Source organism: Mobula hypostoma, chromosome 7 (assembly GCF_963921235.1).
Source record: "Mobula hypostoma chromosome 7, sMobHyp1.1, whole genome shotgun sequence".
NCBI classification, from domain to species: Eukaryota; Metazoa; Chordata; class Chondrichthyes; order Myliobatiformes; family Myliobatidae; genus Mobula; species Mobula hypostoma.
In genome coordinates, this window is record NC_086103.1 from 14253765 (window position 1) to 14325853 (window position 72089).

A 72089-nucleotide genomic window follows, 5' to 3' on the forward strand; every position below is an offset into this window, starting at 1 on the left:
TGTCCGCGTGGAGTTCGTGCATCCCCTCTGTGACCCACAGCACTGTCCACGTGGAGTTCGCGCATTCTCTCTGTAACCACAGTGTTGTCCGTGTGGAGTTTCTACGTTCTCTCTGTAACCGCAGAGGTTTTCCGCAGGTGATCCTGTTGCCTCCCACATCGCAGTTGTGTAGCAGTTAGCACAATACTATTGCAGCACCAACTCTATGATCGGAGTTCGATTCCTGTCACTCTCTGTAAGGAATTTCTACATTCTCCCTTTGTCCATGTGGGTTTCCTCTGGGTACTCTGATTTCCTCCCACAGTCCAAAGACATTCCAGTTAGTGTTACTGGATTGTGAGTGTGCAGTGTATGTTGGTGTCAGCAGTGTGGTGATATTTGCAGGCTGCCCAGAACAATCCTCACTGATTTGATTTGATGCAAACATCTCATTTCGTACAGATGCTGCCTGGTCTGCTGCGTTCCACCAGTGTTTTGTTTGTGTTGCACACATTTCACTGTGTGTTTCAATGTTGTGATGTACATATAACAAATAAAGCAAACCCTTTTAATGCTGGATTCATTCCACACTGTAATTACCCTTGGAGCGGTTAAATGACCATGGAGTGGGGGAGAGACAGGGCTTGTATCCATTGGGGCTTCGAAGGAGATGTGACCCCAGGGGGTATCAGCAGGGTCACAGCACAGAAACGGTCCCCTTAGCCAAGCTTGTTCATGCCAACCACTGTTTATATCTAAGAGAGTTGCATTTTCCTCCATTTAGTCCACGTCCCTCACCGTTCCTATCGATGTACCTGTCCAAGTAACTTTTAAATGTGATATTGCACCTGATGTTGCAAGGACGTGGCTGGGGACGAGCCCAAGTGCAGGACACAGATGCTGAGGCAGAGTCGTTAGGCGTAGCACCTCCGCGAACGGGGAACCGATATCCAGGAGACGATGCGAAGCTTAGAACTAACAGTTCTCAGGAATAGGAAACAAGGTTTACTCTCACAAGAGTCGACCAACGAACTGGCGGCTTCTTACTGTGGTCGCAGGGTTTTTATCCTGCTGTTTGATGGGAAGCAGGTGCGTGTAGTTAGTGGTACTTGGGAATGATTGGAGTCTAAATGAGGTGATCGAGGCCCAAATCTTGAGGCAAATGACAAGGTGGGGGATTGCCAGACGGGACCATGACACCTGAATAGATTAAAATACAGAACAGGCCCTTCAGTCCGCAATGTTATGCCAGCTTTTCAACCTACTCCAAGATCAATCAAACTCTTCCTTCCCACATAGCCCTCCAGTTTCCCATCATCCATGTACCTATCGAAGAGTCTCTTAAATGTCCCTAATGTATCTTTCTCTAACACAACAGCTTCTTTCCCACTGTCACCAGATTCTTGAACCTTCCTGTTAAACTTTACCTTGGACTCACACACAAAATGCTGGAGGTCACAGTCAACGTTTTAGATCCAGACCCTTCATCAGGACTGGAAAGGAAGGGGGAAGATGCCAGGATAAAAAGGTGGGGAGAGGGGAAGGAGGACAGCTAAAAGGTGATAGGTCAAACCAAGTGAGTGGGAAAGGTAACGGGCTGGATAGGAGAGGAGTGGACCACAGGAGAAAAGGAAGGAGGAGGGGATCCAGGATGAAGTGATAAGCAGGTGAGAAGAGGTAAGAGACTGGAGTGGACAGTAGGTGAAGAGGGGAGGAGGAGGGAGTATATATAGAGTAGAGAGACAGTATCTTTTCCCCAGTGTTGAAATGTCTAAAACCAGAGGGCATGCATTTAAGGTGAGGGGATAATTTCAAAGAACATGTGAGGCATAAACTTTACAGAGAGAGCGGTGGGTGTCTGGAATGCACTGCTTGGGGTGGTGGTAGAGGCAGATACATTAGAGATTTTTAAGTGACGTTTAGTTAGATGTGAGGAGAATGGAAGGATATGAACATTGTGTAGGCAGAGGAGATTAGAAACATAGAAAATAGATGCAGTAGGCCATTCGGCCCTTCGAGCCTGCACCGCCATTCAGCATGATCATGGCTGATCATCCAACTCAGAACCCTGTACCTGCCTTCTCTCCATATCCCCTGATCCCTTTAGCCACAAGGGCCATATCTAACTCCCTCTTAAATATAGCCAATGAACTGGCCTCAACTGTTTCCTGTGGCAGAGAATTCCACAGATTCACCACTCTCTGTGTGAAGAAGTTTTTCCTAATCTCGGTCCTAAAAGGCTTCCCCTTTATCCTCAAACTGTGACCCCTCGTTCTGGACTTCCCCAACATCGGGAACAATCTTCCTGCATCTAGCCTGTCCAATCCCTTTAGGATTTTATATGTTTCAATAAGATCCCCCCTCAATCTTCTAAATTCCAACGAGTATAAGCCTAGTCGATCCAGTCTTTCATCATAAGAAAGTCCTGCCATCCCAGGAATCAATCTGGTGAACCTTCTTTGTACTCCCTCTATGGTAAGGATGTCTTTCCTCAGATTAGGGGACCAAAACTGTACACAACACTCCAGGTATGGTCTCACCAAGGCCTTGTACAACTGCAGTAGTACCTCCCTGCTCCTGTACTTGAATCCTCTTGCTATGAATGCCAGCATACCATTCGCCTTTTTCACCGCCTGCTGTACCTACATGCCCACTTTCAATGACTGGTGTATAATGACACCCAGGTCTCGTTGCACCTCCCCTTTTCCTAATTGGCCACCATTCAGATAATAATATGTTTTCCTGTTTTTGCCACCAAAGTGGATAACCTCACATTTATCCACATTAAATTGCATCTGCCATGAATTTGCCCACTCACCCAACCCATCCAAGTCACCCTGCATCCTCTTAGCATCCTCCTCACACCAAACACAGCCGCCCAGCTTCGTGTCATCTGCAAACTTGGAGATGCTGCATTTAATTCCCTCGTCTAAGTCATTAATATATATTGTAAACAACTGGGGTCCCAGCACTGAGCCTTGCGGTACCCCACTAGTCATTGCCTGCCATTCTGGTTAGGTTACCATTTGATTTCTAATTTAATTAGTTCAGTACAACATTGTGGGCTGAAGCTGTACTGTTCTATTAGAAAGTTGAGGGGCATGCACCAAAAAGAGGATAATGCCTGGGGTAGTTTTGATGGGTCAAGATTCCTGCTCCTGTTCCTACTGTCTTGTTTCCTGTACCTACTCTAGGACCCAGGAAGTTATCTGGAAAGATTTCAATGGTCGTCCCTTAAAGGTGGGAAATCTCCTGAGGTAGTAGGTTTCAGGAAATATGAAGCGTGAAATGTTTAGGAAACATCCACTGATGTGTGGCCCAGGGGTCTCATACAGCAGCAGCTGGAGTAGCCCAGGTACAGATCTCTATCTCCTCAGCTCTTCGCTGTAGGGACTCCAGCACTTTGGCCAAATGCCCATTTAACTGAGTTAGCCATGCTTCTCTTTCCTTGCCTTTTACAAGAGACTGGGCTAAAGGATTTGGGAGGAGGCTGAGGGGTCGAGAGGTGGTGAAGTAGGGCTTTGAGAATGGGAGTTGAGAGGACAATGGTGGACAAGCCTTAAGAGCAACGCTGGGGCTTACAGAGCAGAATTCCTGATAGTACAGGTTTCCTGTACCTTCCAAGCAATCTTCACTGCTATTGGCTAATGAATAAACCCCATGCAATCTTCAATCCCATTGTCTAATGTATACAACACATATCATCTTCACTCCCATTGGCTAATGAATATGCTCCACATGATCTTCACTACCATTGGCTAAAGAATATGTCTCATATGTTCTACATTTCAATCAGCTAATAAATATGTGCCACACAATCTCCACTCCCATTGGCCAAAGAATATGCCCCAAGCAATCTCCAGTTCTACTGACTCATGAATATGCCTCATGCAATCGCCAATCTCATTAGCTAATAAATATGTCCCATGCAATCTTCATTCCCATTGGCTAATGAATATGCCCCATGCAATTTTCATTCCCATTGGCTAGTGAATATGACCCATGCAATCTTCATTCCCATTGGCTAATATGTCCCATGCAATCTTCATTCCCATTGGCTAATGAATATGTCCCATGCAATCTTCATTCTTCATGATTTTCACTCCCATCAGCTAATGAATACATTCAAAGTTCAAAGTACATTTATTATCAAAGTATGTATACTATGTACAACGTTAAGATTCATCTCCTTACAGGCAGCCACAAAACAAAGAAACCCAATAGAACCCATTTAAAAAGACCAACAAACACACAATGGTCAGAAACAAAACAAATAGTGCAAACAATAAAACTAAGGAAATAACACTCAGAACTGAAGTGCATGAAAGTGACTCCACAGCACGAAGCCAGTCATCACTGCAGTCCATTAGTTGCAGGACACAGCCCCATTTCTGCGCACAGTCTAATAATTCTTGTGCAGCAGCAAGCTGAACACCGGTCACTTGCCTCTGGCCCTGACACCCTGACCTTTTCAATGTGGCCTAACACTTAAATCAGCCAAACTTCAGGTCATCTCTTGCTCTCAGTGTCAGGACCACTCGCCTCGCCTCAGTTACTGCCGCATCAAATCGCCTCCAAGTCCGCTCCGGCAGTGGCCAAGCTTTGGCTCATTCTCCACTCTTGGGCTTGGGCCCCAGGCCTCAGTTAGGCCTGTATCTGTCACGCCACAACCGTCCTGCATCTTCCGGACTCCAGCTCACACTGCAAAAATGCCAGGTCATACAGGTGATTCACAAGCTCTGCTCCGAAAGGGAATTTACAGGCTATTGATTACAGTGATCGTAGCTGAGAAAAACGTGTGATTAATACAGTAAGTGATAGTTTTGTTTGTTTTGTTTGCTGCTAGCACATCATCGCCATGGCTTCACCAGTGCCACCTTAACACACAATGTCCTCTCCCATTGGCTATTCAATACACTCCAAGCAGTCTTTATTCCCACAGGCTGGTGTATGTACCCCGTACAGTGAGCAACACATAAAATGCTGCAGCAACTCAGCAGGTCAGGCAGCGTCTACGGAGGGGATGAACGGTTGACATTTCGAGTAGAGACCCTTCATCAAGACTGGAAAGGAAGGCATGAGGAGGGTCTCGGCCCGAAACATCGACTGCACTCTTTTCCATAGGTGCTGCTCGTCCTGCTGAGTTTCTCCAGCATTCTGCGTGTGCCGCTCGGAAAGGAAGGGGGCAGAAGCCAGAGTAAGGAGCTGGGTGGAGGGGAAGGAATACAAGCCAGGGGGAAGATGGATGGTTTGGGGAGGGGGGGATGAAGTGAGAAGCTGGGAGGTGGATAGGTGGAAGAGGTAAAGGGCTGAAGAAGAAGGACTCTGATAGGAGTGGACAATGGACGATAGGAGAAAGGGAAAGCGGAGGAGCACCAGGGGGAGGTGAGAGTTAGATGATGAGGCACACAATATTCACTCATGTTGGCTAATGATCATGCCTAACACCACTCAATGCACAGGATGTGTGCATAATGACCCATTCAGCAGACAAATTTGATTGGAGTCAAGGGAATGACTCATGATTCTAAACTTTCATTGACTATTATACAAATCACAAACAATACACAGCAAATTAGTTGTACATTTAAGAATCAGAAGGCAAGCCCATTGTAATAACGTCATTAAAGTTTCTACACAACACACAAAACGCAGGAGGAGCTCAGCAGGCCAGGCAGCATCTATGCAGATAAATAGACAATCGACATTTCGGGCCGAGACCCTTCATCAGGACTGGAAAAAAGATGAAAAGTTAGAGCAAGGAGGTGGGGGGAGGGGAGGAATAAGTACAAGGTGGTGGGTGGTGGGTGAAATTGGGAGGGGGAGAGGTGAAATAAAAAGCTGGGACATTGATTGGTGAAAGAGACAAAGGGCTGGAGAAGTGGGAATCTGATAGAAAAGGGTACAAGACCATGGTAAAAGAGAGGGAGAAGGAGCAACAGGGGTGGTGATGGGCAGGTAAGGAGATAGCTGAGAGAGGGAACAGGGAATGGGGAATGATGGAGGGGGGAGGGTATTACCAGAAGTTCGAGAAATTGATGTTCATGCCATCAGGTTGGAGACTACCCAGACAGAATATATACTCCTCCGACCTGAGGGTAGCCTGATCACATCAATAGGGGATACCGTGGATAGACATGTCAGAATGGGAATGGGCTACCGGGAGATCCCTCTTTTTCTGGCAAACGGAGCAGAGACGCTCAGCGAAGTGGTCTCCCGATCTACATTGGGTCTCACTATCATACAGGAGCCATCCCACCACCACGTTACACTGAGGACACCTGTCAACACACATTAAACAAACCTGAGGGCCCCATCATACACTCACCCACTTCCCTCCAATGCTTTTGCAAAGCACTCCATTCAGTGGCTGGCCAACCCACCCAATCAGAGAGGCCCATCTTATCAGCCAATCAAAGAGCAAACAAACTCCTTGTCAATGATTGGACGGTTTTGGATGGTTGGTTAAATAGCCTCAGTATCTCCAGTTTCTACTTCCAACACTAGCAAAGGTTTTGAACAAAATGATGTGTTTTAAAGCCCCTGTGGTTACTCCTCCCAAGAGTTAAAAGGAAAGATCACATGATAAATATAATTTGTTGATAATATAAGTTTGAGGGCAATATTAGCTCTTATGAGGAGGCTGAGGTGGATTTAAACAGGCAAGGGGATAGGAAATAGAACATGAGGCAAAAAGTGTGATCTTTTATATTGAACATAGACCAGTACCGCACAGAAACAGGCCCTTCGGCCCACAGTGTTGTGCCGCACCAATTAAATTAGTAATCAAATGTTCAAATAAACTAACCCCCTCTGCCTACACAATGTCTACATCCTTCCATTTTCCTCACATTCATGTGCCTACCTAAATGCCCCTTAAAATTCTCCAGTGTTTCTGCCTCTACCACTCACCCAGGCAGCACGTCCCACCCAATGTCTGTGTAAAAACCTGCCTCTGTGGAATGAAATAGCAAACTGCAACTGTTATTTGATGAGAGTTTGAAATTTGTTAATGTTCAAGAAGAAATGGGTATCGCAATGAAAATAAATCACTGAAAATGAACAGCAAACGTTTAGGTAGGTGAACAATCTGCCGGCCATTTTCTTGCAGGAGAGTTTGAGTCTCAGAGAAACACATGCTGCAGGAACTCGGCAGGTCAGAGGAATAAACAACTGACGTTTCAGGTGGAGTCCCTTTGTCAGGGTTAATGTATCTCATTGCCCGTTATATGAGGCTGTGTCTACAATATTGTCCACAGGTCCAGGAATGAAGGGACAGCTACAGACTTTCACCTGCAATGGAGAATTATCCCATGGGAGACAATAAATCGACTGCGGCTATACCTTCCAGAACTTAAAACACGTAAGAGCTGAGTTATAAGGAAAGGGTGAATAGGTCAGGATTTTATCCCTAGAGTGTAAAAGATTGAGGGGAGATCAATAGGGGAGGGGAGGGAACATCGACTCAGACCATGAGAGGCCTGCGTCGGGCATTTTCATGCCTTACAAGGCGCAGATTGGAAGTCTGTGTGGGGCGCCAGTCCTCGCACAGACACTAGAGAAATGTGTGATTAAGTGCCTTGCTCAAGGACACGAACACGCTGCCACAGCTGAGGCTCGAACTAGCGACCTTCAGATCACTAGATGATCGCCTTAACCACTTGGCCACGTGCCCAACACAATTTGATAGAGATATACAAAATTATGAGGGGTATAGATAGGATAAATGCAAGCAGGCTTTTTCCGCTGAGGTTGGGTGGGACTACAACAAGAGGTCATGGGCTAAGGGTGAAAGGTGAAATGTTTAAGGGGAACACGGGGAGCAACGCCTTCACTCAGAGAGTGGTGAGAGGGTGGAGCAAGCTGCCAGCACAAGTGATAGACGTGGGTTCAGTTACAACATTGAAGAGAAATTTGGATAGGTACATGGATGGCAGGGACATGGAGGGATATGGCCCAAGCGCAGGTCGATGGAACTAAGCAGAATGATGGTTCAGCATGGACTAAATGGGCCAGATGGCCTGTTTCTGTGCTGTACTGCTCTATGACTCTGAGAATGTAGATGCTGGAAGTTGGAGCAAAAAAGAGCAAAGTGCTTGGGAAACTCAGTGAGTCAGGCAGCATCTGTGGAAGTGGGGCTGTGAGGAGATCGGAGGGAAATGAGACTTTGAGAGAATAGGAGTGAAATGGGGCTGTGAGAGGATCGGAGGGAAATGGAGCTGTGAGGGAACAAGAGGGAAATAGGTCTGTGAGAAGATCAGTGGGATATGGGACTATGAGGAGATTGGAGGGAAATGGGGCTGTGAGGAGATTGGAGGGAAATGGGACTGTGAGAAGATCAGTGGGAAATGGGGCTGTGAGGAGATCAGTGGGAAATGGGACTATGAGAGGATTGACAATAGACAATAGGTGCAGGAGTAGGCCATTCGGCCCTTCGAGCCAGCACCGCCATTCACTGTGATCATGACTGATCATCCACAATCAGTATCCAGTTCCTGCCTTATCCCCATAACCTTTGATTCCACTATCTTTAAGAGCTCTATCCACCTCTTTCTTGAAAGCATCCAGAGACTTGGCCTCCACAGCCTTCTGGGGCAGAGCATTCCATATATGCACCACTCTCTGGGTGAAAAAGTTTTTCCTCAACTCCGTTCTAAATGGCCTACCCCTTATTCTTAAACTGAGTCCTCTGGTTCTGGACTCACCCATCAGCGGGAACATGCTTCCTGCCTCCAGCGTGTCCAATCCCTTAATAATCTTATATGTTTCAATAAGATCCCCTCACAGCCTTCTAAATTCCAGAGTATACAAGCCCAGTCGCTCCAATCTTTCGACATATGACAGTCCCACCATCCCTGGAATTAACCTTGTGAACCTGCGCTGCACTCCCTCAAAAGCAAGAATGTCCTTCCTCAAATTTGGAGTCCAAAACTGCACACAGTACTCCAGGTGTGGTCTCACCAGGGCCCTGTACAGCTGCAGAAGGACCTCTTTGCTCTTATACTCAATTCCCCTTGTTATGAAGGCCAGCAAGCCATTAGCTTTCTTCACTGCCTGCTGTACTTGCATGCTTGCTTTCAGTGACTGATGTACAAGAACACCTAGATCTCATTGTGCTTCCCCTTTTCCTAACTTGACTCCATTTAGATAATAATCTGCCTTCCTGTTCTTACCACCAAAGTGGAAAACCTCACATTTATCCATATTAAACTCCATCTGCCCACTCACCCAGTCTGTCCAAGTCACCCTGCATTCTCATTGGAGGGAAATGGGACTGTGAGAGGATCAGTGGGAAACGGGACTGTGAGAGGGCAGGAGGGAAATGGGGCCGTGAGAAGATCGGTGGGAAATGGGACTGTGAGAGGATCAGTGGGAAATGGGACTGTGAGAGGATCAGTGGGAAATGGGATTGTGAGAGGATCAGTGGGAAATGGGACTGTGAGAAGATCGGTGGGAAATGGGACTGTGAGAGGGTAGGAGGGAAACAGGACCATGAGAGCATCAGTGGGAAATGGGACTGTGAGAAGATCAGTGGGAAATGGGATTGTGAGAGGATCAGTGGGAAATGGGACTGTGAGAGGATCAGTGGGAAATGGGATTGTGAGAGGATCAGTGGGAAATGGGACTGTGAGAGGATCAGTGGGAAATGGGACTCTGAGAGGGTAGGAGGGAAATGGGACTGTGAGAGGATCAGTGGGAAATGGGACTCTGAGAGGGTAGGAGGGAAACGGGACAATGAGAGGATCAGTGGGAAATGGGACTGTGAGAAGATCAGTGGGAAATGGGATTGTGAGAGGATCAGTGGGAAATGGGACTGTGAGAGGATCAGTGGGAAATGGGACTCTGAGAGGGTAGGAGGGAAATGGGACTGTGAGAGGATCAGTGGGAAATGGGACTCTGAGAGGGTAGGAGGGAAACGGGACAATGAGAGGATCAGTGGGAAATGGGACTGTGAGAAGATCAGTGGGAAATGGGATTGTGAGAGGATCAGTGGGAAATGGGACTGTGAGAAGATCAATGGGAAATGGGATTGTGAGAGGATCAGTGGGAAATGGGACTGTGAGAGGATCAGTGGGAAATGGGACTGTGAGAAGATCAATGGGAAATGGGACTGTGAGAGGATCAGTGGGAAATGGGACTGTGAGAAGATCAATGGGAAATGGGACTGTGAGAGGATCAGTGGGAAATGGGACTGTGAGAGGATCAGTGGGAAATGGGACTGTGAGAAGATCAATGGGAAATGAGACTGTGAGAGGATCAGTGGGAAATGGGACTGTGAGAGGATCAGTGGGAAATGGGACTCTGAGAGGATAGGAGGGAAATGGGACCATGAGAGGATCAGTGGGAAATGGGACTGTGAGAAGATCAATGGGAAATGGGATTGTGAGAGGATCAGTGGGAAATGGGACTGTGAGAGGATCAGTGGGAAATGGGACTCTGAGAGGGTAGGAGGGAAATGGGACTGTGAGAAGATCAGTGGGAAATGGGACTGTGAGAGGATCAGTGGGAAATGGGACTGTGAGAGGATCAGTGGGAAAGGGGACTGTGAGAGGATCAGTGGGAAATGGGACTGTGAGAAGATCGGTGGGAAATGGGACTGTGAGAGGGTAGGAGGGAAACGGGACCATGAGAGGATCAGTGGGAAATGGGACTGTGAGAGGATCAGTGGGAAATGGGACTCTGAGAGGGTAGGAGGGAAATGGGACTGTGAAAAGATCAGTGGGAAATGGGACTGTGAGAGGATCAGTGGGAAATGGGACTGTGAGAGGATCAGTGGGAGATGGGACTGTGAGAAGATCAATGGGAAATGGGACTGTGAGAGGATCAGTGGGAAATGGGACTGTGAGAAGATCAATGGGAAATGGGACTGTGAGAGGATCAGTGGGAAATGGGACTGTGAGAGGATCAGTGGAAAATGGGACTGTGAGAAGATCAATGGGAAATGAGACTGTGAGAGGATCAGTGGGAAATGGGACTGTGAGAAGATCAATGGGAAATGGGACTGTGAGAGGATCAGTGGGAAATGGGACTGTGAGAAGATCAATGGGAAATGGGACTGTGAGAGGATCAGTGGGAAATGGGACTGTGAGAAGATCAATGGGAAATGAGACTGTGAGAGGATCAGTGGGAAATGGGACTGTGAGAGGATCAGTGGGAAATGGGACTCTGAGAGGATAGGAGGGAAATGGGACCATGAGAGGATCAGTGGGAAATGGGACTGTGAGAAGATCAATGGGAAATGGGATTGTGAGAGGATCAGTGGGAAATGGGACTGTGAGAGGATCAGTGGGAAATGGGACTCTGAGAGGGTAGGAGGGAAATGGGACTGTGAGAAGATCAGTGGGAAATGGGACTGTGAGAGGATCAGTGGGAAATGGGACTGTGAGAGGGTAGGTGGGTGTGAGGAAGGAAAGGGGGTTGCTTTGCTGTTTCTTTTGTTGTGTTCTGCGTTGTTTTGCCGAGCATTGTGGGCGGGACATGTTGGTGCCGGAATGTGTGGCGACACTGGCACATCCTTGGGTATGTTGGTTGTTAACACAAGCGGCACATTTCACTGCTGTTTCTGTGCACGAGTGATAAATAAATGAATGTGAATCTGAACCTGTATTTTAAATGTTGTTGTTCTACTTGTCTCAATCTCATCCCATGAGGGAGGGAGGGAGGAACGTGGCTTGTTTTGCTCTTGTTGTTCTGTTGTGTTCTGTGGTCTGTCAAGCACTGCAGACATGTTGTGTTGGCACCGGAATGTGTGGTGACACTTGCAGGCTGCCCCTAGCACATCGTTCGGTTGTGCTGGTCGTTAACACAAATTACACATCTCACTGCGTGTTTCCACGTACACGTGATAAATAAATTAATCTGCTCCTATGACCATTTCAGGCCGAGACCTTTCCCATGCACCCTGCAGAATGAGAGATGATTTCAGTGAACTGTCCACATGGTACTTAAGAGGGCATTTTATTCCCCTGAAGACCACAAGACATTGGAGCAGAATTAGGCCTTTCAGCACATTGAGTCTATTCTGCCGTTTCATCATGGCTGATTGATGATCCTTCTCAACCCAATTCTGCTGCCTTCTTCACAGAACCTTTAATGTCCTGACTAATCAAGAACCTACCAACCTTTGCCTTAAATATATCAATGTTTTGGCCACCACAGCTCTCTGTGGCAATGAATTTCACAGATTCACCACCCTCTGCTGAAGAAATTCCTCCTCATCTCTGTTCTAAATGGACGTTCTTCTATTCTGAGGCTGTGCCCTCTGACTCTCAGTCATGTACAGTTTACAATGGACCAGATTTAAGGCCCATTCCAGTTCCAGAATGAGATTCCACCTTCTCCAGCCCTTTATCTCTTTCAGCAATCAATTCCCCAGCTCCTTACTTTACCCCATCACCTACTATCTTCTATTTCTTCCTCCCCTCCCCCCCACCTTCTTACTCTGACATCTCATCTTTTTTCTCCAGTCTTGATGAAGGGTCTCGGCCCAAAACATCAACTGTTTACTCTTTTCCATTGATACTGTCTTGCTTGTTGAGTTCCTCAGCAGTTTGTGTGTATTGCTCTGGATTTCCAGCATCTGCAGATTTTCTCTTGTATGTGACAAATAAAGCTCATCTCATCTCTTCACTCTGTCTTAAAAAGACACAAAGGTCTTCAAACCACATGAAGTATAGTACATCCTATCTATCAGTAAATCCAAACACGTTTCAATCAGATGGGAAAGATAAGCTGTAAGCAGCCTTAAGGCACAGTCCCTAAACCATCATCATCTGTGTCCAACCTTTTCCATTTGATATCAGGTCCTCAGGTACTTAAGTCTCACTGACGACCTGATGTTTGGAGTCAGGGGTCAGGGGTCAAGCCCGAATCCTGTGCAACCTGGTGACCGTTCCCCACGCACCCCGTTCAACCATGTAAACAGCCCTCCCTCCGCCCCATCCCATCGCCACCTCTTCCCTCTCAATGAGGGGGTGGAAGTGACAGTCTTGAGACACTGATTTCGCCATTGATGAGCTCTCTCTTCGCGTTGGCCATGGTGGGGGAGGGGGATGGAGGCAGGGGTCGCTGGTGGACAGGGTGGCTGCAGTTGGGTTAGGACAGGTACTCCTCTTTGATGTTGAGGTGCAGGGGCTGGGGGACGAGGTTGCTGCTACTGCTGACCAGTCCAACAGCTGGCAGCGCCCTGGGGCTGGCGGTGGTGGAACTGGCTTGCTGAGACTGCTGCTGCATCTTCTTCTTGTTAATCTTCCTCTCCTTCGCCCGTCTGTTCTGGAACCATATTTTCACCTGGGACACAGAGAAAGGGGAAAGAGACATGAGGTCAGAATGAGTGTAGTGTCTCACAACAGTAGAAACAGGACCATGACCCAATGCTAAACAATGTCATCCCCTCCTTAGCCCCAAGGGGTCCATCCTAACCAAGGTACACCTCACCTGCCCTCTCCTCATCACACCATCGGGGACGAGGTGCAGCTTAGGGCTAGAAACACACTCAACAGTCTGCCCCTCTCCCATCAGATTTCTGAACCGTCCATGAAGACAAACCCACCATTTTGCTTTTTGTACTACTTATTTATTTATTCATCCATCCACGCAACGGGCTATCTATCTATATACCTATCTGTCTGTCTATCTGCCTATCTATCCATGCATCTACCCATCTATGTATCTATCTATCTATTTGTCTGTCTGTCTGTCTATCAATCTATCCATCTGCTTGTCTATCTATCTATCCATCTACCCATCTATTTATCTATCTATCTATCTAAATATCTACAGTACTGTGCAAAACTCTTGTAGCATATAGAGCCAGGGTGCCATAGGCTTTACCCAGTACTGTATTTGTCAACGTGGAGTGGAGACCCAGTCTGTAAATCTGGCGGGAGCAAAGGACATTGGGAGTGGTGAGGGTGGAGTGCTGCGGGAGGGTGAGGGACAGGTGGCAGACAAGGAGTGCCAAGGGGCAGGGTGTGGCATGGGTGCAGACACACTCTGCCCTGAGAAACCAGGCAAGGTCATTTGATTCCAAACAATTGGTTTATTGATCATCACAGAACATCTCCCTGGTGCTTCCCGCTTCCTCCCCTCTCCCTTCCCCTTTTCCCCAACCATGATTCCCCTCTCCCTGCCCCCTTCCCACTCTCAGTCCACAATAGAGACCCATATCAGAATCAGCTTTATCATCACTATGTCATGAAATTAGTCTTTTTTCAGCAGCAGTATAGTGCAATAAATAAAATTACTAAAGTACTGTGCAAAAGTCTAAGGCACCTCTGCTATGTGCCCAAAACATTTGCACAGTACTGTATCTATCAATTATTATTATTTATTTAATATATATTCTTATTGTAACTTGCAGTAATTTTTATACATTGCACTGTATTGCTGCTCCAAAACCACAATGTTTGTGACAAATTAATCAAAATCTGGTTCTATGGTAAATTGGTAAATTTAAATTATAGAACCATAGAACCCATAGAACATAACAGCACAGAAACAGGGCTTTTGGCCCTTCTTGGCTGTGCCGAACCATTTTCTGCCTAGTCCCACTGACCTGCACACGGACCATATCCCTTCATACACCTCCCATCCATGTATCTGTCCAATTTATTCTTAAATAAGAACCCGCATTTACCGCAGAACACAGAACACTACAGCACGGTACAGGCCCTTCAGCCCACAATGTTATGCCAGCCTTTAACTACTCTAAAATCAGTCTAACCCTTCCCTCCCACATTGCCCTCCATTTTTCTATCTTTTATACGCCTATCTAAGAGTCTCTGAAATGACCATAATGTATCTGCCTCTATACTACGCCGGGCAATGTGTTCCACTCACAACCACCAGTCTCTGTGTAAAAAAACCTACCTCTGACATTCCCCCCAATACCCTCCTCCAAACACCTTAGAATTATGCCTCCTCATATTAGCCATTTCCACCCTGGGGAAAAAGTCTCCGGCTATCCACTCGATCATCTTGTGCACTTTTATCAAGTCACCTCTCATCCTCCTTTGCTCCAAAGTGAAAAGCTCCAGCTCGTTCAGGTTCATAAGACATGCTCTGTAATCCAGGCAGTAACCTGGTAAATCTCCTCTGCACCCTCTCTAAAGCTTCCACATCCTTCCTACAATGAGGCGACCAGAACTAAACAGAATAGATTGGTAAATATAAATCAGAAGGGATATGACTTCAGCCGTTCGATGCCTGAGGTGAGAGCATTCCACTGTAGGAGTGCAAAGCCAGGCCGATTTATGGACGTAATTATCCAATTCCTGATAAGAAAACTTTTCTAAATTGGTAAATCTGTAAATTGGTTTATTATTGTCACGTATACTGCCATAGAGTGAAAAACTGCTCATACAGATCAGATCATTACACAGTGCATTGAGGTAGAACAAGGTAAAACAATAACAGAATGCAGAATAAAGTGTCACAGTTACAGAGAAAGTGCAGTGCAGGCAGGTACAGGAAATCTCCATTCCCCTCCGCAGATGCTACCTGACCCGATGAGTTCCTCCAGCACTGTTTGTGTTACTCTGGGTTTCCAGCATCTGCAGAATGGTCGATGTTTCGGGCCGAAACCCTTCATTGCTTGTGTTTATGACCTCCTGAACTTCTTGGCTGATTTCTCAGCTACTCCAGAGTGGAAACTCCACCAACCACTTAGAACACAGAATATAGACCAGTACAGCACAGGAACGGGCCCTTCAGCCCACAGTGTTATGCTGAACCGATTACATTAGTAATCAGTATCTGAACTAATCTCTACCTACACAATATCCATATCCTGGCCAAGACGTCAACTGGACCTTTTTCCATAGATGCTGCCTGGCCTGCTGAGTTCCTCCAGCATTTTGTGCGTGTTTATCCATATCCTTCCATTTTCCTCATATTCGTGGATCTATCTAAGCACCTCTTAAAAGTCTCCAATGTATCTGCCTCTACCACCACCCCAGGCAGCTCATTCCAGACACCTACCACTGTGTAAAAAAATTTTATGCATCAAATCCCCCTTGACCTTGCTCCCTCTCACATTAAATACATGCCCTCTGGTACTAGACATTTTAACCCTGGGAAAAAGATACTGTCTGTCTACTCTATGCCAGTCATAATCTTATACACCTCCGTCTGATCTGCCCTCAGCCTCCACTGGTCCGGAGAAAACAACCCAAGTTTGTCCAAACTCTCATTGTAGCACATGCCCCCTCATTGATGCAGCATCTGAGAGAATATGGCAAGAAACAAAATATACTATAAAGTACAATAACAAACATTTATTTTATGTCTGAAAAACGTCACATAAGGAGAAAAGAAAAATAGTGAGATGTTGTTCATGGGTTCATTGTCCATTCGGAAATGTGAGGGTAGAGGAAAGAAGCTGTTCCTGAAACGTTGAGAAGCAATGTTGTAGCAATGAGAAGGGGGCATGGGGGTCCCCAATGATGGATACTGCTGTATGAGGTATCGACTTTTGACGATGTCCTCGATGCTGGGAGGCGAGTGCCCAGGATGGAGCTGTCTGTACACACAAATTGTTGCAGCTATTTCTGACCCTGTGCAGTGGCCCCTCCATACCATATGGTGATGCAACCGGTCAGAATGCTCTCCACGGTCCACGGTACATCCGTAGAAACTGTGCGAATCTGACGCCGTGGCAATTCTCCTTAAACTCCCAATGAAAAAGGAGAAGATGCCGGCGCGACGGCAGCACGCGCAGCCTCTCCGGTGAATGATATCTGTAATCTGTCAAGTAGGGGACCGTGCACAATTCTGATGGAGACAGACGTGAGAGCACGGAGGAACATCTGGAAATTTTCTGAAATGCCCGCTTCGCTGCCGCTGCTACTATGTGGTAACCAGAATCTCCGGAGCAGAAGGCCCCAAAATCCTCGGCTTTGCTTGTTTCAGTGGCCAGAGCGAGGTCAAAGGTGCTTGGCAGAGGATGGCGCTCAGGAGGCTGTATCGGAGGGGCTGGTCGGAGGCTCATAGTTTTCAGACGGATGGACTCAGTGTCGGCTGTGGTCGGCTGCTTCCAAGGCATCGGCAAGTTGACGGTGCCTGGAGGTTTACGGCAGGGAGTTTCTCCCTTTTGCCGCCTGCTATCGGGGACTCGGGAGTCGATCGGCTCGGGAACTTTGGGACTTTTTTTTTACCGTGCCCATGGTCTGTTCTTCATCAAATTATGGTATTGCTGTGCACTGCTGTAACTATATGTTATAATTATGTGGTCCTGTCAGTGTTAGTCTTTGGTCTGTCCTGTTTTCTGTGATATCACTCCGGAGGAACATTGTATCATATATGCATTTCTAAATGACAATAAAGGAGGACTGAGTGTTCTCATTATCTAAAGAAATATTGTAATTTAGAACCCCTAAGGGTGCTTTGGGTGACCCCATACCTCAAGAGCTGAAGAAGGCAGCTCACTACCAACTTCTCAAAAGCAGCTACAGGCAGACTCAACCCGTGAAGCCTGTCCCTAGCCTACCCTACCTACTTACTCACTGAAGCCCCATGACCCCTACAGGAGCATAGACCATTGTCAGTAGCTCGCGAGAGTCCTCTGTCTGGTGCCAATCCTTCACATTGCCTGCAGATGTATTCCATTTGCTCGTGTATCCTTCCTCTCCCAGGGATGAGGTGCTTGGAGCTTCTGTTGGCGTTTCTGTAGCACAGAGTTTTTTCAGGATGGGGTTGCTAGCTTCACCCCCAACTCTTTTCCTTTTACAACCGGGCTTGGGACCGTCCATGCCAGAGTTACCCTACCCCACTGACTCCCAGGAACTTCTGTCCCACAGATCACTCAAAGTGGGGAAGGAGCACAGAGCATGTGGAGAACACAGGGCCAGGGTCACCCAGTGGCCACTTTACTAGATACCTACTGTACCTCCTGCACCTAATCAAGTGTTCACTGGGAGCACGTTCATGGTCTTCTGCTGCTGTAGCCCATCCACTTCCAGGTTCGATGCGTTTTGCATTCAGAGATACTCTTCTACACACCACTGTTGTAACGTGTGGTTATTTGAGTTACTGTCAGTTTGAACCAGTCTCGTCATTCTCCTCTGAACTCTCTCATTAACAAGGAGTTTTCATCCACAGAACTGACGCTCACTGAATGCTTTTTTTTTTAATTTTTGCCCAGCTCTGTGTGAACTCTAGAGAATGGAGCACATGAAAATCCCAGGAGATTAGCAGTTTCTGAGATACTCAAACCACCCCATCTGGCACCAAAAATCATTCTACAGTCAAAGTCACTTAGATCACATTTCTTTACTATTTTGATGTTTGGTCTGAACAACAACTGAACCTCTTGACCACGTCTGCATGCTTTTATGCATTGAGTTGCTGCCACACGATTGGCTGATTAGATATTTACATTAATGGGTAGGAGTACAGGTGTACCTAATAAAGTGGCCATTGAGTATACAATTACATAGAAACATAGAACGTAGAATAGTACAGCACATTACAGCCCCTTCGGCCCACAATGTTGTGCCAACCTTCAAACCCTGCCTCCCATATAACCCCCCATATACCTGTTTAGTAGTCTCTTAAACTTCACTAGTGTATCTGCCTCCACTACTGACTCAGGCAGTGCATTCCACGCAAAAACCACTCTTTGAGTAAAAAACCATCCTCTAATATCGCCCTTGAACTTCCCACCCCTTACCTTAAAGCCATGTCCTCTTATATTGAGCAGTGGTGCCCTGGGGAAGAGTTTACCTTTATTATATAAGAGGTTTGATTAAGAGTCTAATAACAGTGGGGTAGAAGCTGTCCTCTAGCCTGGTGGGGCGTGCTTTCAGCCTTTTGTGTCTTCTGCCTGATGGGAGAGGGGAGAAGAGAGGATGTCCGGGATGGGTGGGGACTTTGATTTTGCTGGCTGCTTTACTGAGACAGTGAGAAGTGTAGACAGAGTCCGTGGAGGGGAGGCTGGTTTCTGTGATGTGCTGAGCTGCGTCCACAACTCTCTGCAGCTTCCTGTGGTCACGGGCAGAGCAGTTTCCGTGCTAAACATCTGGATAGGATGTTTTCTGTAGTGCAACAATATAAATTGGTGGGGGTCATTGCTGCTGGATTCTGATGTTTTGAGCCAAAGTTCTTTCAGAAGTCAGGAAAGAGGCACAAAACTTATTGCTTCACAATTGTATTATTAGGTGCTAATAGAACGAAGGGAACTGGAAATTGGGAATAACAGACAGAAAGAAGTAATATGAATAAATATGGTGGGCGGATGTGTTCAGTTCTTTTTATACCATAGATGAAAAGCATTCCTTTTAAATGTATAGATAAGAGTTAACCAATCAGATAGCCCCTACTCAAATAATGCAACATCAGAGAAGCTTCCAGAAAGAGACAGAATAACTGTAACCACTAGGGGACACACTGAACAACTGTAAATACATACTATGACCACTAGGGAACATACTAAACAGTTACATGTTTATAAGCAGAAAATTAATTGTTAAACTGGAAAATTGTTAAGACATGCTAAATTGAGGAGGGGAAGGCAGTCCTCAGGGATACTGACCTGGCGTTCAGATAGCCCCAGCGAGAGAGCCAGCTCAGACTTCCTGCGGATTGTGATGTAGCGGCTGTAATGAAATTCTTTCTCCAGCTCCAGCCTTTGGTAGTCAGTGTACACGACCCGGTACTTGTCCTTGGTCCTGGTTTTGCCTGCCAGTGGAGAGCAAGTATCATTGGACGAGGTACACAGGCATACACATGAAACGCTACCTTCCAACCACAAACAAGCTCCAAGCCCCACGTGCACCAGATACGTGCCCCCCCACTGAGATCCCCGTGTGGTTACGTGTCACTGAGGGTTTCAGGATCATCGATACCCCTTCACCTTCTTGTGAAGTTTAATGGCGATGGGCAAACCAACATAAGATGTATTACTGCCACCTACTGAGTTGGAGTGTGGAGCAAAGAGGCAGGAAGTATACCCACTAAATTCCACCCCCTCTCCCAAAAAAAATAATATCAAAACATCTAATGCTTTTCAGAAAGTCAAAAACTCACTTATATACATTCTGATGACAGTGATATCGTAACAAACTTTCCATGTTAAACGGTGTCTGTCCTGAAGTTCTCAGTTTAGCCTTTTGCTGTACATGTTTCCTTTGCAGCTCATAGGAACTGCATTTAAACAATATATACTGCACCATTTCCTGACAAGCACACTCCCTGCAGATGCTTGTACCATGCCTATTAATTCTGAACAGGGAATTATTCAACCAAGTATGTTCAATAGGTAAATGTGTAAGCATGACTTCTTCCCTCCTTTTACACCCATCTCCCAATTGAGTTCCCACCATGCTCTGAATTTTATATAAATGTCGCCCTTCTTTTCCTCAGGGAGAGAGGCAGAAGAAAGGCAACTATAGGCCAGTTAGTCTGATCTCAGTGGCTGGAGATACGCTGGAGTCGATTATTAAGGACGTGGTTTCAGAGCACTTGGAAGCACGTGTACATTTTGTTATCGGAGTACGTCTATGTCAACATACAAGGCGGGAGAAGATGGCGGCGCGACGCTGCGCGCATAGCCTTTCCGGTGAAATGATACCGTATTTGTAAGTAGTAGCCGTGCACAATTCTGATTTGATGAAGACAAATGTGAGGAGCAGAGGAACATCTGGAGAAATTTCTGAAATGCCCGGTTCGCTGCCGCTGCTACTGTGCGATCGAGATTCTCCGGAGGGAAGGCCCCAAAATCCCCGGCTTTGCCTGCTGCTGGCGACCGAGGCTGGGGTCGAAGCGCTCGGCAGAGATGGTGCTCGGTACTCGGTGTCGGAGGGCTGATCGGAGCTCGAAGTTTTCGGACGACTCAGTGTCGGACTGTGGTCGGGCATGGCAGGGAGAGTTTTCTTCCTTCTCCCATCTGCGTGAGATGTGGGACTTTCGAGAGACTTTGAACTTTTTTACTGTGCCATGGCCTGTTCTTCATCAAGTTATGGTATTGTTGCACTGCTGTAACTATATGTTATAATTATGTGGTTTTGTTAGTTTTTCAGTCTTGGTCTGTCCTGTGTTTCTGTGATATCACACTGGAGGAATATTGTATCATTTCTTAATGCATGCATTACTAAACAATAAAAGAGGACTGTGTGTCCTCATAATCTAATCTAATCTAATCTAATATACAATCTTGAACTTCATTTTCTTTCAGTCATTTACAGGAAAATAAAGAAATAAAACAAAGCAACAGACACAAAATGCCGGAGGAACTCAGCAGGTCAGGCAGCATCCATGGAAATGAATAAACAGTCGGATGTGTCAGGCCAAGACTGTTGTTCAGACCAATCCAACAGAATTTACAGAAATGCTCTACAGTAAGTGACAAAGACGGACAAACCATCAATGTGCAAAAGAAGACAAATAATAAAAAAGAAAATAAATCATTCTGAGCACACGAGCTGTAGAGTCCTTGAAAGTGTGCCTGGAGGCTGTGGGATCAGCTCAGCGCTCTGGTGAGTGCACAATGCACACGGTCAGAACGCAGAATCGGGAAAAGCTGCAGAAAGTTGTAAATACAGTCAGCTCCATCACAGGCACCAGCATCTCTAGCATCAAGGACCCCTTCAAAATCTGATGTCTCAAAAAGGTGGCATCTGTTGTAAAGCACCCCCATCACCCAGGACCTGCCCTCTTCTCTTTGCTACCATCAGGAAGGAGGTACAGGAGCCTGAAGGTACACAGGACCAGCCTCTTCCCCTTCACCATCAGATTTCTGAACAGTCCATGACCCATGAACACTACCTCAGTACTTTGTTCTCTTTTTGCCCCACTTCTTTCTTATATTTCTTATTCTAACATAGTTATTTTTTATGTATTACATTGTACTGCTGCTGCAAAATAAATTTCACAACATATACAAGCAAGAGGAATTCTGCAGATGCTGGAAATTCAAGCAACACACATAAAAGTTGCTGGTGAACACAGCAGGCCAGGCAGCATCTCTAGGAAGAGGTGCAGTCGACGTTTCAGGCCGAGACCCTTCATCAGGACTAACTGAAGGAAGAACATTGACTTCTCTAACTTCCACTAATGCCCCACCTCCCCCTCGTACCCCATCTGTTATTTATTTACATACACACATTCTTTCTCTCTCTCTCCTTTTTCTCCCTCTGTCCCTCTGACTATACCCCTTGCCCATCCTCTGGTTCCACGCCCCCCCCTTTCCCTTCTCCCTGGGCCTCCTGTCCCATGATCCCCTCATATCCCTTTTGCCAATCACCTGTCCAGCTCTTGGCTCCATCGCTCCCCCTCCTGTCTTCTCCTATCATTTCGGATCTCCCCCTCCCCCTCCAACTTTCAAATCTCTTACTCACTCTTCCTTCAGTTAGTCCTGACGAAGGGTCTCGGCCTGAAACGTCAACTGTACCTCTTCCTAGAGATGCTGCCTGGCCTGCTGCGTTCACCAGCAACTTTGATGTGTGTTGCTTCACAACATATATCAGTGATAATAAACCCAATTCTGACTTTTTATTCTACCTAAAGTTCAAAGTAAATTTATTGTCAAAGTACCTGAGATTCAATTTCTTGTGGGCATTCACAGTAAGTACAAAGAAATACAATGAATTCAATGAAAGACCGCGCTCAACAGGACGGACAAACAATCAACGGGCAAAAGACATCAAACCATACAAATACAAAAAGAAAAAAGGTAATAATAATAGTAAGTAAATAATCAATAAATAGCGAGAGCATGATATGAAGTGTCCTTGAAAGTGAGTCGATAGGTTGTGGAAACATTTCAGTGATGGGGCGAGTGAAGTAGCAGGAATTTTCGTCAGGACGGTGAATCCTGATGAAGGGTTTTGGCCCAAAGTGTCGACTGTTTATTCCTCTCCATAGATTCTGTCTGATCTGCTGAGCTCCTCCAGAATTTTGTGTGTGTTGCTTTGGACTTCCAGCATCTGCAGAATCTCTCGTGTTTTGGAGGTTAAGGCAGGATACTTTCATGTTTTGGTGTGGAGAAGGACGCAAAAACAAGCAGGTTTTGTGGTTGTGGTCCAGAGGCAGGGTGGAACTAGGAAATATCTTCATAGCCACACAGCAGCCGATGGAAAGAATCTCTCCGGACTGAGTGCCAAAGCACACACAGGCAAGTGTGAGTCACTGAGGCATTGCAACGGCTCCTGTTGGCAGTCTGGCTCAAACAAGGTGGCCACAGGAAGGCATTGGACACAGAACTATTCAAGATTCAAGCTTGTTTATTGTCATTCATCAGTGCACCAGTGTAAAGGAAAATGAAATGATTGTTACTTTGGATCCAATGCAGTAAAAAAAAACCCAAAGATACAATAAGTATTTAGTGACATGCCACCCAGCAACCCACCATTTTAGAAACATAGAAACATAGAAAATAGGTGCAGGAGTAGGCCTTTCGGCCCTTCGAGCCTGCACCGCCATTCAGTATGATCATGGCTGATCATCCAACCCAGAACCCTGTACCTGCCTTCTCTCCATACCCTCTGATCCCTTTAGCCACAAGGGCCTTATCTAACTCCCTCTTAAATATAGTCAATGAACTGGCCTCAACTGTTTCCTGTGGCAGTGAATTCCACAGGTTCACCACTCTCTGTGTGATGAAGTTTTTCCTCATCTTGGTCCTAAAAGGCTTCTCCTTTATCCTCAAACGGTGACCCCTCGTTCTGGACTTCCCCAACATCAGGAACAATCTTCCTGCATCTAGCCTGTCTAATCCCTTTAGAATTTTATATGTTTCAATCAGATCCCCCCTCAATCTTCTAAATTCCAGAGAGTATAAGCCTAGTCGATCCAGTCTTTCATCATATGAAAGTCCTGCCATCCCAGGAATCAATCTGGTGAACTTTCTTTGTACCCCCTCTATGGCAAGAATTTTAACCCTAGCCTAATCACTGTACAATTTACAATGGATGATTAATCTCCTAACCGGTACATCTTTAGGCTATGGGGGAAACTGGAGCACCCGGAGGAAACACACACATTCCTGAGGGAAAACGTACGAACTTTCTTACAGAGGATGCTGGTATCGAGCTTCGTTCTCTGACATCCTGAGCTGTAACTACCGTTGTATCCCTCCAGCATCTTGTACGTGTTACCAAAGAACTGATTCCTTAAGGTTCTCACAGTCGGTGGGGGGTGGGGGTGGTGGCGACACTACCTACTCAATGCTCCCAATGGTGTGCGGCTCAAATAGCCTCTGGCAACCAAGTTCAGTTCTCGGCCTTCACGTTTCTACTGACAGGAGAAGGGGCAGGCGTGGGCTACTGACGCCTTAAACCCAGTCGCTTCGGGAAGATCGGGCTTGTCAGCCATGCTGGGCAGTTCGTCTACGAGAAGGAAACTCTGATCTCAAACCTCTGCTGCCTTGCAGCTGTACCCGCTCATGGGGAAGGCTCTGGAGTAACAATCGGGGACTTCTTTGTCAAGCTCCTCTGCTCCATCTGCCAAAAGTGGAATTTCCTGGTGGCCAACATTTTAATTCTGATTACCATTCCCGTTCTGACACGTCAGTCCACGGCCTCCTCTCTTGCCACAATAAGGCCACCCTCAGGGAGGAGGAGCAACACCTCATACTCTGTTTAGGTAGCCTCCAACCTGATAGCAGGAACATCAATTTTTCCTTTCCGTAGCTTTTCCCCTCCTCCTTCCCTCTTCTATTCCCCACTCTAGCCTCTTACTTCTTCTCTTCATCGAGACTGGAAAGGACATGGGAAGATGCCAGCATAGAAAGCTGCGGGGAGGGGAAGGAGGACAAGCTCGCTAGAAGGTGATGGGTGAAGTGAGGTGGGAGGGGAAGGTAAAGGGCTGGAGGAGAGGGAATCTGATAGGAGGGGAGAGTGGACCATGGGCTAAAGGGAAGGAGGAGGGGCACTGGGGAAGGTGATAAGTAGGTGAGAAGAGGGAAGAGGCAAGAGTGGGGAATGGAAGAGGAGGGAAGGGAAGGGGAAAAGCAAATAAATAGCGGAAAGAGAAATGGATGCTCATGCCATCAGGTTGGAGGCTACCCAGACAGAACAGTAGAGTAACGGGGAGGTTATTGGAGGCTACAGTAGTGTAACGGGGAGGTTGTTGGGGGCTACTGTAGTGTAACGGGGAGGTTGTTGGAGGCTACAGTAGTGTAATGGGGAGGTTGTTGGAGGGTACAGTCTTGTAATGGGGAGGTTGTTGGAGGCTTGGAGGCTACAGTAGTGTAATGAGGAGATTGTTGGAGGCTACAGTAGTGTAATAGGGAGGTTGTTGGAGGCTTGGAGGCTACAGTAGTGTAATGGGGAGGTTGTTGGAGGGTACAGTAGTATAACGGGGAGGTTGTTGGAGGCTACAGTAGTGTAATGGGGAGGTTGTTGGAGGGTACAGTATTGTAACGGGAAGGTTGTTGGAGGGTACAGTAGTGTAACGGGGAGGTTGTTGGAGAGTACAGTAGTGTAATGGGGAGGTTGTTGGGGGTTACAGTAGTGTAACGGGAAGGTTGTTGGAAGGTACAGTAGTGTAACGGGGAGGTTGTTGGAGAGTACAGTAGTGTAATGGGGAGGTTGTTGGAGGCTACAGTAGTGTAATGGGGAGGTTGTTGGAGGGTACAGAATTGTAACGGGAAGGTTGTTGGAGGGTACAGTAGTGTAACGGGGAGGTTGTTGGAGAGTACAGTAGTGTAATGGGGAGGTTGTTGGAGGTTACAGTAGTGTAATGGGGAGGTTGTTGGAGGGTACAGTCTTGTAATGGGGAGGTTGTTGGAGGCTGGAGGCTACAGTAGTGTAACAAGAAGGTTGCTGGAGTGTACAGTAGTGTAACGGGGAGGTTGTTGGAGGCTACAGTAGTGTAATGGGGAGGTTGTTGGAGGGTACAGTATTGTAACAGGTGGTTGTTGGAGGCTACAGTATTGTAATGGGGAGGTTGTTGGAGGGTACAGTATTGTAACAGGGTGGTTGTTGGAGGCTACAGTAGTGTAACGGGGAGGTTGTTGGAGGGTACAGTAGTGTAATGGGGAGGTTGTTGGAGAGTACAGTGGTGTAACGGGGAGGTTGTTGGAGGCTACAGTAGTGTAATGGGGAGGTTGTTGGAGGCTACAGTAGTGTAACGGGGAGGTTGTTGGAGGGTACAGTAGTGTAACGGGGAGGTTGTTGGAGGCTACAGTAATGTAACAGGGTGGTTGTTGGAGGCTACAGTAGTGTAACGGGGAGGTTGTTGGAGGGTACAGTAGTGTAATGGGGAGGTTGTTGGAGAGTACAGTGGTGTAACGGGGAGGTTGTTGGAGGCTACAGTAATGTAACAGGGAGGTTGTTGGAGGCTACAGTAGTGTAACGGGGAGGTTGTTGGAGGGTACAGTAGTGTAACGGGGAGGTTGTTGGAGGCTACAGTAATGTAACAGGGAGGTTGTTGGAGGCTACAGTAGTGTAATGGGGAGGTTGTTGGAGGGTACAGTCTTGTAATGGGGAGGTTGTTGGAGGCTTGGGGGCTACAGTAGTGTAATGGGGAGGTTGTTGGAGGCTACTGTAGTGTAACTGGGAGATTGATGACCAGCACACTCAGCAGGCTGAACAGCCTGTCTCTATGATTGTGAATATTGATGTTTGTGAAAATTGAGAGATGCAGCTAGCAGCCTCTTTAAAATCCTTCAAATCCACAGACAGGATAAGCAAAAGGAAATCATCACCTTCTCCCACGCCAATGTCCCTGGCAGAGGGACCCAGACTGTACCATCACCATGTTGAATAGGCTCTGTTGTTCATCTGCCTGACACCGGGCTCGAAACACAGACAATACAGAGGAGAAGTGTTTAAGGGGAACCTGAGGGGGAGCTTCTTCACTCTGAGGGGGTGAGAGTGTGGAACGAGCTGCCAGCGCAAGAGTTTGATTTCAACTTTTAATACAAGTTTGTATAGGTACGTGGATGGGAGGGATAGGGAGGGCTATGGTCCCGGTGCAGGTCAATGGGAGTAGGCAGAAGACTAGACTAGTACAGACTAGATGGGCCAAGGGCCTTTTTCTGTGCTGTAGTGCTCTATGACTATAATGATTCATTAGGGACTTTAAAGACACTTTTAGAAGACATATGAATGATAGAAAAATGGAGGGCTATGTGGGAGGCCCACTGCAAAGGATCAGGAAAAGTTGCAGAAAGATGTGAACTCAATCAGCTCCATCGTGGGCACCAGCCTCCCGAGCATCGAGGACACCTCCAAAAGACAATGACTACAAAGGTGACAGCCATCACCCAGGGCATGCCTTCATCTCATCGCTACCGTCAGGGAGGAGGTACAGGAGCCTGAAGACACTCACTCAACATTTCAAGAACAGCTTCTTCCCCTCTGCTATCAGATTTCTGAATGGGCATTGAACCCATAAACAGCATCTGAATATTATTTTTCTTTTTGTTTTGTTTTTGCTCGCATCTTGCACTACTAATTTAATTTAATTTATATACTTACAGTGCTTATTATTATACATTGCAATGTACTGCTGCCACGTAACAACAAATTTCACATCATACGCCAGCGATATTAAAGCTGATCCTGAATCTGCGTCTGAGGGAACGGGTAGACTGATCCTGGAGTGGGTTAGAAGGTCAGCACACGTCCTGAACTGCACCGAGCTGTACCGCTGTGTGCTCAGAATCAGAACCGGAATCGGAGTCAGGCCCAGGTTTAATGTCACTGGCGTTCAACCGGTGTGAGAAAGACAACACACGGTGTAAATACCAAAAAGAAAGTAATAATAATAATAGAAATTGACAATTAAGCAATAAGTATCGAGAACATATGATGAAGAGTTTTTGAAAGTGAGTCCACGGGTTCTGGGAACAGTTCAATAATGGGGCGAGTGAAGCTGAGTGAAGTTATTCCCTCTGGTTCACGAGTCTGATGGTTGAAGGGTAATAACTTTTCCTGAATGTCAGTGCTGAGGCTCCTGTACCTTCTTTCTGAGAAGAGAGCGTGGCCTGGGTGCTGGGAGGTCCTTGATGATGGATGCTGCTTTCCTGCAACAACGCTCCATGTAGATGTGCTCAATGGTGGGGAGGGTGTTACCTGTGATGGACTGGGCCGTATCCACTATTTCTTGTAGGATTTTCCACTTAAGAACATTGGTGTTTCCATACCAGGTGTGATGCAGCCAGTCAATACACTCTCCGCTACACATCTATAGATGTTTGTCAAAGTTTCAGACGTCATACCGAATCTTCACAGACTCAAGGAAGTAGAGGTGCTGCCATACTTTCATTGTAAATATACAGTAAATGTACATGGCAAACAAAGTTGATCTTTGAACCGTCACCTTAATGCTGAACTGGTTCCACAACCTATAGACTCACTTTCAAGGACTCTACAAATCGTGCTCTCAATATTATTTATTTATTATCTGTGTGATTTGTCTAGTTTTGCACAATGGTTGTTTGTCAGTCTTTGTTTATGTACAGTTTTTCAAAAATTCTATTGTATTTCTTTATTTTCCTGTAAATGCCTGCCAGAAAATGAATCTCAGGGTTGTATATGGTGACATATACATACTTTAATAATAAATTTACTTGGAACTTTGATGTTTTTGATCCTTGAACTGCTCCTATTCATGTACTTGTCCAAATACCTTTTAAATGTTGTTATTGTACCCGCCCCGACTACTCCCTCTGGCAGCTCCTTCCACATACTCACCACCTTCAGGATGATAATATTATCCCTCAGATCCCTTTTAAATCTTCCCCCTCTCATTGTAAACCTTTGCCCCCTAGTTTGTGCAGCTCTTTCTCTGGGTGCATTTGCCCTATCAATGATCAATGTCCTCTATGCACCTCACACACCTCCATAAGGTCACCCCTTAGTTTCCAAGGAAAAAAGTCCAAGCCATCTCACCCTCTTCCTACAACTCAGTCCCTCCAGTCCTGGCAACATTCGTGTAAACCATCTCTGCACTCATTCCATTTTAATGACATCTTTCCTATAACGTGGCAACTGAACCTGTACACAGTACTCCAGGTGTGGCCTTACCAACGTCTTGTACAGGGTGATTAAACCTGTACACAGTACTCCAGGTGTAGCCTTACCAACGTCTTGTACAACTCCAACAGAACATCCCATCTCCTAAACTCACTGCCCTGACCAATTTAGGCCAGGACGCCAAACGCCTTCTTTTCTACCACACTCATTTTCTACCATCCTCCTAGGGCCCTCATTTCTAGCACACTGACCATGACCCTGCCATTTGCCAACTGACACTGACAGTCTTCTGCTGCTCAGAGATGCCATCACCTTCATGTAGAATGGGTAGGGACAGGACCTCGCAGACCTGGCCACAGGCAGAATTGGCCAGAGGGTCTCCTTGCACTCTTGGGAAGAATCTCATTGGCTCTAAAGAGCCTGGGGAGGATAAATAAGACCATAAGACATAGGAGCAGAATTAGACTATTTGGCCCATCGAGTCTGCTCCACCATTTCATCATGGCTGATCCATTTCCTTCTCAGTCCCAATCTCCTGCCTTCTCCCTGTACTTCATGCCCCGATCAATCAAGAACCTATCAAGCTCTGCCTTAAATATTCATAAATACTTGGCCTCCACAGCTGCCTGTGGCAAAGAATTCCACATACTCATCACTCTCTGGCAAAAGAAATTCCTCCTCATCTTCATTCTAAATGGACGCCCCTCTATTTTGAGGCCGTGTCCTCTGGTCTTAGACTCTCCCACCACAGGAAACATTCTCTTCACATCCTATGGAGGCCTTTCGTCATAAAAGCGGCTCTACAGATATGTAGCTAGTTTCAGCTAAGGATAAGACTTGGCGTCAACACCACTGATTGCAGCTTGCCCTCCACCCTTAAACTTTAGCCGTTGTTTTGACAGTACACACCAATGAAATTTTATTACCTCGAGAATTCTAGTTGAGCTTGTATATACACATCTGTACTGTCAACAGAACTGAAGGTCAGTTGCACAATATCTCAACTGACGGTGAGTTTATGGTGAAAAATTGCCTCCCTGATAGCAGTTCTTGAGAGGTCTAACTTCAGCTCTTGATAAGGCGCTTATCTTAGTTAATGGGTAATGTGCAGTTTATTGCAAATCTCCCCACCGCAAGCAGCATCAACTCTTTGAGTTTCTATGGTGCTATCGCCAGCCAGACTCCACCCAACCATCACCCATGCAACTGCTGAATCACAACCGCCCGTCAACACTCACTGTTTGTCTCAGAGGGAGAACTCTCATTTATTTGGCGCCTTGCACACCCGCAAGGTGTTTTACAGTCGGCCAACTGGTTCAGAAGTGTCCACACCATTGAACTGCAGGAGTAGACCCAGCCAAATCTCACACAACATCTTCAAATGACAATCTGATATTTCCTTATAGAATCAGAGTCATCCAGTATTGCCTTAAGGCCATAAATCTTATGCCAATCGGAGTAGAATTAGGCCATCCACCATGGCTGATTTATCATCGCTCTCAACCCCATTCTCCTGCCTTCTCCCCCATAGCTTTGGCACCCTGAGGAATCAACCTCCACTGTAAATATACCCAATGACCTGACCTCCACAGCCATCCATGGCAATGAACTCCACACATTCACCACCCTCTGGCTAAACCAATTCCTCCACAACTCTGTTCTAAATGGACGTCCCTCTATTACAATACGAAAACCGGCCCTTCAGTCTGACATCAAGGCACTGTGTAATTATCTCAATGCATAGAACATAGAACCGTACAGCACAGTATTTGTGCTTTTGGCTCACCATATTGTGCCAACATTTTAACCTACTCTAAGATCAATCTAACCCTTCCCTCGCAGATAAACCTCCATTTTTCAAACATCCATGTGGCTATATAAGAGTCTTTTAAATGTTCTGAATGTACCTGCCTCAACGACCACCTTTGGCAAGGCGGACCACGTACTCACCACTCTCTATGTCAAAAACCTACCTCTGACATCCCCCCAGTACTTACCTCCAATCACCTTAGAATGATACCCTTTGTGTTAGCCACTTCCACCCTGGAAACAAGTCCAAGCGCCTCTTCCTATAGATGCTGCTTGGCCTGCTGCGTTCACCAGCAACTTTGATGTATGTTGCCACTCAATCTATGCTTCTTATCATCTTGTACACCTCTATCAAGTCACCTCTCATCCTCCTTCACCCCAAAGAGATGCGTTAGCTTGCTCAACCTGTCCTCATAATCCAGGTAGCATCCTGGTAAGTCTCCACTGCGCCCTCTCTGAAACTTCTACATCCTTTCTACAATGAGATGACCAGAACTAAACACAATATTCCAAGTGTGATCTAACCAGGGTTTTGTAGAACTGCGACGTTACCTCATGGGTAATGTCCATGTAATGCTCTGATCTGTATGAACAGTGTGCAAGATAAGCTGTTCACTATATCTGGGTACATGTGACAATAATAAACCAACTCCAATACCAACACAGAGGTGTAGCAGTTAGCACCATATTTAACAGCACCAGCTATAAGATCGGGGTGAAAAAGGCGAATGGTATGCTGGCATTCATAGTGAGAGGATTCAAGTACAGGAGCAGGGAGGTACTACTGCAGTTGTACAAGGCCTTGGTGAGACCACACCTGGAGTATTGTGTGCAGTTTTGGTCCCCTAATCTGAGGAAAGACATCCTTGCCATAGAGGGAGTACAAAGAAGGTTCACCAGATTGATTCCTTGGATGGCAGGACTTTCATATGAAGAAAGACTGGATGAACTAGGCTTATACTCACTGGAATTTAGAAGATTGAGGGGGGATTTTATTGAAACGTATAAAATTCTAAAGGGATTGGACAGGCTAGATGCAGGAAGATTGTTCCCGATGTTGGGGAAGTCCAGAACGAGGGGTCACAGTTTGAGGATAAAGGGGAAGCCTTTTAGGACCGAGATTAGGAAAAACTTCTTCACACAGAGAGTGGTGAATCTGTGGAATTCTCTGCCACAGGAAACAGTTGAGGCCAGTTCATTGGCTATATTTAAGAGGGAGTTAGGTATGGCCCTTGTGGCTAAAGGGATCAGTGGGTATGGAGAGAAAGCAGGTACAGGGTTCTGAGTTGGACGATCAGCCATGATCATACTGAATGGCGGTGCAGGTTCGAAGGGCCAAATGACCTACTCCTGCACCTATTTTCTATGTTTCTATGTTAACCTGATGGCATGAATATCGATTTCTCTGTCCAGTGAACAAATCTTGCCCCTCCCCCCATTCCCCACTCTGACCTTTCACTTCTTCTCACCTGCCTATCACTTCCCCCAGGTCCCCTCTTCCCTCCCTCCCTCCTGTGCTCCACTCTCCTCTCCTATCAGATTTTTTTCCTCTCCAGCCCTTTACCTTTCCCACTCTCCTGTCTTCACCTATCACTTTCCAAATATGCTCCGTCCCCTCCCCACCACCTTTTAATTCTGGCATCCTTTCTTCACAGTCCGAGGGCACTATGGTAACGTATTGGTGAGTACAACACCCTACGGCGCAGCAGACCCGAGTTCAAATCCCGCCACTGCCTGTGAGGAGTTTGTACGCTGTCCCTGTGACCGTGTGGGTTTCCTCCGGGTGCTCCGGTTTCCTCCCACAGTCCAAAGACATACCAGTTGGTAGGTTAATTGGACATAGTGAATTGTCCTGTGATTAGGTTGGGACTGAGTCGGGGATTGCTGGGCATCGCGGCTCCAGGAGCCAGAGGGGCCTGTTCTATGCTGTATCTCAATAACACTGAGTAAACAGCACAGCCAAAACTACACACAGTACTCCAGGAGCAGCATTACAACTTGTACAACTGAAATTTAACGTCCCACCTCTTCCACTCATGATGAGGGCCAGCATGCCCAAAGTCTTCTTCAGCCCTCACATCTGCCACAGTATCTGGCACCAACACAGCACGTCCACAATGCACGCTTCTGCATATAATGAACCCATTCAGTCCATCGAGTCCTCTTCACCAATCAGAATCAGTCAGCTTTAATATCATTGGTGTATGGTGTGAAATACATTGCTTTGAGACGGGAGTACATTGCAATACATAATAATTTAAAATCTGCAAATTAAATAAGTCGTGCAAAAGGAGAGGGAAAAATTGGTGAGGCCGTGTTATAGGGTCCATTGTCCATTCAGAAATCTAATGGCGGAGGGGAAGGAGCTGTTTCTGAAACATTGAGTGTGTGTCTTCAAGCTCCTGAACCTCCTTCCCAATGGTAGTGATGAGAGGAGGTCATGTCCTGGGTGTCGGGGGTCCATAATGACAGATGTCACCTTCCTGAGTCACTTCTATTTGAAGATGCCCTCAAAGCTAGGGAGGTCAGTGCTGCCCATGATGGAGAAGGCTGAGTTTGCAACGTTCCACAGTCCTCGCCTCACCTCTCCTCTACTGATTTTCCCTGTAACCGGTTCTGGCCACATTCCCATCAATACTGACCCCCCCCCCCCGCCCAGGATTCTATCCCTCACCTACACACAAAGACCATTACAACAAAACGGCTCGGCAAGTTACACGGATTTCCTATGGATGGATTTCTCTCTCCATGTCTACCTTGTACCTGATAAAGTGGTCACCAAGTGATAACAAACCAGCTTCTGGTTCCGATTCATCTGAGAGAGCGTGTCTTATGTATCTTAGGTTGAGCGAGCTCGGGCTTTTCTCTTTGGAGCGAAGGAGGATGAGAGGTGTACAAGATGATAAGAAGCATAGATTGAGTGGACAGTCAGAGACTTTTACCCAGGGTGGAAATGGCATAATTTTAAAGTGAATGGAGGAAAGGATGAGGGAGAATTTTACTCCTGCCTGCCACCACCCTGTACATATTGTCATTGGGGATAGTCCAGAGGCGGTACAAGAGAATGATTCTGGGAATGAAGGGTTTAACATATGAGGAGTACTTGGCAGCTTTGGGACTGTACTCGCTGGAATTTAGAAGAATGTGGGGGATCTCATTGAAACCTATCAAATGTTGAAAGGACTAGATAGGGTAGATGTGGAGAGGACGTTTCCTCTGGTGGGGGGTCTCCAGAGTGTCTAGAGGACACAACCTCAAAATTGAGGGGCCACCTTTCAGAACAGAGGAAGGGAGGAATTTTTTAGCTAGAGAGTAGTAAATCTGTAGAAGACTCTGCCACAGACTGCAGTAGAAGCCAAGTCCATGGGTATGTTTAAGGCAGAAGTTGATCATTTCCTGATATCAAATGGTGAGAAGGCAGGTATATGGATTTGAGTGGGATCTGGGATCAGCCAAGATGGAAAGGCAGAGCAGACTTGATGGGCTGAATGGCCTAATTCTGCTCCTATGCCTTATGGTCTTATGGTATTCAACTCTGATGCCAGCTCTTTACATGAGCTGCCCTGTCCTCCACCGCCTGTCCCACTAGTTCTCTCTGCTGTGAATGATTTGCAGAGATGACTCACAGTCGAGCTTTGGACAGTGATTGAGCTCAGTAACTAATTGCACCGTATCTACGATAAGGAGATGAGACATCACCCACTGCCTGATTCCCTGTCCCCTTGGAGGCCAGTGGAAGGAGAAGTGGTGGGAAAAACTTTATACTTTTCCTCACATCCCATGTAGAATCACTCTGGCCCCTCCATCATCTGCACTTCCCTCAGTGATCCCTCCCGTTCTCACCCATGGTCCATCCCATCAACTCCACACTCCACCATACCTATGTCTGTCTGCTCCCAGTGATCTGGAGTTCCCTTGCAAAACCTCTCCGCCTCTCCCTCTTCCTTTCTTTTCTTAAACCCATCAACCCTACTAAGGCATAGACCACTGACATCAGCTGGCTGGAGTCTGCTTCCCAGGCCAGTCTTTCAAGTTGTCCCCAGGTGTAACCCATTTTCTCCTTCCTCTCCCAGGGATGAGGTCTTTGAAGCTCCTGTGGATGTTTCTGTAGCTCTGGGTTTTAACGGGTTGGGGCCACACGAGAGATTCTGCAGACGATGGAAATCTTGAGCAACACACACAAAATGTTGGAGGAACAGCTGTTCAGGCAGAGTCTGTGGAGAGAAATAGGCAAACTATGTTTAAGGCCAGAGCACTGACTCTTTATTTCTCTCCATAGATGCTGCCTGACCTGCTGAATTTCTCCGGCATTTTTTATGTCTTGTTCTGGATTTCCAGCATCTGTAGAATCTCTTGTGTTTATACTCTCGGTGAAGGACGAGGGAACTCTGCCATGGATGGTTCCAAACCCAGCTGTGAAAGGAGGGTTGTACATGGGGCTAGCATAACCTACAGAAACGCCAACAGGATCTCCAAAGACCTCATCCCTGGAGAAGAAGGAGATCAGCTACACCTGGGATAACTCGGAAGACCTGCCCAGGACAGAGGACTCTGGCAAACAGCTGCTGGTGGTCTTTGCCCCAGTAGGGGTGATAAGTATGTAATTAGTCACAGAGCTGTACAACACAGAAGCAGGCCCTTCAGCCCACTTATGTCCATGCTGACCCATCAGCACTGATCCTATTTGTCTGCATTAGGACTGTATCCCTGCCTATTTATGTCACATGTATAATATGCTGAAAGACAGGATGTAAAAAGTATTTCCAAGGAGAGGGACACAGGTACAGGTGAAACAATCTTGTTCCAGAACTTTACAAACTATAAGATAGACCTTTATCTTAAGGTTGTCATATCCAGCCTCTGACAACTAAGTCCAGCTCCTGGCCTTCGTTTGTGGCTTATCTACTAAACCTGGCATAACCGTTTCTACTGACAGGAGAAAGGGCAAAGGCAGGTTACAGGCACCCTAAAACCAGTCGCTTCACATGGATGGGGCCTGTCAGCATGGTTGGCAGCTCAACTAGGAAAAGGAAAACTCTGATCTCAAACTTCCCCTGCCTTGTGGCGATACTACACATGGGGAAGGCTTCAGGAGTAAATCCCGAGGGAAACCACTGGAGCTGGAGTCCCTAAGGCAGTCCTACATTGAGTTCAACACTTGACTGGCAACTCCCACGACACCACTGGTGCCAAATGTTATGTCTCTGCCGTTTCTTTGGATTCATCAGATGCGTGAAGAAGGGATACATGGGCAACAGCTTGCTCTCCATATTGTACTGCCTGGCTTGTGTATTATGTAAACAGCTGGGACACAACATCCATGGTCAATCCTGACCAACAAAGTACCTCAGAGTATGAAGGATAGTTCTGGCCACTGCACTGTGGTAATATGGGGTGGTTTTGGAAGGGCCCTAAGGAGGTCACAAGGCTAAATTGGTAAATTGGTTTATTAATAAGACATGTACCAATGTACAGTGAAAAACATGAGTCATGGTAAAGGGTCTCAGGCCAAAACACTTACTGTTTATTCCTCTCCATGGATGCTGAGTTCCTCCAGCACTTTGAATGTGTTGTTCTAGATTTCCAGCATCTGAAGAATGTTTAATGTTAGCGAAAAACTTCGTTTTGGTTTATTATTATCATATATACCAAAATACAGTGAAAAATTTGTCTTGCATCCTGTTCATACAGATCAGATTATTACTCAGTGCATTGAGGTAGAACAAGGTAAAACAATAGCAGAATGCATTTACAGAGAGAGTGCAGTGCAGGCAGACAATAAGGTGCAAGGTCATAACGAGGTAGATTGTGAGGTCAAGAGTCCATCTTATTGTACAAGAGGTCCATTCAAGATTCTGATAACAGTGGGGTAGAAGCTGTCCTTTACAGCTCGGTCCATAGAGTATCTGAGGAGATTGGAAAGGTTAAGGAAAAGAAAACATCTTTAAAACTTTGAAGGAAATACCACCAAGCTTAAAGACATCTTCTACTGCGCTGTTGTAAGACTATTAAATAGTGTAATGAGCCCCTTAGGCCTGTGTGGGGTGCCAGAAAGCATTGGGCTCCAAGGTTTTTAGAGCATCTGAATTGGTTAACAGTTGCTTGATGAGAGTCGTTAATCACTTAGAGTTCCTTGTATTTTCTAGAGCGACTTGCTCTTTGTAATGCAGTCTCCTGGTACTTTCTGTTTAAGCTTGTTAGGTTTATGTTGATCGGCTCGGGATTCCACGTTGCTCATATTATTTAAGTGAACACCCAATTAGTGCCAATTGCAGGGTCCTAGTTTTGAGAATGTTACTTTTTGTGGTGTTGCTTGGCCAAGACAGCGAGGTTCTTTTGGAATCATTATGATAAACTCTCATCGCCATTTCTACTCTGGAGTCTGTCTTTCCTCCACACTTGGGTTCCAATAATGCCAGCGCACAATGACAAAATAGATCCCTACACTTTCTGTAAGTCGCTCATACATTTCCCCTGTGACTGTCTGAGTTTCCTCTGAGTGCTCCAGTTTCTCCCACATTCCGAAGGTGCACAGTTAGCTGTGGGCATACTGTGTTGATGCCAGAAGTGTGCTGACACTTCCAGCCTGCTCCCAGCACATCCTCACTGATGCAAATGACACATTTCATTGTATATTTTGACGTACATGGCAAATAAAGCTAATCTTATCTTTAGTATGTTAAATTGGGCTCTTGACCTCACAATGTAACTCATTGTGACCCTCGCACCTTATTGTCTGCCCTCTTTGCACCTTCTCTGTAACTGCGACACTTCATTCTGCCAGGTTTACACAGGCAAGCTCCTCCCAGTCTCCACCCAGCTAAGAGGAATCATCTGCCACTCATTTCCAACTCGTCACCTGCAACCTATTTCAACCCAGCTCTCATTCATCGTCCTTGTTCGCTCATCAAACTAACCAGCCTCAACTAGCTGCTCTGGGCCATCAGTTTCTTTGTTTATTTATTGAGATACAACACAGATCAGGCCCTTTTGGTACTTCAAGCCACGCCACCCAGCAATCCCCAGATTTTAATCATAGCCTAATCACAGAACTATTTACAACGACCAGTTAACCTACTAATCAGTAGATCAGTAGGTCTCCAAATTTGAGGAAGGACATTCTTGCTATTGAGGGAGTGCAGCGTAGGTTCACAAGGTTAATTCCCGGGGTGGCGGGACTGTCATATGTCGAAAGATTGGAGCGACTGGGATTGTATACTCTGGAATTTAGAAGGCTGAGAGGGGATCTTATTGAAACATATAAGATTATTAAGGGATTGGACACGCTGGAGGCAGGAAGCATGTTCCCGCTGATGGGTGAGTCCAGAACCAGAGGCCACAGTTTAAGAATTAGGGGTAGGCCATTTAGAACAGAGTTGAGGAAAAACTTTTTCACCCAGAGAGTGGTGGATCTGTGGAATGCTCTGCCCCAGAAGGCTGTGGAGGCCAGGTCTCTGGATGCTTTCAAAAAAGAGATGGATAGAGCTCTTAAAGACAGTGGAATCAAAGGTTATGGGGAGAAGGCAGGAACTGGATACTGATCGTGGATGATCAGCCATGATCACAGTGAATGGCGGTGCTGGCCAAAGGGCCGAATGGCCTACTCCTGCACCTATTGTCTATTGTCTATTTACTGACGGAGGAAACTGGAGCACGCAGAAGAAACCTACACAGGAATTGATCCCAGGTCGTCTGTACTGTAAAGTGTTGTGCTAACCACTACACTACTAAGTCGCCTTGGTACCTTGTTGCCTTGTCACGTTTACTATCTGCTCTCTTTTGTTTTGTGGCTCCTCGTGGCTTGTTATTTTGTAGATTATTTTTTAAAGTTCCTGGATGTCAACATGTCTGAGAATCTTTCCTGGGCCCAGCGTATCGATGTACTTATAAAGAAGGCATGACAGTGGCTATACTTCATTAGGAGTTTGAGGAGATTTGGTACGTCACCAAAAGCACTTGCAAACTTCTGCAGATGTACCGTAGAGAGCATTCTGACTGCACCACCGTTGGGTACGGAGAGGCCTCTGTACAGGATTGAAATAAGCTGCAGGAAGTTGTAAACTCAGTCAGCTCCATCATGGGCACCAGCCTTCCCAGTGTCCAGGACATCTTCAAGGAGCAATATCTTGTTTAGAAGTACAGCACAGAACAGACCCTTCCGGCCCAGCGAGCCGCGTTGCACATCAACCGCTGATTTAACCCTGGCCTAATCTTAGGACAATTTACAATGACCAATGAATTAGTGACCGGTACGTCTTCAGTCTGTGGGAAGGATCTGAAGCACCCGGAGGAAACGCAAGTGCTCAGGGAAGAAAATATAAACCTTCTTAAAGAGGATCCTGGAATTGAACCGCAAAGTCCGACTCCCGAGCTGTAACAGTGCCACGCTAACCGCTATGTTACTGTGGCACTAAGTACACCACTTATCTTTAATCTTTTGCAGGACAGCACATTCTCACTCCAACACCTTGTCGGTGTGACCCCTCCACCAGCCCCCAGGTCAGGTGATACTTTGACCCCAAATACTTTGTAATCCCGACTAGTTGAGCCTGGCACCATGACCCAGGCTCTGCAACAGTGTGAATAAAGTTCAGTATACACTCTGAACTTGATACCATGATTATAAGATTAGCTTTATTTGTCACGTGCCCATTGAAACATTGAATCACAGTGAATGCTTCAATGGACCAGCACAGACCAAGAGTGTGTCGGCCTGTTAGTGTTGCCAGGCTCCTGGCAGCAATATAACATGCCTATAGCTTACTAACCACGACACATACGTCTTTGAAATGTGGGAGGAAACCGGAGCCCCCAGACGAAACCCACATGGTCACAGATTGTATATACAAACACCTTACAGACAACGGTGAGAATTGAATCCATTTGCTGGTGCTCACAGCAAAGCATAATCCAAACCCCTATGTTATGATGTGGTAATTTAACTCTGGCACAGCCCAGGAACTGTGAACCCAACAATCTGACATTTAAATGGTTAAATTGGTAAATTTAGTATTATTGTATCTACCAAGATACAATGAAAATCCTCTTGCACACTGTTCATACAGATTAGATCATTATACAAAGTACACAAAATTAAACACAAGTGATTCTGCACATTCTGGAAATCCAGAGCAACACACACAGAGTGCTAGAAGAACTCAGCAGGTCAGGTAGCATCTGTGGAAATGTTTGGGGCTGAGACCCTTCATCAGGACCAGAAAGGAAGAGGGAAGATGCTGGAATCAGAAGGTGGTGGGGAGGGGGGATGAAGTGAGACACTGGGAGGTGATAGGTGAGACCAGGTGAGGGGGAAGGTGGGTGGGATGAAGTGAGACACTGGGAGGTGATCGGTGAGACCAGGTGAGGGGGAAGGTGGGTGGGTGGGGGAGGGGGGATGAAGTGAGACACTGGGAGCTGATAGGTGAGACCAGGTAAGGGGGAAGGTGGGTGGGGAGGGGGAATAAAGTGAGACACTGAGAGTTGAAAGGAGAGACCAGGTGAGGGGGAAGGTGGGTGGGTGGGGAGGGGGGATAAAGTGAGACACTGGGAGGTGAAAGGTGAGACCAGGTGAGGGGGAAGGTGGGTGGGTGGGGGAGGGGGGATGAAGTGAGACACTGGGAGGTGACAGGTGAGACCAGGTGAGGGGGAAGGTGGGTGGGTGGGGAGGGGGGATAAAGTGAGACACTGGGAGGTGAAAGGTGAGACCAGGTGAGGGGGAAGGTGGGTGGGTGGGGAGGGGGTAAAGCTGGGAGGGAATAGGTGGGAGAGGCTGAAGAAAAAGGAATCTTAAACACAAATGATCCTGAGGTGGAGGATATCTTGCACAAAATGCTAGAGGAACTCGGCAGGTTAGGCAGCATCTATGGAGGGGGAATAAACAATCAATGTTTCGGGCTGAGAACCTTCATCATGTTTGGAAAAGCAGGGAGAAGAGATAGATGCTGCCTGACCAGCTGGAGTTCCTCCAGCATTTTGTGTGTGTTGCTCGAAGTTCACAACAGAGTACTTTACATCAGGGCTTTATAATGGTAACTTTACACAACAAACAATATTGGTTGCGGAATGACCTTCAAACCCTGAGGCTGGAAGTTGTCGATGTAATTCCATGACACTTGCACTCTGACCCTGACACCATGATCTGCCCCCAAGGCCACGGTCTGTGCTCCGTTAACCTTGCGACTGGGACCAAGACCCTGGAAGTGGTGCTGAAGTTACATTCTGAAGGTTGGGATGAAATCATCAAAAATGTGCCAGGGTTTAGAGGACATGTTCCTCTCCTCTTCCCCCGCCTCCCATATTTTGTGTTAGCAAGGAGATAAAGAGAAAACAACATCTTCCAAACAACAGATAGCAGCCGGTCAGTGAGTAAATACTGAGCCCAGTTGGTGTTTCAGAATCAGGGTTAATATCACCGGCAAATGTCATGAAATTTATTGTTCTGCAGCAGCAGTGCATTACAATAGGTAATAATAAAAATATGAATATATATTAAAAAAAGAAAATGAAACTAAATAGATAGTGCAAAGTGAGAGGGAAAGTAACATTGTGAGGTAGTGTTTACGGGTTCATTGTCCATTCAGAACTCTGATGGTGGAGGGGAAGAAGCTGTTCGTCAAATGGTGAGTTTGTGTCTTTAGGCACCTGTGCCTCCTCCCTGATGGTAGCAGTGAGAAGAGGACATGCCTAGGGTGATGGGGGTCCTTAGTGATGGATGCTGCCATTTTGAGGCATCTCCTTTCGAAGGCATCCTCGATGCTGGAGAGGCTGGTGCCCATGACGGAGGTTTCTGGGTTTACAACCTTCTCCAGCTTTTTCTGATCCTGCGCAGTGGCCCCATCCCCTCCCCTGGTGATGAAACTAGTTAGAATGCTCTCCACAGAACATCTGTAGACATTTGTGAGTGTCTCCTTACGGGTTGAAGCGTGCCCTGCAGCAGCTGGAACTGTGGCCTGTCAGTGGAGCTTCTACAGCTGCACAGTGGAGATTATGCCGACTGGTTACATGACGGCCTGCTCTGGAAACACCAATGCCCTTGAACAGAAAAGTCTATGGAAAGTAGTGGACACAGCTCAGTCCATCACAAGTAAAGCCCTCCCCACCAACGATTTAAAAATTCAAAGTTATTATCATTTATTATCAAAGTATTTATGCAATATACAGCCCTGAGATTCATCTTCCCCATAGCCCAGTCCATCACAGGCAAAGCCGTCCACTCCATTGAGGATATTTACACAGAGCGCTGCTACAAGAAAGTAGTTTCCATCATCAAGGACCCCATCATTATAGGACATGCTCTCTTCTCACTGCCATTGGGGAGAAGGTACAGGAGCCTCACCACCTACACTACCATGATCAGGAACAGTTATTATCCCTGAACCATCAGCTTCGAGCTTTGACCAGCGACCAATCTGGATAATGGAAGTTTGAGAGGAGTGGATTTCACTGAGGTCCGTTGTCCCAGTAGAAAAAGGCAGCAGAAGGTCACATCAATGTAACAGAGCGTTGACTAGCAACCAGTCGATGTCTGGGATTGATTAGCAAGAGCAAATTAAAGCAAGCCAAGGCCAAGCACAGTGGCCATCATCGCAGCCACCATCGGTGGAGTGGACAGTGTCAGACTGGTGATCTTGAAGCTTTAGCTCTTCAAGGCCTCAGCGAAGAGAGGCTTCAGTAAGAGAAAGCAAAGAAACATAAAGCTCTAGATTAAGTTTTTTTTTCCCTCCCTTCTTTATATCTGCTCAGCTAGGATAGTAGAAATGCCAGGCAGGACAATTGAATGTTCTTCCTGCGGGCTGTGGGAAGGCAGAGAGATCTCCAGTGTCCCTGACCATTACAACTGTGAGAAGTGCATCTTGCTGCAGCTTCTAACAAACCGCGTGAGGGAGTTGGAGCTGGAACTGGATGAGATCTGGATCACTCAGGAGGCTGAGGGATGATAGATAGGACATATAGAGAGGTGGTTGCACCCAAGGTGCAGAACACAGGGAACTGTATGACAGTCAGGAAGGGGAAATGGTTTAAGGAGCCAGTGCAGAGTACCCCTGTGGCCATCCCCCTCAACAACAAGTATATCACTTTGGATACTGTTGGGGGGGGGTGTTGACCTAACAGAGGAAAGTTACAGTGGTCAAGTCTCTGGCACCAAGTCTGGCTCTGTGACTCAGAAGGGAAGTGGGGAGAAGAGGCATGTTGTGGTAATAGGGGATTCATTAGTTAGGGGAACGGACAGGAGATTCTGTGGGCAAGAACGAGATTCCCAGATGGTATGTCGCCTCCCGGGTGCCAGGGTCTGGGACATCTTGGATCAAGTCCTCAGTGTTCTTAAGTGTGAGGGTGAACAACTAGAGGTCGTGGTCCATGTAGATACCAATGACATGGGTAGGATGAGTGACGAGGTTCTGCATAGGGAGTTCAGGGAGTTAGGTGCTAAGTTAAAGGACAAGTTCCCCATAGTTGTGATCTCAGGGTGAATACAGGACTGAGGATATTATATTTGAGTGCGCACAGTATACGGAATAAGGTCGATGAACTTGTAGCACAAATACAGGTTGGCAGATATGATGTTGTAGGCATCACTGAATCATGGTTGAAAGAAGATTATAGCTGGGAGCTTGATGTCTAAGGATACACATTGTGTCAAAAGGACAGGCAGGGAGGCAGAGAGGGTGGCATGGCTCTGTTGGTAAAAAAATAAAATAAAATCATTAGAAAGAGTTGACATAGGGTCAGAAGGTGTTGAATGATTGGTGGATAGAACTAAGGAACTACAAAGGTAAAAAGAACTTGACGGGAGTTATATACAGACCCCCAAACAGTAGTGAGCATGTGGTCTACAAGTTGCAATGGGGGATAAAAAATGCATGCCAAGAGGGCAATGTTACAATAGTCATGGGGGATTTCAATATGCAGGTAGTTTGGGAAAATTAGGTTGGTGTTGGATTCCAGGAGGGGGAGTTTCTATAGCAGCTCATGGTTGAGCCCACTAGGGGATCAATTATTCTGGACTGGGTGATGAGCCGTGAACCGGAATTGATTAGTGAACTTAAGGTGAAAGAACCCTTTGGGAAAAGTGATCATAGGATTGAATTCACCCTGAAATTTGAGGAGAAGTGAAAGTCATACGTATCAGTATTACAATGGAGTAAAGGGAACTACAGAGAGAGGAGCTGGCCAGAATTGACTGGGAAACAACACTGGCGGGGATGATGGTACAGCAGCAATGGCTGGGATTTCTGGAAGCGATTCGGAAGGCACAGTATATATATACATCCCAAAGAGGAAGAAATATTCTAAAGGAAAGATGACACACCATGGCTAACAAGAAAAGTCAAAGCCAACATAAAAGCCAAAGAGACGGCATATTATAGAGCAAAAATTAGTGGGAAGTTAAAGTTTCGGGAAGTTAAAGTTTCGGGAAGTTTTTAAATATCAACAGAAGGCAACTAAAAAAATCATCAAGAAGGTAAAGATAGAATATGAAAGTAAGCAAGCCAATAATATTGAAGAGTATAGCAAAAGTATCTTCAGATACATAAAGTGTAAAAGAGAGGCGAGTGGACATTAGACCACTGGAAAATGATGCTGAAAAGGTAGTAATGGGGAACAAGGAAATGGCGGACAAACTGAGTAAGTATTTTGCATCAATCTTCACTGTGGGAGGCACGAGCAGTATGGCGGAAATTCAAGTGTGTCAGGGGGCATGAAGTGTGTGAAGTTGCCTTTACTTGGGAGAAGGTGCTTGGGAAACAGGAAGGTCTGAAGACAGATAAGTAATCTGGACCACATGGTCTACACCCCAGGGTTCCTGAAAGAGGTGGCTGAAGAAATTGTGGAGGCATTAGTAATGATCTTTCAAGAATCACTAGATTCTGGCATGATTCCGGAAGACTGGAAAATTGCAAATGTCACTCCACTCTTCAAGAAAGGAGAGATGCAGAAGAAAGGAAATTATAGGCCAGTTAGTCCGACCCCAGTGATTGGGAAGATGTTGGAGTTGATTATTAAGGATGAGGTCTCAGGGTACTTGGAGACACATGATAAAATAAGCCATTGTCAGCATAGTTTCCTCAAGGGAAAATCTTGCCTGACAAATCGGTAAGAATTCTTTGAAGAAGTAACAAGCAGGATTGACAAATGAGAATCGTTAATGTTGCGTACTTGAATTTTCAGAAGGCTTTTGACAAGGTGTCACACATGAGGCTGCTTAACAAGATACGAGCCCATGGTATTGCAGGAAAAACTCTAGCATGGATAAAGCAGTGGTTGATTGGCAGGAAGCAAAGAGTGAGAATAACGGGAGCCTTTTCTGACTGGCTGCCAGTGACTAGTCTATGTTAGGACTGATTCTTTTTATGTTATATGTCAATGATTTGAATGATGAAATTAATGGATTTGATGCAAAGTTTGCAGATGATATGAAGATAGGTGGAGGGGCAGGTAGTTTTGAGGAAGAGAGAGGCTACAGAAGGACTTAGACAGATTAGGAGAATGGGCAAAGAAATGGCAGATGGAATACAGTGTCAGGAAGTGTATGTTCATGCACTTTTGTAGAAGAAATGAAAGGGTTGATGATTTTTTTAAATGGAGAGAAAGTACAAAAAAACTGAGTTGCAAAGGGAGTTGGGACTCCTTGTGCAGGATTCCCTAAAGGTTAATTTGCAGGTTAAGTCTGTGGTGAGGAAGGCAAATGAAATGTTAGCATTCATTTCAAGAGGACTAGAATATAAAAGCAAGGATGTAATGCTGAGACTTTATGAAGCACTGGTGAGGCCTCACTTGGAGTATCGTGAGCAGTTTTGGAGCCCTTATCTTTGAAAGGATGTGCTGAAACTGGAGAGGGTTCAAAGGTGGTTCACGAAAATAATTCCAAGATTAAACGGCTTGTCACATGAAGAGCATTTGATGGCTCTGGGCCAGTATTCACTGGAATTCAGGAGAATGAAAGGTCACCTCATTGAAACCTATCGAATGGTGAAAGGCCTTAACAGAGCGGATGTGGAGAAGATGTTTCTGATGGTGGGAGAGCCTAAGACCAAAGGACACAGCCTCAGGATAGAGGGGCGTCCTTTTAGAACGGAGATGAGGACGAATTTCTTAAGCCAGAGAGTGGTGAATCTGTGGAATTCATTGCAACAGGCAGCAGTGGAGGCCTAGTCTTTATGTATATTTAAGGGAAAGATTTACGTGTGTTCATTGTTCAATCGGATGGCAGAAGGGGAGAAGCTCCTGAATTGTTGGGTATGTACCTTCAGGCTCCTGTACCTCCTCCTTGATGGTAGCAAGGAGAAGAGGGCATGTCCTGGGTGATGGAGGTTCTTATTGATGGATGTTGCCTTCTTTTTGAGGCATTGCCTTTTGAAGGTGTCCTCGATGCTGGGGAGAGTTGTACTCACAATGGAGCTGACAGAGTTTTCAACTTTCTACACATCCCCGAGGTTCTCACGTGGTCTGTACATACCGGCTGTGTGGTGAAAAAAGCACAACAGCGCCTCTTTCACCTCAAATGGTTGAGGAAGTTTGGCAAGAGTCCCCAAATCCTAAGCACTTTCTACAGGGGTACAATTGAGAGCATCCTGACTGGCTGCATCACTGCCTGGTACGGGAACTGTACCTCCCTCAATCACAGGTCTCTGCAGAGAGTGGGGCGGACAGCCCTGCGCCTCTGTAGTTGTGAACTTGCCATGATTCAGGACATTTACAAAGACAGGTGTGAGAAAAGGGCCCGAAGGATCATTGGGGACTCGAGTCACCCCAACCACAAACTGTTCCAGCTGCTACCATCCGGGAAATGGTACCGCAGCATAAAAGCCAGGACCGACAGGCTCCGGGACAGCTTCTTCCACCAGGCCATCAGACTGATTAATTCATGCTGATACAACTGTATTTCTATGTTATATTGACTGTCCTGTTGTATATACTATTTATTACAAATTACCATAAATTGCACATTACACATTTAGATGGAGACATAACGTAAAGATTTTCTACTGCTCATGTATGTGAAGGATGTAAGAAATAAAGTCAATTCAATTCCAATCTGGTGCAGTACAACCCCTCCGCGCCCCCCACCCCCACCAATACCAGAGGGTGATGCATCCAGTCAGAACGCTGTCCACAGTACATCTGCAGAAACTTGTGAGAGTCTTTGGTGACATCAATTTTCATCAGAGTCCTAACGAAATATAACTGCCTGCAGCACAGTCTCTTTTCACTGCCAGCTGTAATGTCAGAGTTCAATCCTCATTGCTGTCTGTAGGAGGTTTATACCTTCTCCCAGTGATACTTGGTTTTCCTCCAGGCGCTCCTGAACCTAATAAAGTGGCCACTGGGTTTATGTTCATGGTCTTCTGCTGTAATAGCCCCTCCACATGTCATGCATTCAAAGATGCTGTGCTGCACACCACTGTTGTGATGTCCCCTTCCTCTCAGCTTGAACCAGTCTGGCCATTCACCTCTGACCTCTCCCATAAACAAAGCATTTTCACCCACAGGTCTGTCTCTCACTGGATGTTTTTTTTTGTTTTTCTGTCAACTCTAGAGCAAGGGTTCCGAACTGGGGTCCATGGACCTCTTGCTTAATGGTATTGGTCCATCGCACAAAAAAGGTTGGGAACCCCTGAAGCTTGAGATACTCAAACCCACCCTGTCTGGCACCAACGATCATTCCACGGTCAAAGTCACCAGGATCACATTTCTTCTCCATTCTGATGTTTGGTCTGAACAATAAATGAACCTCTTGACCCTGTCTGCATGTTTTTATGCATTGAGTTGCTGCCACATGATTGGCTTATTAGATATTAGCATTAACAAGCAAGTGTACAGGTGTATCTGGCCACTGACTGTATTTACCACGTGTATATTGAAACATACAGTGAAATGTGTCGTTTGCATTAACAACCAACACAATCTAGAGATGTGCTGGGGGCAGCCGGCAAGTGTCACTACACATTTGGGTGCCAACATAGCATGTCCACAATGCTCGGCAGGAGAACACAACCAGATAAGTCCTTTCCCAGTACATCTTCCGTCAAAGTATCCTCCACAAACTGCACTTGGAGAAAGATGCTCTCATAGAGCCATCAAGTCACGTAGCACAGAAACAGGCCCTTCGGCCCATCTCACCCATGCCAGATGTGAGCTAGTCACATCAGCCCACATAGGTGCCATGTTGGCATAGCAGATAATGCGACACCATTACGGCTGAGGGCGCCGGAATTTCAAGTTCAATTCTGACGTAATCTGTACATCCTCTTCGTGGAATGGGTGCTCAGGTTTCCTCGTATCTCCAAAGGCATACCAGTCAGTTGGTTTCTTGCTCATTGTAAATTGACTCACGATTAGGCTAGTGTTAAAATTGGTGGTTGTTGCGTGGCACAGCTCGAAGGGGCCTATTCTGTGCTTATTCTCAATAAAAATGTAAATACTTGGCCCACAGCCCTCTAAGTCTTTTCTATTTATAAATTTATCCAGATGGCTTTTAAGCATTGCTGATGTGCTCGGCTCAGCGACTCAGCAGTTTGTTCCACATACTCCCCACACGCTGTGTGAAGCTGTTCCCGATCTCTCCCCTATTGCGGAGACCTCTGGACAAACAAGAGGAAGAGGGCGATCAAGATCTCACACAGTAGACTCCATTTTAAAAGGAGTGTCTTAAAAGAGGAGAGGTGAAGGAAAAGGTATGAGGATGGAATTCCAAAGTTCAGGCCAAGGCGGCTAGTGAGGTCGTGATTAAAACCACAGATGGACTAGACACCAACAAGTTTAGGAAGAGAGGGTTCTTCGATGGAGTGTTGTGGGAGGCTACAGATAAGGGCATCTTAAAACATTCACCACACAAACTGTTGGAGGAACTCGGCAGGTCTGGCAGCATCAGTGAAAATGAATAGTCAATGTTTCAGGCCAAGACAGTCCAGCCTCAGCCCGAAACATCCACTTTTTATTCATTTCTACAGATGCTGCCTGACCTGCTGAGTTCTTCCAGCAGTTTGTGTGTTGGTCTGGATTTCCAGCATGTACAAAATCTCTTGTGTTTACTACAACATGCAATTCATATTTTTAACTTTTTTTTAACTTGGAGATACAATGCAGAACAACCCCTTCAGACCCAATGAACCACATCACCCAGCAGCCCATGTTTATCTCTAGCCTAATCACAGGATAGTTTGCGATGACCAATTAACCTACTAACCAGTACATCTTTAGACTGCTTTAGACCCACCATTTCTCCCTCGCTAAGTGCTTTGATCTAAAATTTGTAGTAACCCTGCTCTACCTCCTTGAAGTAGTTTACAGATGTCAAAATAAACACTAAAAGGCCATTCAGCCCATTGAGGCTAGATTGTCCTGCCTCACCTCTGGGTGTTTCTTCTGCTTCCAATTCAGAATCAAGCTGCATTTTACCAGCATATGTCATGAAATTTGTGACAGCAGTACATTGCGTACATAATAATAACAAACTATAAATTACAATAAGAAATAATATATTTTTAAAATTATAATAATTAGTACAGAAAGAGAGCCAAAAATAGTGATTGGATTGGCTCATTGTCCAATCAGAAATCTGATGGCAGAGGGGAAGACGCTGTTCCTAAAATGTTGAGTGTGTGTCTTCATGTTTCCGCACCTCCTCCCTGATGGTAACAGTGAGAAGAGGGCATGTCCTGGGCGATGGGGGTCCTTAATGGTGGATCCCGCCTTTTTGAAGCATTGCCTTTTGAAGACATCCTGGATGCTGGGGAGGCTGGTCCCCACGATGGGGCTGGCTGAGTTTACAACTTCCTGCAGCTTTTTCTGATCCTGTGCAGTGACCCCCCCCCCGTACCAGGCAGTGATGCAGCCAGTTAGAACGCTCTCCGCGACGCATCTGTAAAAATTTGCCAGTCTCCCAGAGATTGGATCTCTGCCCAAGGTCACTTCATTTAAAGAAGCTTCTAATAAATCCATTCCATTCTTTTCCCAATTTCCTGCTGGCAATCTTGGAAATCAAAGGATTTTTGGAATGATGTCCTTCATCCCCATCTGGCCCAAGTCACTCAGAGCCTAGCCAGTGCTGGTGAACGGACGGTTCTCATCACAGAGTCAGGGCTTTAGTCTCTGGAGTGAGGGAGGATGATAGCTGACTTGGCAGAGGTGTACAAGATGATGGAGGTACAGACCGAGTGGACAGCCAGGGACATTTTCCCAGGCTGAAATGGCTAATACGAGGGGCAATATTTTTAAGATGATTGGAGGGAAGTTGGGGGGTGGATGTCAGAGGTAGGTTTTTTACACAGAGAGTGGTGGGTCTGTGGAATGCCCTGCCAGGGGTGGTGAGAGAGGCAGATACATTAGGGGCATTTGAGAGACTCTCAGATAGGCATAGGGATGAAGGAAAAATGGAGGGCTATGTGGGAGGGAAGGGTTAGATTGACATTGGAGTAGGTTAAAAGGCCAGCACAACATCGTGGGCCAAAGGGCCTGTACCGTGCTGCAGTGTTCTATGTCTTATCACAAGGTTGAATAGGTGAGGACTTTATGCCTTGCAGCATGGGACATATATGTACTTTGATAATAAATTTACTTTGAACTTTTGAACTTTAAGGGGAGATTTGATAGAGGTATGCAAAATTATGAGCAGTAGAGATAGGGTAAATGCAAGCAGGCTTTTTCCACTGAAGTAGGGTGAGACTACAACTAGAGGTCATGGGTTAGTGGTGAAAGGTGAAATGTTTATGGGGCACATGAAGGGGAGATTCTTCACTCAGAGGGTGGTGAGAGAGCGAGACGACCTGCCAGTGGAAGTGGTTGAGGTGGACTTGAGTTCAACATTTAGGAGAAGTTTACATTGCTACCTGGATGGGACGGGTATGGAGGGTTGTGGTCTGGGAGGGATATGGATGGTTGTGGTCTGGAAGGGATATGGAGGGTTGTGGTCTGGGAGGGGTATGCAGGGTTGTGGTCTGTCTGCAGGTCGATGGGACATTTTACCTGATTTATTTGTGCTGATGTCAGTAACAAGGGTTACAAAGTACAGTTCTGACCCACCAATCTCATCTTTATTTCAATACACAAGCTTAGATTACCATCGATGCTGCCCCTCACTTTTTTTATATGTTAATGAAACACGTTATGAGTAATGCAGGATTTACGAAGGCTTTGGGAAGTTGTGTTGTAGTTATATAAGACATGGGTGAGGCCAAATTTGCTACCGTACCACAAAGTATCATGACCCACACCTCCCCTGGCAGACCTCACCCTCTAGTACTAGTACTACTCTAGTAAATCTTCTCTGTCACCTTTCCAGTTTAGCCACATCTTTCCTATAACAGGGCGAACAAAACAGTCTGCAGTAGCCGAGCGCAGTCTTATCAACCATTTCAGATCAGATTCAAATTCAAATGCTGTCGCAGGAAAGCAGCATCCATCATCAGGGATCCCCACCACCCAGGACACGCTCTCTTCTCACTGCTGCCATCAGGAAGAAGGCACAGGAGCCTCAGGACTCGCACCACCAGGTTCAGGAAAAGTTATTACCCCTCAACCATCAGGCTCCTGAACCAGAGGGGATAACTTCACTGACTGCAATATTCACAATATTTGTTTCTTTTTTTTCTTTTTGTATTTGCATAGTTTGTTGACTTTTACACATTAGTTGTCTGTCCTGTTGGGTGAGGATTTTCACTGTTTCTGTTGTGCTTCTTGGATTTACTGTGAATGCTCACAAGAAGACGAATCTCAGGGTAGTACGTGTGCGGTGAATATACGTACTTTGATAATAAGCTTACTTTGAACTTTGAACATTTGGAGTACTGTGTACAGTTTTGGCTAAGCTGTCACAGGAAAGATGGCATTGAACTGGAAGGAATGCAGAAAAGGTTTATCAGGAGGTTGTCTGGTCTTGGGACCTGAGCTACAAGGAGAGGTTGTGTGGACCATGAATTTATTCCCTGAGACATAGGAGGTGACATGATAGTGGTGCAAAAGGTCACGCGGGGCAGAGACAGGATGGAAGCACATCGTCTTTTTCCCAGGGAGGAGTTACCAGAAACAAGAGGGTATAGATTTAAATCCAGATCTCCCCTTAAAGTTCAAAGGTTCAAAGTAAATTTATTATCAAAGTACATATATGTGCCATGCTGCAAGGCATAAAGTCCTCGCCTATTCAACCTTGTGATAAAACATAGAACATTGCAGCACGGTACAGGCCCTTCGGCCCACGATGTTGTGCTGGCCTTTTAACCTACTCCAATGTCAATCTAACCCTTCCCTCCCACATAGCCCTCCATTTTTCCTTCATCCATATGCCTATCTGAGAGTCTCTCAAATGCCCCTAAATCCAGAGCAACACACACAAAATGCTGGAGGAACATAGGTCCAGCAGCATCTATGGAAATTACTTCAAGCCGAGACCAGGACCAGGCCCTCTTCTTTAATTCCCCCCTCTGGCCCCCTCTTACCTCTTCTCTTCTCCTCACCTGTTTATCACCTCCCGTTGGTGCCCCACCTCCTTCCCTTTCTCCCATGGTTCACTCTCCTCTCCTATCAGATTCCTTCTTATTCTTTAGCTTTTCCTTTTCCACCTATCACCTCCCAGCTTCTTATTTTGTCTGCCCCTCCCCCACCCATCTGGCTTCATCTATCACCTGCCAGGTTGTCCACCTTCCCCTCACCCTCCCTTCTTACTCTGCCTTCTTCCCCCTTTCTTTCCAGTCCCGATGAAGGGTCTCGGCCCGAGCCGTTGACTGTTTATTCCTCTCCATTGTTGCCGCCTGACCTGCTGAGTTCCTCCAGCATTTTAGAATCATAGAGTCATAGAACACTACAGCACAGAACCAGACCCTTCAGCCCATCTAGTCAGAGCCAAACCATTAGTCTGCCTAGTTCCATCGACCTTCACCCAAACCATAGCCCTCCATATCCCTTCCATCCATGTCCCTATCCAATCTTCTCTTAAATATTGAAATCGAGCTCGCATGCACCACTTGTGCTGGTAGCTCATTCCACACTTGCACCACCTTCTGAGTGAAGAAAACACAAAATACTCTGCAGATGCTGGGGTCAAAGTAACACTCACAACATGCTAGAGGAACTCAGCAGGTCGGGCAACATCCGTGGAAGGGTTCCGGCCCGAAACGTCGACTCATCGTTTCCACGGATGCTGCCCGACTTGTTGAGTTCCTCCAGCGTGCTGTGAGTGTTTCTCTGAGCGAAGAAGTCTCCTCTCATTATCCCCTTAAACATTTCACCTTTTACCCTTAACCCATGACTTCTCACCCAACCTCAGTGGAAAAAGCCTGTCTGTATTTACCCTATCCACGCCCCTCATAATCTTATACAACTCTATCAAATCTCCCCTCAGCTGTGAAGGGGCAAGATTTGATGTCAAAGGCGAAAGATTTAAGAGAGGCAGATTTTGCATACAAAGCGTGGTGTGTATTTGGAACAAGCTGTCAGAAACAGTAGTTGAAGCAGATGCAGTAGAAATATTTAAAAGCTGGGTGACAACATCTCTGAAGGTCAGTCCTGAGCCCAACATATTGATGCAATTGCAAAGAGGACACACTAGTGGCTAAATTAGCAGCTTGAGGAGATTTGGAACGTCACCAAAGACTCACAACTTTCTACCGATGTACCGTGGAGAGCATTCTGAATGGCTGCATCTCCGTCTGGTATGGAGGGCCATAGCACAGGATCAGGAAAAGCTGCAGAAAACTCAGCCAGCCCCATCATGTGCACCTTCAAAAGACAACACCTCAAAAAGGTGGTATGCATCACTACAGACCCTCTCCTCAGGGAGGAGGCACATTCCTAGCATTTCAGGAACAGCTTCTTCCCCTCTGCCATCAGGTTTCTGAATGGACATTGATCCCATGAACATACCTCATTACTTTCCCTCTTATTAGCTAATTTATTGCGATACACCTCGGAAAAGGCCTTTCCCACTCCTTCAAGCGGCATCACCCACCAATCCCCCGCTTTAACCCCAGCCTCATCACAGGACAATTTACCATGACCAATTAACCTACCAAACAGTACATTTTTGTGAGAGGAAAACAGAGCACCTGGAACAAAGCTTATGGGGTGTTAGCTTTCATAAGTTGAGGGATAGAGTTTAAGAGTCGCGATGTAATGATGCAGTTCTATAAAACTCTGGTTAGGCCACACTTGGAGTACTGTGTCCAGTTCTGGTCGCCTCACTATAGGAAGGATGTGGAAGCATTGGAAAGGGGACAGAGGAGATTTACCAGGATGCTGCCTGGTTTAGAGAGCATGGATTATGATCAGAGATTAAGGGAGCTAGGGCTTTACTCTTTTGAGAGAAGGAGGATGAGAGGAGACATGATAGAAATGTGCAAGATATTAAGAGGAATAGATAGAGTAGATAGCCAGCGCCTCTTCCCCAGGGCACCACTGCTCAGTACAAGAGGACATGGCTTTAAGGTAAGGGGTGGGAAGTTCAAGGGGAATATTAAAGGAAGGTTTTTTACTCAGAGAGTGGTTGGTGCGTGGAATGCACTGCCTGAGTCGGGGTGGAGGCAGATGCACTAGTGAAGTTTAAGAGACTACTAGACAGGTATATGGAGGAATTTAAGGTAGGGGGTTATATGAGAGGCAGGGTTTAAGGGTTGGCACAACATTGTGTGGGCTGAAGGGCCTGTACTGTGCTGTACTATTCTATGTTCTATGTTCAAACTCACGCGGTCATGGGGAGAACATACAAACTCCTTACAGACAACACTGGAGCGGAACCTGGGTCGAAGGTACTACGAAGCAATGTGCTAATCACTACACTCATGTATATTTCTCATTGTTAATTAGAGTAATTTTTATATATTGCACTGTCCTGCTGTCACTAAACAACAAACTGTACTACATATGTCAGTGATAAACCTGATTTTGATCCTGATACACTGACAGGAGAGCTACAGGTCAAACGTGGGCAGACAGGACTCTCACTGGGGTCAGCATGCACTAGTCGGGCTGAAGGGCCTCAGTCCGGCTGTGTAACTCTGTGGTTCTAGGACCTGCCTCTCCCCACAATCATCTGACCCCCCCCCGCATCTCCGTTCATCCCAAGTTTCATTGGTTTCCCACCCGCAGCCTCCCCTTCAACTCCTACAAGCCCGACCTCTGGAATCCCCTCCTCAGGCAGAGACAGAGTGACGCAGCAGGTAGTGCTGCCGCCTCCCAGCCCCAGGGGACGTCGGTTCAATCCCGAGCTCCAGCACTCTTAGTGTGTGGAGTCTGCACATCCTCTCTGGCACCACTTGGGTTTCCTCACATGTGCCAGCGATGTGTGGGGTCAGCAGGTTAGTTTGTCGCTGTAAATCTGGGGGGAATTGATGGGAATGTGAGAGAATGAAATGGGATCAATATCAATAAATCATAGAATGTGCAGGCCCTTCGGCCCACATTGTTGTGCTGAACCAATTCAATTCATAGTCAAATGGTCAACCAAGCTAATTCCTTCTGCCTACATATCTGCCTCCCCCCTGTCCTTTCCTTCACTTCCACTCCATTTCTCTCACTGAATTCCACCCCACTCCTCGATCTGTACATTCATGTGCCTCTATCACATTACCTCCCCCCCCCCCACACCAGGCAGCCAGCACTCTCTCTATCATATTTACCCTCCCCCACACCCTCTCCATCGTATTTACCCCCACCTCCTGCACCAGGCCCCCCACACTCTCTCCATCGTATTTACCCCCCCACCCCGCACCAGGCAGTGCTTTCCAAGACTTTTCCAGCACTCTCTGTGTTAAAAATCTGCTCCACACGTCTTTCACAAAGCCTCTTCTCACCTTCTCCATTTTCATCCAAGGGTTGATAGTCAGCACGGACTCACTGGGCCAAAGGATCAGCACCTTCAATACACTCCACTCCACTTCCTGATCTCCAAAGTGACAACTTCGTCCCCCTTCCCCTCTCTCACTCACTGACATAAATCACCACCCGACACTCACACTCACTCTCACACACACACTCACACAGATATAGACGTGCACGCACACACCTACACACATACATAGACACATTCATAAACACAGACTCAAACACACACACACACTCACACACACACATAAACACACACTTGCACATACACTCAAATCCTACATACACAGACACACACACACACACACACACACACACACACACATAAACACACACTTGCACATACACTCAAATCCTACATACACAGACACACAGACACACACACACACGCACACGCACACGCACACACACACACACACACACACACACACACACACACACACCAGATCATAGGCTTGATCAGGTTAATGGTCTCACTCCTTCACACAAAGCAAAGCATCACCACCTTCCCCTACCCTTTCCCCACCCTATCCTCCACCCGCTCCAGGGTGCCGATCTCTCTGCAGCCCACTCGGTTCAATGGTGCAGTGGTACAACCATCGACCTTCAGAGCTTACCCTCAACACATCCCACCTCCTGCAGGAGCAGAAATCAGACACGTTCGACCAGTCGCAATACCCCAGAGTCACTGAACACAGGGCTCCACATGCCGAACAACACAGGACAGAAACAGGCCATTTGGCCCACAACGTCCATGCTAAACACGATGCCAAATTAAACTAAATCTCTGCCGGCATATGATCCAAGTCCCTCCACTCCCTGCACACTCGTGTGTCTAACACAGTGTGCGCTAATCAACCCTGTTGGACCTGTCTCTACCACCACCCCTGACAGCCTGCTCCACACACCCACCACCCTCTGAGTAAAAGGAAAACTTTCCCCACACATCTTTAAACAAGGACAGCGCAGTAGTGTAGCGGTTGGCATACCGGTACACTGCGCCAACAACCAGTTCAATATCACTACTGTCTGTAAGGAGTTTGTACGTTCTCCCTGTGACCGCGTGGGTTTCCTCCGGGTGCTCTGATTTCCTCCCACAGTCCGAAGATGCACCGGTGAGGGTTGGTTGTAAGTTGCAGGCATGCTACATTGGCATCAGAAGCAAGGCAGCACCTGTGGGCTGCTCAGCAGATCCTCGGACTGCGCTGGTTGTTGACGCAAACAACGCCTTTCACTGTATGTTTCAATGTTTTGATGTACATGTGACAAATAAAGCCAATCTTTAAACTTTTAAGTCTTTAATCAGACCTGCCTCCACCACCAGCGCATTCCAGTTACCTAGGACCCTCTTTGTAAAAAGAAATGTTGCCCCACATATTTTAAGCCTCCCCCCTCTCTTGTGGGTTTATGCTCTCCCCCTCGAGCCCTCTCCACAGCCCCACCCTGATCTCCCCTCTTACCTTGAGGGTTCTGCTGTAGGCTCCGTCTCATCCAGTCGTAGGGATTCCGCTTGGGGGAGCCAGGCGAGAGCTGGGGGACGGCCGTGTTGACGGGCGGAAGGAGCCCGGCTGTGCCTTGCGGCTGAATGGCGGCAAATTCGGAGGGTCCGAAGGGGAGCTGCGACCCCGAGGAGCTCACGGGCATGGGAGCCGCCCCGCCGTAGCTGTGCCATTCCTCCCGGGGCGGCATGTAGGGGGGTCCCCAGGCCCCGGCCGGCTGGGTGTGGTGAGGGTCGGGCCCGATGCTGGAGACGTGGTAACCAGGGAAGTCGGGGTACTGCGACGTGGGTGGAGGGGGAGGAGGAGGCGCAAAGTTCTGGGGGTTCAGGTTGAGAGCAGGGTGCCGCACAGAGTTAGAGTACATGTTCCCCTCCTTATCCAGAAGATAGCTGACATACATGTTGGCAGGCTTCAGCTCGGATCATGCTGCCTTCAACACTTCCACGTCGAAGGACGCCTCTGGGCTCCACGCAACACTCCCTCCGCCACACGTAGATTGGCGCACACGTATACACACACGCACAGACACACACGCGCACACACACACACACACACACACACACACACAGACACACACACACACACGCGCACACATTCGCTCACACACACACACACCTTAAGTTTCTCATTAACCACCTCTTGCTTAAAACACACCTCAACATCTCTCTCTCTCTCTGTTTAACAGATTCACAAATTTGCATCGAAGGAGATTAGTGGCTGGGATCACAAGGTGAAAGAGGGGACGGAGTTTCTGTCCGGCTCACTACTGATAGAGAAGAGCTGAACACCAACGACCAGCTCCCAGAGAGAGAGACAGACAGACAGAGAGGGAGAGACAGAGAGAGGGAGAGGAACAGAGAGAGACAGAGAGGGAGAGGAGAGAGAAAAAGGGAGACATACAGGGAGAGAGCGAGAGAGTAAGATAGAGAGAGAGAGACAGAGAGAGAGATAGAGATAGAGTGAGAGAGAGAGAGAGAGAGAGACAGAGAGAGAGATAGAGATAGAGAGAGAGAGAGAGAGAGAGAGAGAGACAGAGAGAGAGATAGAGATAGAGAGAGAGAGAGAGACAGACAGAGAGGGAGAGACCCTAAGTCCATCAGCCATAGGAACAGAATTAGGCCATTTGGCCCATCAGGTCTGCTCCACTATTCCTTTATGACTGATTTATTATCTCAACCCCAGACTCCTGCCTTTTCCATAACCTTTGATGCTCTGCTAAATCGATATATTATCAACCTCCACTTTAAATACACCCAATGACTGACTCCACAGCCGTCTGCAGCAATAAAATTCACAGATTCACCACCCTCTAGCTAAAGAAATTTTTCCTCATCCCTGCTCTAGATGGATGTCCCTTTATTCTGAGGCTGTGCCATATGGTCTTAGACTCTCCCATTATCGGAACCATCCTCACATCCACTCTATCTAGGCCTTTAAAGATTTGATAGGCTTCAATGAGATCCCCCTCATTCGTCTAAACTCCAGTGAGTACAGGAACAGAGTCATCAAATGTTTCTCATATGTTCACCCTTTCCTTCCTGGGACCTTTGTCCTGAAACTCCTCTGGACTCTTTCCAGTGCCAGCACACTCTTCCCTAGATACGAGGACTGAAACTGCTCACAATACTCCAAATGCAGTCTGACCAATGCCTTATAAAGCCTCAACATGGAAGCTCTGTACAGGTTAGAGGTCAGAATTGAACCCTAGGACTCTGGAACTGAGAGGCAGCAGCTCTACAGAACACCAACTCGATTTCATTCTCCACAGATGCTGCCTGACCTGTTTCCAGCACATCCGTGTTCAAGGTTCAAGCTCAAAGTAAATTTATCATCAATCGATCCTCATACAATAACTCTTTCATTCCTGGGATCATTCTCCTGAACTTCCTCTGGACCCTCTCCAATGAATCCCACCGATTCACCTCCCTCTGGCCAAAGAGATTTCCCCTTAGGCTGTCTACAAGAAGGGTCAGAGCCATCTCTATTTCCTAAAGAGACTGAGGTCCTTTAACATCTGCCAGACGATGCTGAGGATGTTCTACGAGTCTGTGGTGGCCATTGCTATCGTGTTTGCTGTTGTGTGCTGGGGCAGCAGGCTGAGGGTAGCAGACACCAACAGAATCAACAAACTCATTCGTAAGGCCAGTGATGTTGTGGGGATGGAACTGGACTCTCTCACGGTGGTGTCTGTAAAGAGGATGCTGTCTAAGTTGCATGCCATCTTGGACAATGTCTCCCATCCACTACATAATGTATTGGGTGGGCACAGGAGTACATTCAGCCAGAGACTCATTCCACCAAGATGCAACACAGAGTGTCATAGGAAGTCATTCCTGTCTGTGGCCATCAGACTTTACAACTCCTCCCCTGGAGGGTCAGACACCCTGAGCCAATAGGCTGGTCCTGGACTTATTTCCTGGCATAATTTACATATTACTATTTAACTATTTATGGTTTTATTGCTATTTATTATTTATGGCGCAACTGTAACAAAAACCAATTTCCCCCGGGATCAATAAAGTATGACTATGACTATGACTATCACTGTTCTAAAGGGACGCTCTTCTGCTCTGAGGCTAGACTCCCCCACTATAGGAAACAATGGTCGAGTTGACCCATTGTTAAGATCAAAGTACTCACCTTGTTTGTGTAGTGTCTAGCTCATCAACCCTCTATCCGCCATCCTCTCACCTCCCAATGTTTTGTAATTAAATTCTTTCTTCTTGGCCCACTCCCCACTGCACGTCCTGGATGTGCGGTAAAGGGAGATTGGACAAACTGGTTGTTTTCTTTGGAGGCTGAAGACATTTATATCATATTATGAGAAGTGCAGAGAGAGCATAGAATTTACAGTGCAGCAGGGGCCCTTTGGCCCACAATATTGTGTTTATTCTGCATTCTGTGATTGTTTTACCTGGTTCCTTAAAGTTGTCATAGCCAGGGAAGGAGGTGGGGGCGTGTGTGGGTGGCGTTGGGGATAAGCGGCCACTACCTATTAAATGCTCCCAATGGTGTACGTCATAAATAGCCTCTGACAACCAAGTCCAGCTCCCGGCCTTCACGTGTGGTTTAGCTACTAAGCCCAGCGGAACAGTTTCTGCCGACAGGAGGAGTGACAAAGGTGGGTTACTGGCGCCTTAAAACCAGTCGCTTTGGGCAAATGGGGCTCGTCAGCTATGGCTGGCAGCTCATCTCGGAGAAGGAAAGCTCTGATCTCAAACCTCCGCTGCTTTGCTGCTCCACCCACTCATGGGGAGGCTTCAGGAGTAAATAAACCCTGAGGAAAAATCCGGAGCTGGAGTCCCTAAAGCATCCTACGTTGAGTTCAACATTGACTGGCAACTCCTGCGACGCCGCTGGCGACAAACTGTATCGGTCTCTGCCGTTGCTTGGGATGTACCAGCTGCGTGGAGAGGGGGAGCCTGCAACATGGGCAACAGCTTGCTCTCCATATCGTACTGCCCTGGCTTGTGTATCACGTAGACCGCTCGGATGCAACATCCAATGTCGATCGTGACCACCAGAGGGTGTCCATATTTTTTATATTGTTCTACCTAATGCACTGGTCTGGTGAATTTTGATCTGTATAAACAGCATTCAAGATAATACTAAACCAGTTTCAATTCCAGTATCTTGACTTGATGAACTGCCACCGTCTTTATTTTTTATTTTTTATTTGTTATTGTTATTTTATTTAGCAACACAACACGATGTAGGCCCTGCCAGCCCTTGTAGCCTCAGCACCCCAGCAACCCCTGACAGACCTGATTAACCCTAGACTAATCACGGAACAATTCACAATCAACCAATCAACCTTTGGACTGCAGGAGGAAACCAGAGCACTTGAGGAAAACCCACGCAATCCACAGAAGGACTCCTTACGGAATGGGACCAGAACTGAACTCTGAACTCCTTAATGCCCTGAGCTACACAGCATCGCGCTGAGCGCTATTTTACCATGGCAACAATGCCCATGTAGGGATTAAGTCCAATTCCATTGAATCTATTTCCCAAAAAAATCTGAAGTTCAAAGTGAATTTATTATCGAAGAACATAGGTGTCACCATTACAACCTGAGATTCATTTCCTTGTGGGCATTCACAGAAGAACAGAGAATCAATGAATGACCGCACGGAACAGGACGGACGAACAACCATTAGGCGAACGACAACAAACTGTGCAAATCCATAGAAAAACAAATAATTAATAAATAAACAAACAAATAAAGGAATACCCCGTCGATGTAACCCCAGCCCAACCACAGGACAATTTACAATGACTAATCAACCTACTAACTGGTACGTCTTTGGAGTGAGAGTGGAAACCGGAGCACCCGGAGGAAACCCATGCGCTCACAGGGAGAACGTACAAACTCCTTACAGAAATTCCAGAATGCCTCAAGCTATAACAGTGTCACACTAACCGCTACCCTATCGCTGCGCCCAGTACAGTGTATATAAGGCATTTGTTAGTCTTGCTAGACCATGGATCTGCACCTGGAAAGTCTTCACTCTCCAGGGTGCAGGCCTGGGCAAGGTTGTATGGAAGACCAGCAGTTGCCCATGCTGCAAGTCTCCCCTCTCCACGACACCAATGTTGTCCAAGGGAAGGGCATTAGGGCCAATACAGCCTGGCACCAGTGTCGTCGCAGAGCAATGTGTGATTAAGTGCCTTACTCAAGGACACAACACGTTGCCTCGGCTGGGACTCGAACTCACGACCTTCAGATCGCTAGTCGAATGCCTTAACCACTTGGCCACGTGCCCACACTTGTACAGTGTAAACACATAAAAATCTATTAAATCAGTAACTAAGTAAATAAATGGTAATGTGAGATAACGGTATAAGAAGGTAGGGGGATAAAGCTGCCCCAAAACCACTGAGTGTACCTTCAAGCTTCTGTGCCTGACCCCAGTGGTAGTAACGAGAAGAGGGCATGTCCTGGGTGATGGGGATCCTTACCGATGGATGCTGCCTTTCTGAGGCATTACCGTTTGGAAGAGGTCTTCGATGCTGGGAAGGCTAGCGCCCATGATAGAGCTGGCCGAGTTTGCAACTCTCTGCAATGTTTTCCAATCCTGTGCAGTGGTCCCTCCATACCAGACAGTGAAACAATTAGTAAACAGTACAGCAGGGTACAGCTCTAGACATTTTTAAGGAACTTTGGTGACAACTTCAGACTCCTACCAAAATATAGTCACTGCCTTTGTAATTGCATTAATACGTTGGGCCCAGGAAAAATCCTTAGGGATGTTGATACTCGGGAAATTGAAGCTGCTCACTCTGTCCACAGCTGACCCCTCAAAATTGATACTCATGCAATCAAGTTGAACAGGACCCGGTCGGAATATAAAGTGCTTCTCCTCCACCTTGGCACAAGCAGGGCCATGGTCTGACATGTGAGAATGGGAATGGGAATTGGAATTAAAATGCTTTGGCTAACTGTAAAATTGGAAACCGGTTTGGTAATTAATTCAAACTAGAACCAGTCTCCAGTTTTTATTGTAATCTGCAAATGGTTCAAGAAGGCTCATCACCACCTTCTCAAGGGAACTAGGGATGGGCAATAAATGTTGGTTTAGCTGGCAACACCCAAAACCAATAAATGAATAAATAAAAAATAAATATGCAGGGGATTGAAGTTAAAAGCACAGGCTACTCCACAGATTAAAGGATATTGTTTATGAAATAGTGACCATTAGATGTTCACTATCCCTACTATCTTTTTTGAACAAGGGGACAACATTCGTCTCCCTCCAATCCTCTGGTACCATTCCCGTGGACAACGAGGACATAAAGATCCTAGCCAGAGGCTCAGCAAACTCTTCCCTCACCTCGTGGAGCAGCCTGGGGAATATTCCGTCAGGCCCCGGGGACTTATCCATCCTAATGTATTTTAACAACTCCAACACCTCCTCTCCCTTAATATCAACATGCTCCAAAACATCAACCTCACTCATATTGTCCTCACCATCATCAAGTTCCTTCTCATTGGTGAATACCGAAGAGAGGTATTCATTGAGGACCTCGCTCACTTCCACAGCCTTCAGGCACATCTTCCCGCCTTTATCTCTAATTGGTCCTACCTTCACTCCTGTCATCCTTTTTTTCTTCACATAATTGAAGAATGCCTTGGGGTTTTCCTTTACCCTACTCGCCAAGGCCTTCTCATGCCCCCTTCTTGCTCTTCTCAGCCCCTTCTTAGGCTCCTTTCTTGCTACCCTATATTCCTCAATAGACCCATCTGATCCTTGCTTCCTAAACCTCATGTATGCTGCCTTCTTCCACCTGACTAGATTTTCCACTTCACTTGTCACCCATGGTTCCTTCACCCTACCATTCTTTATCTTCCTCACCGGGACAAATTTATCCCTAACGTCCTGCAAGAGATCTCTAAACATCGACCACATGTCCATAGTACATTTCCCTGCAAAAACATCATCCCAATTCACACCCGCAAGTTCTAGCCTTATAGCCTCATAATTTGCCCTTCCCCAATTAAAAATTTTCCTGTCCTCTCTGATTCTATCCTTTTCCATGATAATGCTAAAGGCCAGGGAACAGTGGTCACTGTCCCCCAGATGCTCACCCACTGAGAGATCTGTGACCTGACCCGGTTCATTACTTAGTACTGGATCTAGTATGGCATTTCCCCTAGTCGGCCTGTCCACATACTGTGACAGGAATCTGTCCTGGACACTCTTAACAAACTCTGCCCCATCTAAACCCTTCAAACTAATCAGGTGCCAATCAATATTAGGGAAGTTAAAGTCACCCATGATAACAACCGTGTTATTTTTGCACCTTCCCAAAATCTGCCTCCCAATCTGCTCCTCTGTATCTCTGCTGCTACCAGGGGGCCTATAGAATACCCCCAGTAGAGTAACTGCTCCCTTCCTGTTCCTGACGTCCACCCATACTGACTCAAAAGAGGATCCTGCTACATTACCCACCCTTTCTGTAGCTGTAATAGTATCCCTGATCAGTAATGCCACCCCTCCTCCCCTTTTTCCGCCCTCTCTATCCCTTTTAAAGCACTGAAATCCAGGAATATTGAGAATCCATTCCTGCCCTGGTGCCAGCCAAGTCTCTGTAATGGCCACTACATCATAATTCCATGCATGTATCCAAGCTCTCAGTTCATCACCTTTGTTCCTGATGCTTCTTGCATTGAGGTACACACATTTCAGCCCTTCTACCTTACTGTCTTTACACCGTTTATTCTGCTTCTCTTTCCTCAAAGCCTCTCTATATGTTAGATCTGGCTTTACTCCATGCACTTCTTTCACTGCTCTATCGCTCTGGGTCCCATCCCCCTCGCAAATTAGTTTAAACCCTCCCGAACCACGCTAGCAAACCTACCTGCGAGGATATTGCTCCCCCTCGAGTTCAGGTGCAACCCATCCAATCTGTACAGTCCCACCTTCCCCAGAAGAGATCCCAATGATCCAAAAATTTAAAACCCTGCTCCCTGCACCAACTCCTCAGCCACGCATTCAACTGCCATCTCCTCCAATTCTTACCATCACTGTCACATAGCACTGGCAGCAATCCTGAGAACGTCACCCTTGAGGTCCTGTTCTTCAGCCTTCTGCCTAGTTCCCGAAACTCACACTTCAGGACCTCGTCCCTCTTCCTATGTCGTTGGTACCAACATGTATCACGACTTCTGGTTGCTTTCCCTCTCGTACCAGGATGTCGTGCACCCGGTCAGAGACATCCCGGACCCTGGCACCCGGGAGGCAACAAACCATGCGGGTGTCCTTCTCACGTCCACAAAATCTCCTGTCTGCTCCCCTGACTGTAGAGTCTCCAATGACGACAGCTCTCCTCTTCTCTGTCCCACCCTTCTGTACCACAGAGTCAGACTCAGTGCCGGAGGCCCTGCCACTGTGGCTCACACCTGGTTGGTCATCCCCACCAACAGTATCCAGGACGGTAAACTTATTATTCAGGGGAATGGCTACAGGGGTGCTCTGCACTACCAGTCTGCTCACCTTCGCTTTCCCCCCTCTGACTGTCACCCAACGACCCACTTCCGACAGCTTAGATGTGACTACCTCCCTGTAGCTCTCATCTATGACTGTCTCATTCTCCATTATGAATCGAAGGTCATCCAGCTGCTGCTCCAGATTCCTTACACGGTCTTCCAGGTCGCCCAGCCGCATGCACTTCTGGCAGATGTGACTCTGCGGGAGAGGGGCGTTCCCCCAAGACTGCCACATCTCACATGAGAGGCACATCACCGTCTCAGGAGGCATTGTAAAAACTAACTGCGAGCTAGCTTGTCCTCCGCCTCTTCTCGTCGGAGCCTCTCAAGTCAAAGTCTCAAAGTTCCACTCCTTCACTGGAGTTTAAGTAATGTACACCTTTGTAAATAAATTCAGGGAAGTTTGCGATTACTTTGTCCCAACCAAGATATCTGAAACTCTGAGGTGACCCCCACTGTAGATACGTAATTCAAAGGAAGCATTTTCCAAATTGAAATTGTATTAACTCGCCCATTGATCTTAAGAGCATTAAAATGTGATGTTGTTTGAGGATGTAACTATGAAAACGGACAAGGGAGAGCCAGTGGATGTAATGTACCTGGACTTTCAGAAAGCCTTTGATAAAGTCCCTCATAGGAGATTGGTGGGCAAAATTAGGGCACATGGTATTGGGGGCAGAGTACGGACATGGATTGAAAATTGGATGGCTGACAGAAAACAAAGAATATAGCGATTAACAGGTCCCTTTCGGAATGGCAGGCGGTGACCAGTGGGGTACCACAGGTTCAGTGCTGGGACCGCAGCTGTTTACAATATATATTAATGATTTAGATGAGGAAATTAAAAGTAACATTAGCAAATTTGCTGATGACACAAAGCTGGGTGGCAGTGTGAAATGTGAGGAGGATGTTATGAGAATGCAGGGTGACTTGGACAGACTGGGTGAGTAGGCAGATGCATGGCAGATGCAGTTTAATGTGGAAAAATGTGAGATTATCCACTTTGGTGGTAAGAACAGGAAGACAGATTATTATCTAAATGGAGTCAAGTTAGGAAAAGGGGAAGCACAACGAGATCTAGGTGTTCTTGTACATCAGTCACTGAAAGCAAGCATGCAGGTACAGCAGGCAGTGAAGAAAGCTAATGGCTTGCTGGCCTTCATAACAAGGGGAATTGAGTATAAGAGCAAAGAGGTCCTTCTGCAGCTGTACAGGGCCCTGGTGAGACCACACCTGGAGTACTCTGTGCAGTTTTGGTCTCCAAATTTGAGGAAGGACATTCTTGCTATTGAGGGAGTGCAGCGTAGGTTCACAAAGTTAATTCCCAGGATGGCAGGACTGTCATATGTGGAAAGATTGGAGCGACTGGGCTTGTATACTCTGGAATTTAGAAGGCTGGGAGGGGATCTTATTGAAACATATAAGATTATTAAGGGATTGGACACGGTGTAGACAGGAAGCATGTTCCCACTGATGGATGAGTCCAGAACCAGAGGCCACTGTTTAAGAATTAGGGGTAGGCCATTTAGAACGGAGTTGAGGAAAAACTTTTTCACCCAGAGAGTGGTGGATATATGGAATGCTCTGCCTCAGAAGGCTGTGGAGGCCAAGTCTCTGGATGCTGTCAAGAAAGAGATGGATAGAGCTCTTAAAGATAGAGGAATCAAAGGTTATGGGGATAAGGCAGGAACTGGATACTGATTGTGGATGATCAGTCATGATCACAGTGAATGGCGGTGCTGGCTCGAAGGGCCGAATGGCCTACTCCTGCACCTATTGTCTATTGTCTATTGTTTTGGGTTTATGAGCCTCTACTGAGGGGGTGTCCAGAATGATGCCTGCTTGTTGTGATGAATAAAGACTTCAATATCACCGGTTTCAGTGTCTCAATGGTCACTTCAATCACAGTCACAGCAGTGTGGGTGCCATACTCAACATAATTTGTACCTTAGCCACTTCCACCCGCAATATCCATACCTCCGCCAACAGTGCTCCTTCGCAACCTGCCCCCCCCCCCCACCCAGCCCTGCTCGGCCTGAATGGTTAGGTTGCACTGGAATAACACAGCAATTTTAAATGCATCGCAACACGTTGGGGGTAAGGCAAATTCCCCGAAGGCTATCTTGCAGGTTGAGTCATTGTTAAGGAAGTCAAATGCAATCTTAGCATTCATTTTGAGAGACCTAGAGTACAAGAGCAAGGATGCAATGTTAAGGCTTTATAAAGCATTGGTCAGAGCACACTTGGAGTATTGTGAGCAGTTTTGGGTCCCTTACCAAAGAAAAGATGTGTTGGCATTGGAGAGGGTCCAGAGGAGGTTCATGAGAATAATCCTAGGAATGAAAGGGTTAACGTGTGAGGAGCAGTTGGCGGTTTTGGACCTGTACCTGGACTTGTTGGAGCTTAGAATGTGGATTTCATTGAAATCTATCGAATATTGAAAGGCCTAGATAGAATGGATCTAGAGAGGATGTTTCCTGTAGTGGGTGAGTGTAGGACTAGGAGGTACAGCCCCAGAATAAAGGGACTTCCCTTTAGAACAGGGATGAGGAGGAATTTATTTAGCCAGAGAGTCGTGAATATGTGGAATTGATTGCCGTAGATTCACCACAGATTCAGGGTGTCAAAGGGAGAAGGCAGGAGAATGAGGTTGAGTGGGATAGTAAATCAGCCATGGTGAAATGGTAGAGCAGACTCAATGGGTTGATGCCCCTATGTCTTATGGCCTTGTAGAAATCACCCTCCCCACCATTGTCTGCATTCACACCCCCCGCTGCCTGGGGAAACTTCTCCAAGGATCATCGTCTTCTCGTGCTGGAGAAGCTTGTGAGTTCCTGGGATCCAGAGAGAGATGCCATCTAGAGTTGAGCCAACTAGTACTTTGCTCCTGGTAGGGTCACCCATGGCGGTAAGGTCAAAGGGAAGGTTCCAACCAAGACCTCATTAGTGGAGCTGGTGGAAGATGGTGACACACCACAATGGCAGTAGAGGCAAAGGAAGGCATCTTGCATGCCACTCCATGCCCCTGGACCCTCACCCCCTTCTGTCAATGACCATGTGCATCAGCCTCCCTACGTTAAACAACGTCACACAGGCGTTCTCCATTAAGTGAGTCCACCCTACCAGAGTATGTGGGTCCCTGATCGGCCTTGACAGCCACCTGAAGCTCCACCAACAGAGGACAACCCCTTAGGAGAACATCATTCTCTTTGTAAGTGATCGCAGAACTGCTACTCAGCAAAGAAGCCGGCATAATCAAAAACTCCTCCCACCCCAGACATTCTTCTCACTCCCCCCATTAGGAGAAGATACAGAGGACTGAAAGCGTGTACCGCCAATGTCAAGGACAGCTCCGATCCTGCTGTTATAAGACTCCTGAATAGACGAGGCCATAAGCCAATAAGATATAGGTTCAGAATCAGGCCATTTGGCCCATCGATCATAGCTGATTTGTTTTCTCATGTGTGACAAAGCTGAACTCTTGCTTCCTTTTAATTTATTGCTTTAGAGAGACAGCTGGTAACAGGTCTTTCCGACCCACTGAGCCCACTCCACCCAATGACACCCATCTGACCAACTAAGCCATAACCTGTGCCATTTTGCGACATGGGAGAAAACCAGAGCACCCGGGGGAAACCGACATGGTCAGAGGGAGAACGTGTAAAATTCTCAGAAAGCAGCAGGAGTGGAACTCAGGTCATGGGTGCTGTAATGGCAGTGTGTGGGGGAGGAGTGAGTGTAAGTGTGCGTGTGTGTGTGTGTGTGTGTGTGTGTGTGTGTGTGTGTGAGCGAGTGTGTGTGTGTGCGGGGTGTGTGTGAGCATGTGTGTGTGTGTGTGTGTGAGAGAGCAGGGTGTTGTGTGTGTGTGAGAGAGCAGGGTGTTGTGTGTGTGTGTGTGTGTGTGTGTGTGTGTGTGTGTGTGTGTGTGAGTGGAGTGTGTGTATGCACGTGTGTGTGTGAACGGAGAGTGTGTGTGATAATGTGTCTGTGTAGGGGGAGTGTGTGAGTGGGGAGGAGGATTGTGTGGGGAAAGTATATTGGGGAGAGTGTGTTTGAGAGGGGAGTATATGTGTGGGGAGGGAGTGTTTGTGTGGGGGAGAGTGTGGGGGGGAGTCTGTGGGGTGTGTGGGTGGGAGTGTGTAGGGGAGTGTGGAGGGGAGAGTGTGTGGGGGTGCAGAAGTGGGGGGATGTGGGGGGAAGTGTGTGGGGTGTGTGTGGGGGGTGTGTGTTGGGGGGGTGGTTGTGGGGGAGTGTGTGGGGGCGGATTTTGTGTGGGGGGAGTGTGTGGGTGGAGTGTGTGGGTGGAGTGTGTGGGTGGAGTGTGTGGGTGAGTGCAGGGGGTTGGGGGGAGGTTGTGGGGGGAGTGTATGGGGGAGGTTGTGGGGTCGAATGCATGGGGGGAGTGTGTGGGGAGAGAGTGTGTGGGGGGGGTTGGGGGGGAGTGTGTGGGGGGGGTTGGGGGGAGTGTGTGGGGGAGAATGTGTGGGGGGAGGTTGTGGGGGGTGTGGGGGGAGAGTGCGTTGGGGGCAGTCTGTGGAGGGGTATGGGGGAGTGTGGGGGGAGTGTGTGGGGGTGTGTTTGTGGGGGGTGGTTGTGGGGGGAGTGTGTGGGAGCGGATTTTGTGTGGGGTAGTGTGTGGGGGGTGTGTGGAGGGAGTGTGTGGGGGAGAGTGTGTGGGGGGGTGTGGGGGGAAAGTGTGTTGGGGGCAGTCTGTGGAGGGGTGTGGGGGAGTGTGTGGGGGGAGTGTGGGGGGGAGTATGTGGGAGTGTGTTTGTGGGGGGTGGTTGTGGGGGGAGTGTGTGGGAGTGGATTTTGTGTGGGGTAGTGTGTGGGGGAGTGTGTGGGGGAGTTTGTGGTGGGGAGGAGTGTGGTGGGGTGTTGTGGGGTGTATGTGTGTGGGGAGGGAGTTTCTGGGGAGTGTGTGTGGGGGGAGTGTGTGGGGAGAGTGTGTGGGGGAGGAGTGTGTGGGGGAGAGTGTGTGGGGGGAGTGTGTGGGGAGAGTGTGTGAGGGGAGGAGTGTGTGGGGGAGAGTGTGTGGGGGGAGTGTGTGGGGCGGGTGTGTGTGGGGCGGATGTGTGTGGGGGGGAATGTGTTGGGGGAGTGTGTGGGGAGAGTGTGTGGGGGAAGGAGTGTGTGGGGAGTGTGTGGGGGGTGGTTGTGGGGGGAGGAGTGTGTGGGGGAGGAATGTGTGGGGGGTGTGTGTGTGGGAGGGGAGTAAATGTCACAATGGAGGAGGGAGACCCATGTGTTTTTGGCGTTTTTTTATTAACCCGGTAGGTTCTTGGGGTCGGATGCCTTGCAGCTTCCGTACCACAGCATAATGCTGTCCCAGAGGCTGCTCCTGGAGAGAGTTTGTCCTGAAGACAAGGTGAGCAACAGGGAGGCAAGTCATTGGTAAGACACACTTGGAGTATTACGTGTGGTTCTGGTCGGTCAGCTATAGGAAAAATGTCACTAATCGGTAAAAGATTCGCAGGATGTTGCTGGGAGTGGACTGGCCGTGTTATAAGGAGTTATTTACCTGTCTTACGAGGATAGGGTGAGCGAGCTCGGGCTTTTCTCTCTGGAGTGAAGGAGGATGAGCGGTGACTAGATAGAGGTGTACAAGATGATGAGGCATGGATCGAGTGGACAGACAGAGACTTTTCCCAGGGTGGAAATGGCTAATAAAAGGGGCATAATTTTAAGGAGCACAATTGGAGGAAAGTATCGGGCATGTAAAAGGTAAATTTTTTACAGAGAGGGTGACTGTATGGAACTCCCTGCCAGGGATGGTGGCAGAGCTAGAGCAACACACACAAAATGCTGGAGGGATTCAGCGGGTCAGGCAGCATCTACGGAGAGGGTCAAACTGTTGACATTTCAGGCTAAAACCTTTCATCAGGACTGCTTTGATTCCACCAGCCACGAACCAGGTTTAGGGTGAGACAGGAGTAATTTATTAAGAACCTGAGGCGCCCCACATATGGGAAGTGTTACCAGGGCCTGAGTTCTGCGGAGAAGTTAGATCCTCATAAACACTTTCCTGAATTCTTTACTGTTTAAAAAAAATTCTTGTAATCTTATTCAAGATTCCAGATTCAAAACTGGGAACACATGGGTCGCAGCTCATCTAGGAAAAGGAAAACTCTGATCTGAAACCTCCGCTGACTTGCAGCTTTACCCACTCATGGGGGGGGGGCCTTTGGGAGTAAGCCCCGAGGGAAAATCCAGAGCTGGGGTCCCAAAGGAAGTCCTACAATTGCTCCAACGCTGACTGGCAACTCCTGCGAAGCTGCTGGGGCCAAACTGTATAGGTTTCTGCTGTTCTATTGGATTCAGTGTGGAGAGGGGGAGACTGCAGCCTGGGCAACAGTCGTTCTCCATTTCGTACTGTCCTGGGCAACAGCTCGCTGTCCATATCGCACTGTCCATGGGCAACAGTCACTCTCCATATCGTACACCCCTGGGCAACAGTCGTTCTCCATATCGTACTGTCCCCGGGCAATAGCTCGCTCTCCATATCTTACACCCCTGGGCAACAGTCGTTCTCCATTTCGTACTGTCCTGGACAACAGTCACTCTCCATATCGTACACCCCTGGGCAACAGTCGTTCTCCGTGTCGTACTGTCCCTGGGCAACAGCTCGTTCTCCATACCGTACACCCCTGGACAACAGCAGCTCTCCATATTGTAGTGTCCCGGGCAACAGTCGCTCTCCATATCGAACTGTCCCTGGGCAACAGTCGCTCTCCATGTCGTACTGTCCCTGGGCAACAGCTCGCTCTCCATATCGTACACCCCTGGGCAACAGCTCACTCTCCATATCGAACTGTCCTGGGCAACAGCTCACTCTCCATATCGTACTGTCCTGGGCAACAGCTCGCTCTCCATATCGAACTGTCCCTGGGCAACAGTTGCTCTCCATATCGTACACCTCTGGGCAACAGTCGCTCTCCATATCGTACACCCCTGGGCAACAGCTCGCTCTCCATATCGTACACCCCTGGGCAACAGTCGCTCTCCATATCATACACCCCTGGACAACAGTCGCTCTCCATATCGTACTGTCCCTGGGCAACAGCTCGCTCTCCATATCGT

General features: G+C 47.1%; 1 protein-coding gene across 2 annotated transcripts; it reads right to left on the reverse strand.

Annotated features, from left to right (window-relative positions):
- Nucleotides 1-11002: 11002 nt before the first annotated feature.
- On the reverse strand, nucleotides 11003-58450 carry LOC134349149 (homeobox protein CDX-1-like). 2 transcript variants are annotated; one of them, XM_063053056.1, is made up of 4 exons: nucleotides 56981-58450; nucleotides 36229-36297; nucleotides 19511-19656; nucleotides 11003-13269 (listed from the first exon to the last, which is right to left on the reverse strand). In XM_063053056.1, exons 1-4 carry the CDS (start codon nucleotides 57417-57419, stop codon nucleotides 13075-13077), a joined length of 849 nt encoding a protein of 282 aa, XP_062909126.1. In that variant the 5' UTR covers nucleotides 57420-58450; the 3' UTR covers nucleotides 11003-13074. The 2 variants fall into 2 exon arrangements, with proteins under 2 accessions (XP_062909126.1, XP_062909127.1); XM_063053057.1 differs by lacking the exon at nucleotides 36229-36297 and having other exon boundaries at nucleotides 11009-13269; nucleotides 56981-58435.
- Between the last annotated feature and the right edge of the window lie 13639 nt (nucleotides 58451-72089).

Bases quoted from the DNA above. Each gene is read 5' to 3' on its own strand.
- LOC134349149 (XM_063053056.1), bottom strand. From the start codon at position 57,419: ATGTATGTCAGCTATCTTCTGGATAAGGAGGGGAACATGTACTCTAAC. The intron at 19,657-36,228 runs GTAAGTGTTTTG...CTCCACTGGCAG, and splicing joins TCCATGGAGAGGAATAAACA to GCAAAACCAGGACCAAGGAC. The intron at 13,270-19,510 runs GTCAGTATCCCT...TCTGTGTCCCAG, and splicing joins TGGGGCTATCTGAACGCCAG to GTGAAAATATGGTTCCAGAA.